This window comes from Centruroides sculpturatus, unplaced genomic scaffold (genome assembly GCF_000671375.1).
Source record: "Centruroides sculpturatus isolate CEXI.00-Female unplaced genomic scaffold, Cexi_2.0 scaffold696, whole genome shotgun sequence".
Classification (NCBI taxonomy): domain Eukaryota; kingdom Metazoa; phylum Arthropoda; class Arachnida; order Scorpiones; family Buthidae; genus Centruroides; species Centruroides sculpturatus.
In genome coordinates this window covers 377,869-448,656 of record NW_019384932.1, presented here as the reverse complement: position 1 = coordinate 448,656, position 70,788 = coordinate 377,869, and the positions used below count along the sequence as shown (strand labels likewise).

Here is a 70,788-nt window from a genome sequence, read left to right as displayed (position 1 = left end):
TTAATTATTATTCTGAATTCAAAAATTATTGTAATTGTTAATTAATGTTAGCATAAGATAGCAGTTTAACTGCATATCTTTAGAAAAATTATTTTTGTCTGGTGTAGTAAACACTAGTATTGTGTTGTATTCCAAAGACACATGGCAAGTTTTCATCAAATATCTTTATTAGTTGAGTCAATACGGTACATTGTTTTGTACTCATTTCGGGCTTTGCCTCTTCAGTCAACTATAATACAATATATGTATTTTTTTTATCTATTACAGTAGAGAACTTACATAAAAAACAATGAGTATGCAAATGATATATAGACATACTGTACCTTTGGTTACACTTTCTATAATTTAAAATCTTGTAAAATCTGCTTTAATCCTTTTATGGATAAACCAGTATACATTACAATTTAATACAACACAATACTAGTGTTTACTACGCCAGAATTATAAACAGGACATGGTTTCAAAAAACAAATCAAAAAATTATTTTATATTATTAATAGTTAGCCAAACTATAATCTTAATAATCCAAAGTTTAGTATGATTATCATAGAATATTTGTGCTTGATTGTTTATGTACGGTACATCCATAATGATTTATTAATAGAAATGAAACAGAAAAAGCAATAGTTTAATGCTTGAGATGGCAACTTCTAAACTGAATACTGGTAATTATCTTATTGTCAAGTCATCCCAGTGTAATGTATCCCATTCCATTTGGATGACTGTTGACATTTTCTGTGGAGTATTCATCACCATGGGTTGTCTGCCTAAAATTATGGTCCTTTTTATTTTTTAAGGTTTATTAAAAATCTTTAAGAAATTTACATTTCATTGTTTGTTTTATCTATATATTTAGTTCAACATAATAGAGGATGCATCGCAGCAAAATCAATGATAAAAAATAATTGATTTTGTAATAAATAATTAATTTTATATAAACAATGTGTGTAAAATTACAATGCATACATGTTTTACTAATTAGAGTTAAGTTAGCAATAGATTTAAAACTGTTTGGCAAATAAGAACCAATTATCTTGTGATGAATTTTGTTCTAATTTAATTCAATGAAATTTATATAAATATTTTAATTCAACTGGTTGAGTATTTATACCTTACAAAGAAAATTCGTTTATTTGATAGACTGAGTTATTCATCATCATTTTTTTTTAATAGACACATATTATACATAGAAATATGTATACTTGGAACTGTATATAAAGTATTAATAATTATTATGAATAAACTGTTATATTACACTTTATTCATATTATTAATTAATATTTTTGGACAATCACGTTAACCCTGTTATAGTGATAAATATATTAATTGCACATTGATAAATCAATCATAAATACATATGCAAATTCAAAGTACAGTAGAGCAGTGATTATCTGAATCAATTGGGGAGTGGGGTTGTTCACTTATTTATGATATGGGTCATATTTTTGAGTAAATTTTACATAAGTTGAGAATATTTGATTTCATTTATATTTTTCTGGAAGTTAAATATTATCTTAATACAAATTTATATCTTCTACTAGATTTTAAATTATTATTTTAAAAATAAATTTGCTATTATATAGTACTAAAATTAGAAAAGTATTGTAAATCATATAAACTTTTTGCTATAACTCATTTAAATATTAATTTAAAAATGATTTTAATTTCATTTGTAATCATAAATTTTTAAAATTTATTTTGAAACAAACCAAGAAAAATGCTTATTGATATAATTTATAAGTAGAACTAAACACCCTAATTAACTTTATCTTATTCTATTTTGAATTTCTTTGACAAGTAAGCTCAAGGTGACTCATTAAATAAATCAAACATTTGTTCAAATTATATACAGTAGACCCCCCTATAACATGGTAGATACGTTCTGTGTTATATGAATTTGTGTTGTACAAGTCACTTAAATACATGAGCCAATCACAGCCCAGCACTTGTGCAGTTTAGGGGCTACAGCTGTTTGAAAGGTTTTCTTCCATAAAATGAATCAATTCTAGATTAATTTGACTCGAACGTTTCCAAAACACATATAATTTTTTGGGAATAATCCATATAAACTATGCTATAAACAAAACTTTGTAAGAATACTTACCAAGTGCACACCATTCAAAAATGCCATTGCTTAGCTTGNTGATGTTTAGTAAAGTGAAAGTAAATGAAATAACTACAAGTACAATTTTATTTTCTAATTTTTATTAAAGGAAATGCATTTCTAGCTATATGCCCCTTTTCAGCCCATATTATATATAACTAGCAGATAAGCCCAGCATTGCTCATGCAAGAAGTAATGATAGCAAAGATTAAGATTATTAGATTATAGCCAATCTTATCCATTTTGACCAGGTGCAAGAATTAAGTCCCTCTCTTCTGAGACTAATTAGAAGGTTTTTAGGTGGGTCTAAAATATGTTCAATTTCCTGCAAAAATGCAAAAATCCACATCTAAAATAGTACAGTAGAAGCCGAGTTCTTCAGGGAAATCTTTAACCCTCTCTCTCTCCACCATGGGAGAGGGAATTTCAAAAAAATCCCTTCTTAGTGTACATACTCATGACATATCATAACTGTGTAGCAACTTTCAACTCCTAACCATTTGGGTTCTGCACTTATTATTGTTATTATCAACCCATCTTGATTATATTTTAAGATGATACAACTGTAATATAACTAATGTTGATAACAGGAATACCTGACTGGAAAACTGGAGAATTGAAGTATTTATTACTTTATTTTTAGCCAGTTTTTATTGGTTTTAAAGTTTTTGTTTTTACTCCTCTTATTTGTCAATTTTTTCCATATTTTTAGCAAGGTTTATTTTTTTATTTTATACTTTTACTAGTTTTACCGTACATTTTTAACACTTAGTTATTCCAGTTATCATTACATTAGTTATACAGTAGAGCGTCGATTTTCCGAATCAATTGGGACTGGGGTTGTTCATATAACTGATATTTCGGATAACCGATTTATGTACGAAAAAATAGTTTAACGTATCCGATATTGAAATTTTTCTCCGTTGAGTGTCGCTTCGCGTTGAATTTTCGCCGATGTTNGTGTTGTTGATTGTGCTGCTATCTTTACATAGGTATACAATACTGAAAAGTATCATATGCTATGCTATTAATTTAATGAGTCACTCTGTTTTTTTTTTTTTTTTTTTTTTTTTTATTTTAAAAGTCTCTCTCTTTTTTTTTTTTTTTTTTTTGCATTTAACAAGAGAAATTGAAATTCTTCTTACTAACCATAGCTGAGAAATTGACTTATATGACATTATAATTTGGATGCATTATACAATATGGTACTTCCTGTACTTGTTTTTGTTATAATTTATATGCAAGAAAGCACCTATGCACAAATATGTTAAATCAAGCATAGTGAGAACATGAATTCTCATTCTTCAAAGAATCTGTGGCTATTAAGCTTACTTCAAAATTTTTGGCTTATTTATCTGTCCTTTGCAGTGATTTCTGGAGATCTATCATCTCTAACTGTAAATTCTGCTGATGTCCAACATGGTGCAGGAAGATAGAGCTGTTCTTCCAAAATACCTTCTCTAACATATCACATATCACTATTGTTATGTGATATGTTAGAGAAGCTTGGTAATGTCTTATATATTTTATTTAACTGGCTTATATGTTCAAATATATCTGACAGAAATGTTAAATGTGTGATTATGAACTATCCATGAACTATAAAAATTGCTGCTTCTGTGATGTTGGCTGAAGAATTTTAAGAAATTTGTTGACTGTTCAATATCTCTACTCAGTGTTCTTTTTCTAAAAATATGGCTGTTGGTACACATATATGGTGACTAAAATATTCCTGCTTATTGCTTTGGATTTACAGTCAGTTGCTAAGTAATCACCTTTTAGTAACCATGTTTTTTTACCTTTCCCTTTAAAAATATTATCATTAGTGCTTCTTTGTATCTTGCTTCTTAACAAGAACATAGTGAAGATAGACATTCACCAGACAGTATTATGAGGTCATCAAAAGATTCTACTGATTCAAATCAAGCTAAATAAATAAATCACTCTGCTCTGCAAAGTGATATTAGCTTATATTGGATGAATAAGGAGAAAAAGGAAAAAATAAGTATTAAAATTTGCATTTTTTTCCTACCAGTTTTAGAGGGCTGTACAATATTGATAGAAAAATTATTAACCAGAAAAGGAAAAGCATGCTAACTTATAAACATGCAATTGGCTGGCAGTCCAGATTTAGATTGCTGCCATCAGTTGAGTAGGGGTGCTATAGCATGTGCATCAGACAATGGATAATTTGTTTGGTCAGTGTGTTGATTGACTGTCTAACTCAAGAATTGGCTGACTTGATATTGATCTTAATGTGCATTTTATCAATAAATTAAACTTTAAAATTCTAGAATTGTTATTCAAAGCTAGAAATTAACTTTAAAAATCTACAACTTATTGATGTTAAACATTGCTTTATTGGAGAAACTAACAAAAAAACTTGTCTGATATTTTACCAAAATAGTTTTGAACTTTTTAGGCTCATCATCAGTGGGAAATCAAATACAAAATTCTGAATTTCATCAATGAAATTATTGAGTTGATAGAATTTAGAATTTCTGTTTGATTGTCCCTCATAATGAGTCTAAAAAGCTCAAAAGTACTGAAATATCAGACAAGTTTTTTTGTTAAAAAAAGCAGTTTTTAATGTAATGAATGTAATGGAAATGGATAAATTTTTGAATTATTTATATTAAATTTTAACAAAGCCAAGGAAGCTAAATATTCTACAGTATGTTATGCCTGAAGTCATTTATCAATCACCTCATTTTGACTTAACCAAATAGGAACCAAATTTTATACTTATTTTTTTTAAACACAATAAAATCATTTTCAATGAGATATTTGTCTTTTACTATTTAATTTTTTTGCAGTGTGTTTTAAATAATAATTATTTTTATTCATTTAATTTAGTAAGTGTAGGGGAAAAGACATTTGAAGCTTTGTTTTCCAATGTGAGAACCTGGGCTAATATTTTCTTGTAATTTTGACGATCTTAATCTTATTTAATTTTTCAAAAATTAAAAGAGAGGATTATTTTATTTTAGCAAATTCCACAGGGAAACTTTGCAAGATTTTCCGACCAATAACACTTTCTTCGTGGGTGACACATTTCACTAAAAACTATTCATCGAAGGAAGTGTCACAAAAAAATTTGGGATTGGACTAACCATCAGCTCCTTGCATGACCATAGCAAATATGGTCAGAATAGAGGGGAATAGCCCCAAATAAAAATAGAAGGAAAAGAAGGTCATGAGAGAGTTCGCCTGCCCGCTTTGAAGTGTGTGCTCATCTTTGCCAGGCTTCTCATTGATTTTCCCAATTTCCCACCCTTTCCACCAGGCCTTGGCTGCTTTGAACTAACAAACAATCAATTGGACACAACAGTTGTGGATCTTACTCTTATGAACTTTGGGATTCAAGACTTATCATAACTTAGTGAGAGATTCTCCTTCCTCTCTCCAGGATGTCAAAGCCAGACAGCGATCATCAGACATTATAGATCCAGGTATTTATCAACTCATATAAGTGTGAGTAGCAGGGGGTCACCGGGTCGAACCCTAATGACCGCTTAATCTGCACGGGTCGGGAAGACCCGCTCTCGGTTGTCGGATGGCTTGTTTTGTCGGATGACACCAATATGTTCAAACCGAGGGGATAGGATAAGAGTTTCTCCCACTTACCGGCGCGCTGTCAGAGAGTGGCTATAGGAGGGCAAAAGGAGTGGGAGGCGTAACGAAGTCATGATGAGATGTCGATAGTACTTATCAAGAGTCATTAAATTAGGAATAACATATTTAATATAAACTTAAATATAAATACAAATACATTAAGACTACACATTAATCCTAAACAACATGAAAGCGATAATCATAATAAGTTCCGAGTCGCGACAATATCGAACAACGAAGTCCGTCTATCCCGTAAGTGAGACCACCAAAGGTCCTCAACACAAAATAATTCTAAGTCCTATCCAAAGGAATTGATAAATAAATACAAAGTTCCGAGTACATCAGTAAAAGACAATATTTTCTAAGTCCGAGTATACCGAGAGACAATATTTTCTAAGTCCCGAGTATACCGAGAGACAATATTTTCTAAGTCCCGAGTATACCGAGAGACAATATTTTCTAAGTCCCGAGTATACCGAGAGACAATATTTTCTAAGTCCCGAGTATACCGAGAGACAATATTTTCTAAGTCCCGAGTATACCGAGAGACAATATTTTCTAAGTCCCGAGTATACCGAGAGACAATATTTTCTAAGTCCCGAGTATACCGAGAGACAATATTTTCTAAGTCCCGAGTATACCGAGAGACAATATTTTCTAAGTCCCGAGTATACCGAGAGACAATATTTTCTAAGTCCCGAGTATACCGAGAGACAATATTTTCTAAGTCCCGAGTATACCGAGAGACAATATTTTCTAAGTCCCGAGTATACCGAGAGACAATATTTTCTAAGTCCCGAGTATACCGAGAGACAATATTTTCTAAGTCCCGAGTATACCGAGAGACAATATTTTCTAAGTCCCGAGTATACCGAGAGACAATATTTTCTAAGTCCCGAGTATACCGAGAGACAATATTTTCTAAGTCCCGAGTATACCGAGAGAGAGTGAAGTAAAAACAATCTAAGTATTTACCTCTTTAGGTCGGCGATCAGAAACCTTGAAGTCCTTCCAGAGTAGACGCTTGTAGTCTTCTTTCTTCGAGGATCGCGTCCTCCGATGATCGCCTCGAGATCTCCGATCATTCCCCTTTTATACCTTTTTAGCGTGGGAAATCTCGGGGATTCTTCTGACGCAAACTGTCACTTCTCCCGATTTATGACAGTCTCCCCCGTCATGGGTGACGACAATGCAGACATCGCTTGACCAATTAATGTTAAAGTCGTCATCACCTGGGGAGATGACTGACCATTTTTGGTAATGTTCTCACCGTAAGGGTGCCCTTGTAGGTGACCTCTTGTCTACTCTCCATACAGGCACACCCATCCGTCTTCGTCCACCGGACACCCGCAGGAGACTACTCTATTACATGGTGTCTGCGGTGTGACCAATTAGCAAAACAAACAAATATCCCGGGGAGAGGGGATTTCTTCCGCGGTCGCCTCGGGCGACTTCGTCCTAGGGATGACCTTCTTGACGGACGAATTACGCAGTTCATTATCCGGGGTCTATTCTTCGGACATTAGGGTGAGAATGGGAGAAACAACGAAAATGATGATGAAAGAAATATAACCTGTTACCCATTTAAGAAAATTTTCATTAAATAAGCAACAAGCCATATAAGTTTAAGTTTTTATTAAGTCGAATAAAAACTTTCTTAAAAGAGGCGGATTTTCACATAAGTAACTGAAAACACACACTCATTTTGGAATACGTTAAGACTCTTCTCTCTATTTCAATTTTCTTTGTAAATTTTTTTCCCTCTTGAAAAATAAATATTTGTTGTTTGCTGGTTAAATATAAGTATAGTGGAGTGCATTATTTCCAGTGTACTGTCTCTTGACTCCCTCCTCCATCCCTGGTCTGTTTATTTCCTCATACATGACCACTCATGCGATAATTATTTGGAAGGTTCCTGTGCACCTAAAGTCACAGGTGGTGTCAGTTCTTGGGCATTGCTGATGTAGCCATCTCAGTGTGATGTAATGGTCACACCAATATATTTTATGATTCTCTTTCATTGAGCTAGAAAAGAATAAATGGTACAATACAATTTGTTGTTGGGGGTTATGATCCACAAATTGGAAAACATTGATTTGAAATGATCTGATATTACATTATGTTGTTAGTTGATATTTCTCAAAAATACATATTTATTTTGAATATGTTTGTTGTCTTAGGGTGCTCAAGTTGAAATTGAAGCAATAGCAGTAGTTGGTGAAGTAAGAGAGAAATCAGAATGACTACAAGTATCTATGTTATAAGAAAAATATTAAAGATGTATCATATTATGCTTGTAATTGTTAAGGATCATATTTTTTTTATTGAGTAATTTTTATTATTTTTTAATTTGTTATATATCATTTTATAAAAGTATGAAATGACAATAGAAAAATTCTATAAATTTTGTATAAATAAATTTAGTTTGTAATAAAAAAAATGACTTTCATAAATGTTTTAAAGATTTTATAAAAATAAAATTAATAAAATATGTTCATGATTTATTTTAAATCAAAAATTTATTAGTAATTTTAATTAATTAAATGGCCACTGATGAGAACATAAAAAATGGCTGACATTGGGAGGAGTGCTGAAAATTACATTGGTCATATAAATTGAAGTAAATCTTAATTTATTACTTTTAACATTGTAGAAACTCACGAAAAAAAATTGTACAAGTTTTTCTCTAATGTACAGAGAACTAAATATGATCAAAGTTAAAATACAGTGTCTTCTGCCAGTGGTGGTGATAAAAAATTAAGATTCTACAAATTTTCTGTAAAAAAGACACTTAAAACATAATTAGTCTTTTGTGTTGAAAGTTTTTAATCAACACTATCAGCAGAGTTATTCTAGTTCCAGAAGTGAAATTGGAACTGTTGAATCTGTTTTTTTCTTTGTATGTAGAAATAGAATAGCAGAAATGAAACATGAAATCGCATTCCTCTAGAGCAATGGTTCTTAACCACAAGTGTTCCCTAAAAACATTTTAAAGTTTTTATTTCATATATATTCCAAAGTACTATATTATATTATTTTATTCTTAAACAATTCCATGTTCCTATTTTATTTAATGCAATAAAGTTTATTAGTTTATTGTTTCATCAGAATAATAAACATAAAAATGCTTATCAGTTTTTGAATATATTGATGCTAATTCTCCAGTAATAAAAAGTAATATAAAATAAAAATGGTGTTCTTCAGTCTCGGAAAAATTGAGACCCACTGCTCTAGAGTATACAGTAGTACCAGTTAATTATATAATTGTTTTGCATTCCAGTTTACCTTGAAAATATTTTCTGTTCTCTATACACTTTTAAACTTTTTGACCATCTGCACCAAAATTTTTCCTACTTATTCTCTAGGACTCTGAAAAGTATAGGCTACTATAAAACTTGGACACTACTCATCCCCTTGATTTATAACATTTTAAAATATTATGCCCTAGATACTTTATGATAAATGTAACAATGATAGGCTAAAATAATCAAAGTTTTAATATGATTTTTTCTTTGGCCTTCTTATTTTGTGCCTGGGCAAATGCCTCAATCCTCATGGTGATTATGTCAAAAAGTAACCATGTTTGTACCTAACTTTTCGTAATAAATGAATTTTGTTATTTACACTTGTCTTTGTTTTATGGACTGTTGGAGGTTGGAACAAAAACTGCCCTCATATTACTTATTTAAGCTATTTAGCAAAATTGCTAAATTAATTTGCTAGTTATTAAATCATTAATAGTTAATAAGAATAAATATGTTTTGCATTCAAGTAAAAATAAGTATGAAACAAAAACATGTTTTACTTATTAATAATTAAATTTAGTTAATTTTAAAATTTCTTCAAAACAATTTATTTTTGTGTTTTAATTGTACTTACATGAATGCAATTTATCAACAAATTATTGAATTATATTTAGAAATAGTTCAAAATTTTAAACATGTCACTGCTTTGATAACATGACTAAATATTGAAATTTTCTCATAAATATCAGATATATTTGTTACTTTATTGTTAAATTATCATAATCTGATAATTTCCACCTGGAAATTAATCAGATTATAAATAATTTATTGCTTTAATAATATGTTTGGGTTATTGATCATTCACTAACATATTTTAAAAAATTTCAATCTATGTTTTTTTTAATATATAATTAAATTGTAAATAATAATAATGCATAATTACGCATAATAAATTATGCATAATATTTATTATTCACTTAAAAACCACTTAGACAATCTTTTTAAAAATATGATGATTTGATAAATTGAAATAGAGTATGTCCTAACATCTCTAAGGAAATGCAAATTTAAAGATAGAAATGTATTTCTGCATTCAAATCAATGATATTCAGACTAATAATATACACCAATATTAGATATATTCAGATCAATACTGCCAAAGCAACTTTAATGAATTTTATCTAATTTTTAAGAATTAAACCAATACTAATTTTTAACTATTGAAGTAGGAAAAACTCAGATTGTGAAATACAAGACAGGTTATTAAATTCCAAGAAACAATTTATAACTTTCTATAGCATTTGCATTTGCACAGCTGATGGATCATAGTGTATTCTTTCAAATGTAAATACAGGATGTATCAGAAATACCAGATTGTTTTTAAACTTTAATTCACAGGACATGATGGCCATTATCAAATCACAGTGATACACATTAATTCTCCATTGAAAAGTATGTATCTGCGCAAAGCAATAAATATTTTTTTTCCCTGAAGTGTTATTTTATTTTAAAAACCATCAGGTGTTTCTGGTACACCTTGTATATTGTACTTTCTGTGTACAGGAACATTTAGAAAAGAAACATTAGGAGTTAAAATATGCTAAAATATCTAGTACAATCCAATAAGAATCAAACTCAAATATTTCTATTTAAAATAAAATCTATTGTTTTTCCTTCATCTTAACATAACTAGTTTGTATAATGATAATCCTGAATTCTTTGCTTAATGGCAATGATCAGTTTGATTATATACTGTATGTAGAAAAGAATTTAGATTTCTTACATTGAAAAACTCACTGGATAAATGATAAATATGCTAAGTTGTATAATAAATCCAAAATAGCAAATATGTAAATAAATATAAAAATAAATTTATCAACATAATGTCTTCTAGAAAGTTAATTTCCAATAGAAAAATGTTAAAATGATCATTTCATTATGACATTTTTGAATATTTTTCTTATGATACTAACTGTGCATTTACACAAGTACTGTCGACATCAATTCTTGAATTTAACATTGATGATAAAAATACTAATAATGAAAAAGTATGCCATTTATCATGGCATACTTTTTCATTATTAGTATAAATATACATTCAAAATGTAATAAAAAACATAGATGAATGAATGAATAAATGCTTTTGTAAACATGAGTTTGATTAAAACATACTGTGTTATAAATCAATAAAAGAAAATTTGCTCTTGCAAGCAATGTACAGTACTATTTATTTTAAGAAAGTGAGGTTTTACTTTATATCTACTAAGTCGAAATGCATTAGCTCAATTTTGAAATTTTCTAATAATATATAATTGTATATCTAAATACTCTTTTAAAACTTTCATATTTAATTGATAATAAATCAAGAAATTTTAAAATTATTTTATTAAACTATTTAAAATATGTATGCTAGAATTAATTTTATTACCTTTCTTAAAAATATTTTAATTACATTCAACAAATTCATCTTACAATTTTTATCTTATCTTCATAAAAACAGGAATCTTATTTTAAAAAGTTTTGTTTTTTTAAACTAATTAGTCAAATACTGTAATCAAGTCAAAATGAAAGCAGCATTTTAAAATCCTTTAAATAATAATAACTGTTTTTAATTGTCTGTACATGTTTTTTAATATAAAGTAACTTGTAATTAAAATGATTTAATTTCATATTTTGTATTGGTGTAAATACACTTGTTAAATAATAATAATAATAATAATATAATTTTATAAAATTTATTTTTGCTAATTTTATATTTGATTTATCCATTTTACCCATACATTTATATACAAAAAAACATATACAACAATGGCTTAATCTGTAAAAATTTGTACTATATATATATATATACTGTATATAGATGTAGGTATATATATTTAAATTTAACTGACAAATTATACTTTATCATTGTAACAAGTTTAATACAGAATTTTTATGTACTCATTCTTTAGAACATGAATTCCTAACTCTTTTTGTTTATTGATACTTTTCTGAAACTAGATTTAATTTTCCAACTCCTTTCTATAAATTTCAAATGAAATGAACTAAAAATCAAATAGGAATTAATTATGATTTTTAATTAAATATAAATTAAAATTTGAAACTGAGTTTAATCTTAATAAAATTTAAAGATGTATCAATTATTAATTAATACATATTACTTTTGTATACAGTAATTTTTAAATGTAATAGACACAAATTTATCCACCAACCTCCAAATGATCCCTAGAAAAATTTATTAATCACTTATATGAGGTCCTTAGTGACCAAGTTAAAAACCCCTGTCATACATAGATCTAAAGAAACCTTAAGGGTTTTTCTTAAGAAGATATTTTTGTTGTGACACTGTTTTAAAAAATAAACTTTATTACAATAAATATATTGATTAGTTGGAAACTAAATATGTAATATTATCTGTACTGAGTACCGAGAAGTACGATTATCAGAGCATGTAATTAACAGAAGCGAAGTCGGCCTTAATTTGATTTGTATCGAAGTAACAACCAGTCGTATATGTATTTCTCATTGTACAGAATGAAGAAGTGTCAATTTTTAACTCATTCTAACTACCTATAAATCCTGGCAACTGAAAGACATTGTTAGGAATAATTGCTTTCATTAGATCTACCCACTCCAAATATTCTCCTATATTCTATGTGAAAAATATAATTAGGTTTTTTTTAAAAATGTAATTTTATNGCTGATATTCCTGAACTATAGATACGTATATATACTGATTAGGAAAGAATATTTTTTTTCTGTAAAATTACAATGTCTGTGCCACCTACAGACACTGAAAATATGGTCTATAATAAAAACTACTTAGAATAATTATGTAAGTAATGATGGATATGTATTAAAAGTGTCAGCGGAAATGTTGGCTACCATCCAAAATGACAGCGAAATAACATAAGTCTATCTAAACTTTGATTTTTTTTTTTATTTTATTGCAAAGTTTGTTCGTTTTTAATACAGTAGAATCCCGATTATCCGAAAAAATGTGAATCGTATACGATTAAATTCATCATAGAAATCTTCATATTCGTAATTTTTAATCTAAAATGACCGTGGATGTCCGTTTTATCCGGGTTTTCGGTTATCCGTGCGGATTTTTACATCATTTATTATTATTATTATTAAATATACACGAAAGTGGTGTACTGTATTCGCTTACGGGTTCGGGGTCTCGGATAATGCGGAACACCGGTTAATCGGGACTCTATCGTAATTGAATATTTTATTATTATTCTTTTTTAGAATTAAAGTTTTCTATGCTTGTCACGTAGCTTAGAATTTCAAGTTTGGTCTTTTTTCTTTTTTTCCCTTATATAAATGCACTAATAGAATAAGGAATTAACTTGTCGCGCTCGCGTGTGCTTCGTGTCGATCGCTTTCGATATTTAATTTATCACGTTTGAGATTTTATTAAAATTCTGATAGTTTTGTCTTTACTAATTCGGATTTTTAAAGTTAAATCTTTAAAAAAAATTGAAAGTAAAGTGTACGTAATGAATATTATATAAGCTAATAACTTACGCACCGATGAGACTTGGAAAGCGATGTCGCATCGCTTGGCGATTATTTTCTTGTTCTCTTGCTAAAATTAAACTTATAAAACTCTTTCTGGATTTCAATAATAATACAAAATACACATAAACAGCTTATAAAAGAAATTTAAAACATAGAAATTAACCAGTAAACCAGTAGAGACGATATAAATTTCGAGCGATGCGACTACGCTGGCGAGATCGCAATCATCGAAGTGTGTCGACATGTGAGTAGTATATTTAAAAAGATAGATTTCTTTATTAAATTCGTTGAACTAGTTAAAAGTTAAACATGCCGAATAATCTGTCAAAATTTCCATATATTTAACATAGACTGCTATGAAACATCATCTTTCCATTAGTTGTCAAGGTAATAACAATAGATAATGAATCAACCCCATATAACCAATTAGTTCTAACAATAAAGTTTTATCCACGAATAGCATTAAGCACCTTTTATCATGCAAATCTATATAAATATTGCTTTCCTAAATTGTAAATTACCTGACCATAGCACCATAAAAATGTTTAAATCATTAATTTCGCTACAAATGCCACTTAATCTTAATAAAATCTATATACTTTATAAGATACATTTATACGGAACGTTTTTATATTTAATAATTTAACAAACAAACAAAAAAAAAATAACGTTTAAACACGTAAACAAGCATCACGTTTCTTACACAATCGATTCTTAGAGGTAAACAAACTAAACGGATCGAAAACATTCAACTGTAAGCTGCATTCCACGCATTGAAATGTGTCTGGGAAGTGTTTAAAAGTTGTTTCACCCCCCAAAGTAATTTCTAATACTACTAAAATATAGAAAAAACTAACCTTTGTCGATGTCCGTATCTGTCAATTCGTTAATTCGAGGTGGTTTCTCGCCTTCTATAATAACTGGAGGTGGTTCTAACCTGCTGACAATGTTTTCGGTTTGGGTTCTGTGGCAAACAGCCACTACCGGGGCGACTGTAGTGGTGACACGATTTGCTTTGGCACTAGCGCATCCCATAACCGTTTAACAAGTGGCGTGGAACCATCGATACTAAAAAAGACGAATGCGTTTCGCTCTTTTATATCACTAGTAAAATTAGAGTAGAGCAAGACGTAAAGACTTCACCTTCCGAATCGATTGTGCGCCAAATACTACTCAGTCACATGGATTTCTGCGGTGTAACGTTAGAAAAAAACCGGACGAGTTCAATATTTTTGTATCTATACATAATTTCTACGTTTACTTTCGCCGTCTGATATGTTTTTTTTTTAGCTTAAAAATATATAAAATATTATCTTTTCTATAGATTTTAGTGAATGGAAACTTAGTGTTTTGTACAGTACACGCGCACTTGCACCGTTTAATAATGCTTCAAAACTGAATTTTTAGGAAGAAAATAATATAAATCTATTGCGAATCAAGACAGCAATTTAATAACGATTATCTTTATCGTCTTCATTAAAATTACACAATAAATATTGTTTTTTTAAATATCCATTTTTATACCTAAATTCCAGCGAGAGTTAAAAGCACTACAACTGTATGACATCGATCGAATTTAATCAATTTATTGCATTAAAGGCTACACAGAATTAAAAAATATGATAAATGATAAAAGTGATCATCTGGTCGTTACAAAAGAAAGTTCTTATATAAAAGAATTTCTCGCCGCTTTAAAAATTAATGTATCAAATGTGTAATTAATGATGGGAATGATATCTTTATTTAATTAATTTTTTTTATTAAAAAATATTATTAATTTACTGAACAAATTTTTATTTATAGTTTTAATACTTAAGAATCTTAATCTTTATTTTTTCATGATTAAGGAATTTCAAAGAATTTTATAGGTCTACTGGTGCATCCGTAGAAGGGGGTAAACTGGCCACTTGCACCCTTGGAAAGGAGTAAAAAATTCCATAAATTATAATAAAAGTGATTGAGATATGTAACCTTACACTCTCGACAATGAGACTCTTTTTGTCTTAAAATACAATATTGTATTCTCTAATTTACTTGTCAAAAACAGTAAATGGAAAGATGGCTTCCAACGAAAATGGGGGCTGACATAAAAGCAATTAGGTCCCCGCCCCATTTGCTTTTTACATCATCTCCAATTGACTCACGGCAATCGTTGTGACCAGTTCGTTTTGTCTGTTTTTACCTGCCAGTCATCAGACTTCTCGCCCGAAAATAGAATTTTTTTTTTCTTAACGAGCAAAGCAGTACCGGCACCCTCTTGCTGAAAAAATAATCCTAGGCAAGTGCCATCATATAATAGACTTACTTTTTTGTAAAAAGTAAAAAAGAAACAATACGCTGGTGAATATCGAAGTTATGCGGAAATACTCGGCAACCTGTACAAGGATTTGGCATAGTTATTTAAGTTTTAAGAACATTCTTTGCAATGTGGTATCATAGAGAAACCTCGCAAAAACTGAATGCATCAAGCCCACAAGTGTGGCTCTCCAATGTTGCCTGGTGTGATTGTTAAGTAAAATCGTAAAAATGCGAACTGTTTCGATTCGAAAAAAGGAAAAAAAAAAATCGATTTATGAATTTTTAAAACTTCAATTTTAAGTTTGTTCGATTTATAAAGACGATTGCAAATTTAAAATAAAAGTAGAAAATGAGATTTTCAATACCGTTACGTAATGGACACAACGTTATGTGTGCTTTTAACTATAGTCGTGCCTTGTCACGAACAAGAGAGAATAATAGGACTCGATTTAGTTTGTGAGAAAAGTTAAAAGAATATTCCATTATATTGAAAAAAAAAAAACACAATATTTCTTTGACGATAACATTTTGGAGTACAAACACAAGTAAATCAAATGTGAGAAGTAGGGGTAAACTGTTCAAATTAGGCACGCGAAAATTGGTTCTGGGACTTTGCGTAACAAGAATTTTCTCTTATGAAGTCTTTAACAAAAAAAAATTCACAAAAGTATTAATTAAATGTCCGTCCTTTCGTCCTTAATCTCGAGAACTGAGTTAGACAGATGAAAATCGAGACCGGATATGAAGATAATGATTTTACTTCAATATCAATCACAGATTTTCAATATATTCAGGATATTACGTTCTACAGATCGTATCTAAAAATATGTGAGGCCTTCTTTAAGTAAATCTTAAAAGAAAACGATTCTTTATAAAAAGTAATTGAGTTTTTTTTTTTGGTCTGTTAGAAAAAAAATCTGCGTGACTCGCAAAGTCACGCAAAGCTCTGTAATAAAAAAAAAGATCGTTGTCTACGTAAATATAGTAAATGATTATATTACAAAAAAAAAGAGGAAACATATTATTTATTAATGATCTTATAAAGGAAACTGAATATATAATTTAAGAAACATTTTCTCTAAACTACATTTAATTTGCATATTGTTGTTAAAATCAAAGCAGTAGACAGACCGCACGTACCGGTACGTCTCTTAACTAAAAATATGTATAGTACACCACTAATTAAGCTTACAATGTGTATGCAACTTTAATGTAATAAGTTTACACTTTGCACGCCTCATATATTTACACAGTGGATATATTTATATACAAGACAATGAGGGGGAAGAGGGTCCGTAGCCATGGAACCCGGGACGGAATCTGCATAATAAAATTTTAATTATAAAATCAATCTATGTAATTTCGAGTGCATAAAGAGGGGGGGGGAAACAAAGAAGGGCCCGTGGAACTCTGTCTCGGAGCACTTAAATGGACTTGAATTAAAATAAATTTAATATATTATAATTAATTCTAATTCAGCTAATTGTTATTAAGAAATGTGATAAAGATAACTTTCGATGGCACGATTATTGATGTTTGTGTATATTAATAAACTTTATTGATATATATTATTGATGTAATAAATAATGTACAAGCCATCAATAAACTCGTTTCTTGAATATCTAAATTTTTTACTCTAAAAAAAAAAGTCAACTGGAAAATAATAAATGTAAAAATAATTTCTTAATTCGAGTTCATTTAATTTTTAGTATATTTTTACGTAGTTTTAGATATGTATAGATCAATTCCTATTCCCAATTGTAATATTACAAATAATAGCGTGTTAAATTACATTAAGTTTAATACTAGTAGTATATATTGGCAGTTTTATGACCATGAAATATAGGCATTAACATGGGCGTCCACAGAAAATTTTTCATGGGGGAGGAGAGCCAAAGCTTGGAGACAAATAATTACATCGTATTACAATAAACTTTTATTTAATTTTTTTGGGTTTTTTTTTCACAAGTAGATTGTAGAATATATTATCGATTGCATCAAAGCCTCACATGATAGAAGGTGTAAAGTTACGCATCTCAATCACTTTTACGATCATAATTTGTAGCAGAGGGAAAGTGCTCCGTTTGCCCCCCCTCTTTGGACGTCCACGAGCATTAATACAGATCACTACATTACTACACTAATTTCATAAGCTCATTCCCAGCACCTATACCTTAATTTTTTAGAATATCGGTCTGTACGGCTCACTGAGGAAACCAATTAAATTTAAAAACAGTAATAATTAATTAAAATTGTTATTTATACAATAAAACCGAGGAACTTAATGATTCCAGCTTGTAAAGGCTCATATTCATTTAGCAAGCATCTGGAGTAAACATATATTAAATACACAGTTCACCGTTAGAAAATTATTAGTGCCAGGGATTCAGTCACTTAGCAAGTTTTAAATGTTGACGTTCAATAATCTGGAGTCGATTTCCCTTTCCGGAAAGAAACTAGATGGTTGCACTAGAAGCATATTCTATCAAATACGATGTAGGTGATGCAAGAAGCTTCTTAATTAATTAATTAATATCCAAATTATTACTTTAAAACCTCTGTTAAATTATTCAATTAATGTTTTATGTAACTTAAGAACGTTAGGCCCATATTCCTTAGCAGGTATCATAGTAATCGTAGACGATCGATCGTAAATAAGTGAAAAATGCGTTCGGAGGAGCCCACCTCCGGTGCCCCCTGCCACTCGCTTACCTCTTAACCTACTTAGTTAATCTCACTGCCTCCTCAGTAACCACTGACATAGATTAAAGTTACTTAAACATAGATCAAGACACTCGTAGGATTAATGTTAAGGCGTATCTATTGTTTGCGTAAGATCCGGGTTCGAGTCAGGATTATGAACATTAAGAACTTTTACGATTATAAGTCCTCCTTCCCTTGCCCTTGTAGTGTAATTATAAATAAAAAATTAATAGAAATAAGATAGCAAATCAATCTTATATTTAAAAGAATTTTTCAAATCATAAATTAAAACGGAGACGAAAATATTTTGAATAAATTGATATTTAAAGCATTGATTGCGATGGAAATTATTTTATGGAGATTTCATACAACCGGATACATTTCGGATAAATTATAATAATAAGGGTTATAACTATTATTATTGATATAAATAAAGTATTTTTGTGAAAGATTTTGATTGTCTTTAATACGATTGGTACTGTACTTAAAATACAAACAATATGTTAATAATTGATAATATATTATTGATATAAATAAAGTCCATCCAGGATTTTTGATGCTTTACTGTATTTAACCAAAGATATTTTTGACTGTGAAGATGATTAAAATTTGTTTTCACTGAAGAGTAATGTTTTTTTGACCATTCTCTTATGGTGTTGAGTAGAATTAACACTGAAGTTATTTTATGGCACCTGTACGTATAATTCACAGGTATTGGTATTTGTGGTTGCTGGGTATTTTAATTGTGAATGACTTCTGCTATAGTGTGCATTATAATCTTACATTTTTTAAAACCAGGATACAGTAAAAAAATATTTGAGGACGAGTACCAGAGGCGTGGAATGACTTAAATACACCAAATGCTTTCCCCTCCGAATATTCTGTGCTGAAATGCAAGTGGGTCTTATATGCCCGAGCTTCTTATGTGTCATAAAATACAGCACTTCTAGCTGATTTTCAAAGTGAATACAGTTGACTCTCACTAATTTAGCTTTTCAATTATTTGGCATAACTTCAGTGTAATCACTCTATATTCATGTTTTCGAGTTTTATTTCTGGGTGCATTAAGTGCACCATATTATTTGCCCACCTGCCTTTAAGAAGAGTACTAAAGGGTGATAGGTCATGAAACTCATTGCCTTTAGGCAATGAATAAATACTCTTGGTAATACAGAACCCTCTGATTGATGTCTGATTATTGATGATTATTGAACATAATCATCAATATGTTCCTGATCAGTTGACACTAATCAGATCATTATCAGACTTCAATCAGAGGATTCTGTAATGAATGCATGATTAGTGAGTCAAATGTATTTATTTATTTTAAAGTAATTAATTGTTTAAAGTTTGATAATTCTTAAGTATGCTTCTTCCATTTTCTCTACAACCACTCACTTGATCTGCAAATTTAACAACTACTTGGAATTATGACCAACTCTCAAGCATAGAGAATCCCCTTTCTTGGTCTCGTTCCTGTAGTCGGTCAGTTTTCACTACACAAAGTGTTCACAATTTCCAAGACTACTTGTTCTGTTTATAAATTTGTACTCTATTGTGAACTCCATAGTACAATAGGTCAGCAAAAAGGAAGAGCATGATTTCATCTGGAGGAAGTGCCAAGAATTGAAGGAAGGCTATTGACATTGAGGTGAAAACAAAGATCATAAATGACTTAAGCTGATAAAAAGTTAGTGGTAGTGCGTGACTTGGAGTGTATGCATTCAACTGTTTCAATGATCTTGAAGAATAAAGTATGAGAGGCAGCAAAAGCACCAACAGGATTTAAAGCAGTAAAAACACCTCATTCATGAAATTAAGAAATTACTGGCAGTCTGGTTTGACAAAAAAAGAGCCTTTTTATTAATTCAAACCAAAGGCAAAGAATTGATGGAAATATTTATGGAAGACATGAATGGTTTCAACAGTTTAGTGTTGATACCTTAGTGATTCAACCTGCATAATAAGAGTGTCAGTAGTGAGGTGACAAGCAGAAAAATTTTGTTTATCAATTTAATAAAATTTTTGAGAAATGCAGTTACCACCTGGAATGGATCTTCAATGTGGGAAAAACCAGCTATATTTTGGAAAAAGTACCCAAAAGGTCCTTCTTACATACATAAAGAAGCTAAAAGAATGCCTAGTTTCAAGATTTTTAAATCCAGTTTCCTTAAAAGGGCAAGGTCACATTTTTGTTGGGAGGAAATATCACTGGGTTCACTTTGAGAACCCACATGAATTGAAGCAGGTTAATAAGCAACCGTGCCTTACTATCATGTAAATAACAGCTTTATTTGGGGATTGGTTTATCAACTGCTTCATATCCTATTGTCAAGCATTATTGTCCAATGATCTGAAACCCTTCAATTTCTTCCACTTTAAAAAACAAGGGATAAAATCTTTAACTCCACCTGAAGGTCCTAGGGTGGACAAAAAACATTTGTGGTACATTACAAAATAATTGCAAAGCATTATTAAGGTTAGTGAGGTGTATTTATAATTAATGCTTTCTTTATTGGATGGATTTCAAGGGATTAAAAGTGAAAGAAACATTGTTATAGACCTTACTTGATCAGATATTCATTAACCAGAAATGATCAATGGAGGCCCTTAGACACACCCTTAACATTCAGAGATGGCTTTGACAAATGGAATAGATGCTGGCAAAAATGTATATCTCAGAAGGAGCAGACTTTAAAGGTAAGAATTATTATAAGAATTTGTGGTTATTTAAAAACACCCATGTCAAAAGTTTGGTTTATTTTTGACTCTACCTTATACTTGTATATTGATTTACATTATTTTATTTCATTTAAAATAAAAATTACAAATATTTCTCAATTAAAAAATATAACCATTTCAAATATTAAGTATTTTTATTTAGATTTGAAAATTTTTGTCCATAGTTTTGTTTATATAATTTAATTTTTACTTACTTTCTATAATTTAACATATTTCAGTTCATACAATCAATTCAACTTGTAAAATATAAACATACAAGTACATGCACCCTATACATTTTACTACAAATTTATTTCATATAAAGTAGCATCAGTTTCCATCCAAAAACACTATCTTCTTAATGTGAATGGTGATAAAAAACTTTATTCTGAATGAATTTATTATTATTAAATTGAAAAAGTGTATAAATTTATATTATTATTGTTTAATTCACATTATTAATGTACAGTTAAGTCATTATAATCTACCGAAAAGTATTTTATTGCCATTGAAAACTTGACAAATCGGCACAAAAAGTTTTTATTAAAATTTGTTACTCAAATATGATTGTTAACATTTCATGTAAACTTCAGAAAGACAAGGAAAAATGTTACAAATATTAAAAATCAAAATATCACATATAACCATAAGATCTGTTCTGTAATTTGATGTGAGCATTATAATAACACAGTAATGAATTTAATTAGTTTTGTAACAATATTCAAAATATATTTTCTGTGCAGTATTTAATAATTTTGGTTAATACAATTAAAAAACTTTAACTGTATCAGATTTAAACATTTACAATAGTAAAATTTTAAATATATTTTTCGTAAATTTCCAAAGTTTCCATAATAATTAATCACACATTTTCATTTCTAGTGGAAAATGTAAAATCTTACTATGATATATCTATTTAAAATTATCAAGAATGGGTACTTAATAATTGTAGAAATGAAATATACATTAAGTAATGTGAAAGAAAACAATTATTATATAATAATTTTAAATAATATGATTATAATTTTGGTAGACTATATATTTGACATCAAATCTAATGAAAGGCTGAAGATTAGATTCCATGTGCCAAATTCTAATTAACCTATTATCAAAACTAAATCTCAGAATCAGCCAATTCATAAAATATAATAGCACAGATATAACATTACAGTAGAGCGTCAATTTTCCGAATCAATTGGGGACTGGGGTTGTCTGGATAACTGATTTACGTACGAAAAAATAGTTTAACGTATCCGATGTCGAAATTTTTCTCCGTTGCGTGTCGCTTTGTGTTGAATTTTCGTCGATGTTAAGCCTAACGAAGACTATTGTATCGTTAAAAATTATTTTTTTATTTTGTACAAACAAAATAAATATATTGAAAAATATAAAAATAATAAAAAATTATACTTCAGATGTTAATTTAGTATCAAAAACGTAAAATATTTGAGTAGCCCAAGAAATAGCCGAAGATTGCAGCGCCACAGCACTGGTGAAAATTTAAATTTGCTCACTGGAATTCTTTCGGATGATTGAATTTCGGAAAATCGACGCTCTACTGTATTTATTGCTTATAGCTCAAAACAAAGCTTAATGTTAAAAACTAAAAATATTCATTTCATTTTTATCTCTTCATCTGCTTTAATCAATCTACTAAAAAATAGATATACAATATTTTAAATGTTTTCTCAGAGAAGAGTTTACAACAGAAATGCTAAAACTATCTATATATGTATTTCAGCTATTCTACAATGTTGAGACATTTGGAAAATAGAAAGTCAAATAATCAAATCCACAATATAGTTTTAGACCAAAAAATCATTTTATTGAAGAAGCAAATAAAGATTTTAAAAAATAAGAAGCTAATACAAGTAATCAACTGACAATATAAAAAGAGGTAGGAAATGAAGTTCCATCTTTTTGGATATCCAATGCTAAGCAAAAAGAGGAACTGGCAAAATATGTTAATAATTAATAAGACAAATTTAAGGATACAACATCAAAACACAATACCTTACAATCAGGACAAAAATATAATATGCCACTCAAGGATAAAGCAGTTAATATTGTATCAGAAATTGATAAAGCTATTACATAAGTTAGAATGAAGAAAGGAATGTATCAAATAAAAGATTTAGAAAAACTAGGAAAAAAATATTAAAAGTGAGATGATAATTTATGATAAAATAGGAATATAACATTATAAAAAATGTAATTTTGTAAGGACTTTTTAAAAAAAGAATAATTTAACTTTACAAGTGGATAAGGCTGATTAAATTTATTTTTATTTGTATTTTTTTTATATTATATAGTATTTGTATTATTTGTTATTTGTAAGATCTAAATCTTGCTTTTTATTTCCAAGTGGGTTTATTTCCACTTGGAAATCGGAAATAAATATCCAAGTCGATTTCCAAGCAGAAATAAGCCCACTTGGAAATCTTTTTGTGACGAAGTAGCTTAGTTCTATATAAAAGCTTAATTAAGCTTGAGATAACTCTTGATAAATAATTTATTTATTTATTTATTATTTTAAGCAAACCGAAATTTATTATGTGTAGCACTTTTATTAATAATGTGTCACTTTTTAATATTTGTATAACCAACTATTTGAAATTTTTGCTTGTGTAATTTTTCAAATTCCGCATTCAATTTTAGAGAAATAACTGAAGATGGACGCTTAATGCGTTTGAAAACGTTCTTATGTTATTAAAGAATTTTGCTGAACTTCTGAATGGTTTTTTATATTATTAACTTGCTTTTTATTTTTACCTAAAGAAGAGTGAATTAATATATGAAAGAACATTCAACTGAAATGCATTGTTTAATAAAAATAAATAACTTTTCCTGAGTATTTCCTTGGTGCAAGTTTTTTGTCTCTGATTAAAGTGGATAAAGGGGTAAAACAAAATGAATATTTTTAGTTTTTAATTTTTAATCTTGGTTTTAAGCTATAAGCCATAAACCAGATGAAACTTTTTGAAGTACAACACTTTTATTATGAAATACAATAGATTTGATTATGTTAGCTTTTCAATTAAATATCGATAGTTTATTTTAATAAGTTTTGATTTCAAAATTTCAATTAATAATCATCAGGTTTTTAACAAGACATTCTATGGAAAAAATTAACACAAATTTTATAAATTATTATATTAATACAAATCACATCACAAACAAAATGATAGCATCAATCACAACCATATATTTAATAGAAGAAAATGCAATTTTAAGAGATTAATGTGAAATGTAGACTAAAACCAAGTTTATCATTGCCATAAATGACACACAATTATCATTTCTGGTAATGGTAGCTATCTAACTGTTGACCTAAAGAGAAAATCCTATATTTTTCAGAAAACAATTTTACATAATAAAACTTTTCTGATAAATACTTAAATTATTATACATTATACATAATTTTTGCAGTGATGATTGTGTAAAAATAAATATAAGTAATGGATAATATTAATTGTGTGTTAATAAAATAAAATAAAAATTATAATTTTTTCCTCATTAGGTTTAGAAATAAAATAAAATGTTTTGTAGACTTAATAAGAAAAACAAGTTATAATTTTTATTTTATTTTAAAAATCAATATCATTTAAAAAAAATGATAAAAAAAATAAGACAGATAAATTTATAATAATTTAAATATGGAATTTTTTCAATTGATATAAGATTTTGATAGTAAAGTAACAAAACAATTATGTAAATTCCTGACATATTTAAATTAAAATATACATGTAGAAAAATTAAAGAAAATTTATTACACTTTACAAATACAGTGATTTGGATATTATCACGAGGCACGTATATGATCCGGAATTTTTCTAGATGATATAATTTTTTGTAGGAACTCTGTTACTACAACATTTCCTGCCTCTTGAGCTAATTCTAAAGGTGTAAGTCCATCCTATAATTGTAATAATCTTAAAATTAGATATTTTTATTAACTTATTCTAATTTTCTACAATACAGAAATCTCTTATGATTTTTTATGTATTAGTTTAATTTTAAGAAATGCAGAACAGTAACATGGGCTATTCAAAATGATTGTAGGGTTTCTGTGACTTTTATTATGGAACAGTGCAATAAACATATGATAACTTTAGCCCCATAATTGGCTACAATCTCTCAAAGTTTCATTCCATATCACATGTGATCCATTATATTACACATATTACAGTACCATCAAGTGGCAGCTTTTGCAAAATGGCAGAAAATGGGGGAGAGAAGGCATTTTGTAGGTTAATTTTCATCAAAGTGAATCCATTATTGTTGCCCCGTAATATTTCTGTACTGAATTTTGGAAGGATCCACCTTCAAACAATTCCATTTACAGGTTGTATGCCTGATTTCAGAAGAATAGTTGCCTGTGGAAAGGAAAAACCAATGACCATCCTCCATGTCAGAAATGAAAGTGGAACAGATAAGAAAAACCATCATATGAAGCCCTAGAAAATGAAGTATGAAAGTCAGCAGAAATCTAAGTATATCACAACTGATAGTGTGGCATATCACAGAAATAACTGAGAATGAAGGCATAGTACCTTAAGCTGCTGCAAGCTTTAAGACCTGATGATCACTGCCAAAGAGAGAATTTTTGTATTGAACTGTAAGCTTTGATAAATGAAGATGGCTTTTTTGACAGATTGATCTTTCTGATGAAACAACCTTTCATTTCTCAGGTAAAGTAAATAGGCACAATGTTTGAATTTGGGGGACAAAAAGTCCCTGTGTTTACATTGAGCATGAACATGACTCCTCAAAGTGAATGTCTTTCATGCAGTTTCCAAAATAAAGATGTACTGCTCCTTCTTCACCAAAAACACTCTAAAAGGAATGTCATATCTGGACATGATTGCTAAATGGCAACTATCCCAACTTTGAGGACAGTAACAATTTCATACTGCAATAAGAGCCCTACTTTATTTTCACCAGAATGTCAAGAACATTTTAAACCACTATTTGCTGCAGCAATGGAGTGGACATGGACACAAGATAATCATAAATTCCTTGCTATCTCAGTCTCCAGACCTAACTCCAGATGATTATTTCCTTTGGGACTATTTGAAGGAACAAGTTTTTGTCCTTCTTCCATGAATATCTTGGAACTGCAGAAGCAGATCACAATTGCAATTGGAATTATTGTGGTAGACATGCTCAACAATGTGTGGGATGAAGTGGATTATTGTTTAGCTGTCTTCAGAGACAAAAGGCATTCACATTGATCATTTGTAATAGACTTAAAAAACTTTGAATTTCTTTAACAAATAAACAAGTAAATAAAAGTATGTATTCTAGTGTGCTATGTGGTAGTTTCTTAAAACTCCGACAATCATTTTGAATAGCCTGTATTATCCATTACATATTATTAAATGCTTACACCTCTTTATCAGAATATTCAAAAACATAACATTCTATTCTAAAATGCTTTCCAAATTCAGTTAAACATTGAAACCTTTGTTAAAATAAATGATATTTTCTACACAACTTTGGTTTGTTTGTAACACTATAGAAAATAATTTATACTATCAGGCACATTGATACAATAATCCATTTGCATAAGGTAAGTGAAGGTAATTATATCAACTTAAGTTTTCTCAATTTTTTATACTTTTGTGAGGGTGAGGGAAAAATTTGAAAATAGGTACTATCAAGAGGTATATTTTATTAACAATAAAAAAAATATTTGAACACTCTATCCTTCTTTCCAACTCCACAGCACTTATTTTTCAAAAAATCAGCAATATGGTATATTTACCAAACACTACAGGTAAATAAATCACTCAAAAAAATTTTCAGTTTGAATTAATTTTTTAGAAGTACCAAACAAGATCACTTAAAACTTTTTAAATAAAACATACTACAGAGTTTTTACAAATTTATGATGGTACAGAACCGAAGAAATACTTAATTTTCTGCCATCAGTCTTATGCAATCATCCAATGTTGAACCAACATTAAAATAAATTACAAAACAAATACATTTGTAACGATAAAATGCATGAGTGGAATAATTGCCAGCATTTCATACTTCACAAATAACCTATTTTTCTGTTCTACTGGAACATTTATTGACAAAAACTGATATTATATTCTTAAAATTCACTGTACATTAAATTTACTTCAAAATGACTATATATAAAAATTTTTACCATTAAAAGAATTCTGTACAACACACAATTAAGCAGCAGACCTACAAATTACAGTAGAGGAATTTTGATGAAACAAAATGATGTTAATGGCTATAAAACTAAACAAAACACTTTAAGGTAGGTAGTTCATTCTTATGGATAATAACTCAGTAGCTATGCCTTAAAGTACAGCATATGCAATCTGTCAACAATTTCATATACTAATTGGGTTAAATAAACTTAAGTAGCACCAAGTAACAGTGGCACAATTACCTGCACCAACCTTATTTAAAAAAGTAAAAACAGTACTCAAAACCATATTTGATATTTTTTGAATGTTATCATAACATATAATTCCATTGAACACAGTTTGCATATTCCATGGAATTATGTTACTCAAACAATCTAATAAATCCATGTGAATGACTAAAAGAAACTATAGTCAAACCTCAAGTTTCAAACTTAATTTGTTCCTAAAAGTTGTTTGAAAACCAATTTCTCTCAAACCAAAACAAATTTTCTCATAAGAAACAATATAAAATGGATTATTCTGTTCCTGACCCCAAAACAAAGCCCCCTTTTTTTTACCTTTTTAGCTGCTTTTCATGCATAAAAATGCCTATAAATGCAATATAATATTATATATAATATATTATCATCTATATCTATAGCCATTTCATATATAAATTATATTAAAAGCAAAATGTTCCGTCACCGCCAACCAAAACTGAAACCATCACTTTACAAAGAAGTGCTGTAAATAGAGACTCAATTCTACCTGGATGAAATATGACCAAATCAATCAAGACGAAAAACAAATACTTTATCCACACTTTCCGAAATATTATGTTTCAATTGCTTTGATTTAAATTTAAATTTTAATTAATTAATTAACTTTGATTTTATTTTTAATTTTAGTTTCAGTGTAAAAACCAGCATTTTAATTATTAGTTTATTATTTTTAGTTTTAATTAACTTGCTATCTAGTATTAATAAATACTAAGTTATATATTAGTATTATATATTAATAAATTTTTGTTATTTAATTTGAGTTAAGCACATTTAAACACAGATTCATGGATGTCATTTATATGACATGAATGTCAATTAACGAAGTTTTTAATTAATTAATTAGTTTTAAATTCAACTGCAATGCGTACTGAAAAAACATTAGTAGTATCTTACCCACATACACATTGAAATCTAATTTGAATATCATCGTTGATGGTTTGTGTCATGACATCTAATGATGCAAGGCAATCTCAGCATCATTATATGGGCTGTCCATAAATTATATGTGCATTTTTATTGAAATTTTTACTCTCCCTTTCTTCATTGTCCCACCTTCCATAACACCTCATCTCTCCAGATGTTGAACAAAACTCAATCCCCTCAAAACCCTTATCACTTTATGAATAATTAAATGCATAAACTGTATAAAAGTTTATGAAATAAAATGACATTCATTAAAGTTCAACCTCTCTCTCGCCCCTTGTCCGACTTGTCATTAAGCCCCTTCCTCCCTTCCAGTGTGGACATCATTTTTGGACAACCAGTAGTCCTGTCGTTGATTGGTCAGGTCGTCAACTTTCTTTAACACAAGAAGTATATGGAGTTAGCTGTCTGTGTCTCTCTAATCTGTGACCAGCTCTTGTCGAGTAGATTATTCAGCAACTGCATTATCGTATGACAATCAGAGCTAATATGATGTTCAAAATTTTGTTCGTAAACCAAATTGTTCAAAAAGTGAGGCATTTGAAACAGGAGGTTTGACTGTATTACAAAAAATAATTTACTTTCTGTACATTTATAGTTTATTAAAATCTTACTTGATTTTTTAATTCTGGATCAGCTCCTGCTGCTATTAAAATTTTCACAATAGGCAAATGATCAAAAAGAGCAGCTGTATGAAGAGCACTTTCTCCATTCTGAAATATTTATGTCAAAATATTATTATTTGTTGGTCTAGAGTTTTTTAATTTTCCATGTATCATAATATCAAAGTATTTTGATATTTTTTAAAATTTTGAATATTTAAATAAAACTAAATGTAATATTTATAAATATATTATAACCTAAGTATAAATAAAATTTTATAATTTACATCTTTAATAATAATAATAATGTTTATTGATTTAAATTTAAATTTCTTACAATGGGGACTATTTGATTAAATAATGTTAATAAATGTACATACAATCCATAAAATAAATTAACGGAGAAATTCCAAAGATTTAGAGAAAAAGGAAAAAAACTTAAATAAGGTGATTTTTGACATGACCTCGTTCTTCAAAAAATCACATCTGAACTCGTCTCCTAATATAGCACTTTTTAGTTGATATGTCACCTGACAGGATTCAAACAAATGAGTCAGAAGATTTCCTTCCTCTTTAGCACCACAATAACTACAGCACCCTTCACTGAATATATTTATTCTATAGCCTTTAAACAAAATCCGAAATTTATTTAATCTGAGTTGCATAATGAGACTTTTTGTGAGAAAATTAGTCTCACAATTCAAGTAACTTGCTGTACACCAGACCAAGCGTGATTCAAACAGATTAACTCGTTTAGCTGATATGGAAGACATATCCCAGTTCCACAACTGATCTGACTTAGTTTGAATTAGTGCATTTAAATGGGTTCTCAACAAAGAAGCTGAGTAAGATAAAAATAAAAAGGAATAATCCAAGCCATCAAAAATATTTTTAACTGAAGCTGGCCAACTTTTCTTACCAGGTTTAACTGCTGTTAACAATAGATTATATGTTATTCAATGCAAATCACATGAGGGTAATTCCATGACTTTTGACCAGAACAAAACAATATCCTTAACAAATTTCAGTTCCAAAGGAGGTCTTCCCAATTCAAGACAAACTGCAGAACTTGAAACTGAACGTTCTATTTTAAAAAGTCTCTTAAAATATTTCATCTGTACTTTTTCTATTTTAGACAGAAATTCCAAACCCCATACAGGGAATAAATAAGACATCCTGGAACGAATAAAAGCATCAAAATGCCTAAACATAGATGCCTTCTCATAGAGCTTAGCCTCATACGTTTTTGTAGAGTAAGAATGTAGCCTGTCTTTTTCTGTATATCTTCGACCATCAAGTTAAAATGATGACTAAATGCACCTGAAGAAGAAAAATGTATTCCTAAGTATTTAATATATGTAACAAATTCAATTTCAGTGTTATTCACAAATATCTTATCAGATTTCAGTAATCTTCCTCCATTGCGAAAAACCATTCCCTTTGTTTTTTGTAAGTTAACTGTGAGGTCATTTCTTTCTGCATAATTAATCAGCAAAGATAGTTTTCGCTGTAAACCCGTCTTTGAATCTGCCAACAAAATTACATCATCTGCATACATTAGACAATGCAGGTCGACAGAATCTCCAAGTGTTAAACCCGAAATTTCTGAAGTAGCAAACAATTGCGGTAAATCGTTAATAAATAATATAAACAACAGAGGACTTAAAGGCTCACCCTGTGGCAAGCCTCCACCAGAAATAACACCCTTAGTAGCTGTCGAGTTGCCGCTCACATGATACCTTGTATTACAAAATAAGTTTTTAAGTAGCTTAATAAACGAAGTTGAAAGTCCTAATGAATATAACTTTCCCCACAAAATATTAAGATTGATTTTATCAAACGCCTTTTCCAGGTCCACAAATATCGAATAAATTTTACGTCTTTTCCTTGACAGAACATACTGTATTAACCCGTTAAGTATAAAGACATTATACATAGTTCCTCTTCCTTGAACAAATGCTCCCTGAAACTGAGAAATAATATTGAATTCAATTAACCATTGACTCAACCGATCTGCCAAAATTCCAGTAAACAGCTTTCTAAACGTGTTTAGCAAGAGGCTTTAATTTATCTCCTTTCTTGTAAATCATTTTCAACAACACATTTCTCAGGAACTTTCATTGTTTCCTTAATCTTATTAAATAATGTGAGTAATTCTAAACACACCTCATCAGGTAAGTATATAATAAATTCATTATTTATACCATCCATGCCAGGAGCTGATTTCCTTTTAAGTTTACTGATTGAAGTTTTTAACTCCGATAATGAGATTGGAGCGTCCAAAATAAGAGAAACATTTCCATGATCAAACTCAAGAATTGAATCTGAAATTGGATGACAAAAATCATGCTCCAAAAAACGTTCCCAATCTTGAAGAGAAATTTGACTATCAGGTTTTTTTTCCTTCTAAATCTGTTGACAATACACCAAAACTGTCTAGAAGATCGTGTATTTTGCAGCTGTCTACTAATATTTGACCAATAATTCTTCTTCTTTATCCTACACAATGATCGAAAGGCAGCCCTATAACCACAATAATCCCTCAAATCATCTTTACTACGAGATGTCCGGAACCTCCTCAACATCTTATTCTTCAGTCTCTTCGCTGTTCTACAATCACTATCAAACCAAACTGAAAACGATATTTTTGTCATTCCTAAGTATGACAACATTCTGCATTGTTCAGCTGATGTCTTAATTAAATCCAAAATTTCGGAATACCTATCCTCCATTCCGTCACTTAAGACGACATTTGCGTATCCGACCGAAACTGTTTCAGAATATAAATTGGATCTATCCTCTTTCCAAGTTAATCGTTTTTTCCTATCAATCAGATTAAGTTTTCTATCCTTGTCAGTATCAATTAATATTTCAAAATTCACCATATGATGATCAGACATGTAATCATCCGAAATAACAAAATTACGTAGACTCCCCAGCAAACTTTCGCTCAATATCACCAAATCAATTACTGAAGCACCCAATCCAGATGTATAAGTGAAGTCCGCTGGTGAATCAAAAGGATAACAACCATTTATTATGTATAAATTATAGGATTTCACCAGTTCAATAAGCAAATTCCCTCTTTTATTACAAATTTTGTTGTTTGATAGTCGAATATTCGAAATCACATCACCACCACAAATAGTATCCATAGTCAAGCCAATTTGTGCATTAAAATCACCCATCATCAAAAAATCATAATCTGATTACATCTTTAATATTGCTTAAGTGGTTATTATATCATGTCATTTAAATTCAGTTATAATCAAACATCACTTCATGCAAATAGATTTAAGTTTAAATTGCTTAACTATTTTCAGATTAATTTAAAATTATATATTATTAAATTATGTTATATAATGATATATTCAATATTAAAATCACTCATTTGCAATATGAAACCATTACAGAATTTCACTATAATAAAATGTTTTGAAATTTATTCCAATTGATAAGCATTAAATAATATATATTAATATTTTGATTATTTTTCTTGTTGACTGATATTTTCTAGAAAAAAATATTTATTAAGATATAAACATTTAAATACAATAAAAATAGTATTTGGCATTGAAGGTGCTAATAATTTTCAACTCTCAGCACAGGAAAAGTCACATCAAAGTTACTCTCATCTTTTTTATTTAATAAACTGAATTCTAGTAAATAATTATTACACTTCATTATGAAAAATATCATCATATAATTAGTACAGTGATGCCTTGTACTTCAAATTTAATTCATTCCAGGAAGCAGTTCAAACTCTGAATTGTTTGAAGTCCAAATCAGTTTTTCTCATAGAGATAATGGAAAGTCAGTAAATCCATTCCCAGATCCTAAACCAGGGGTGTCCAGCCCGCGGGCCGCATGCGGCCCAAGGCAAGTTCCAATGCGGCCCAAGGCAAGTTCCAATGCGGCCCAATAAACGTGTAAACAAAACCTACAAATGTTTTAATTTTTTATTATTTATTTATTTCAATGGCATAAACTCAAAAAAAAGTTTCACAAAGCCGTAAACCTTTATTCATATTTTATTTTTGAGTGGAAAGAAAATATTTCAAATACTTGGAGATGTGTGAATGCGGAAGGATTACTAAATAAAGCTGGAGTTGTGTCTCAAAGAATTATATACCCAAATTTGGGAAAAGGAGGGAAAGATGAGAAAGGACAAAAGATGTAGTAGTGAGAAAGGTTAAATAGATCTTCTGTTAAGCAAATATGGACCCATAATTTTTCAACCTTTTTCACTTCTTTATCTTTTGTTTTTTGCCTCTTTTTTCCGCACTTGGGTCTATAATCCTTTGATTCACAGCTCCAGCTTTATTTAGTATTTCTTCCAACGTTGCGAGATTTGGCTACATTGGGCCAAATGTGGCTACTTTTTTTGGTTTGACGTAAAAAATATCATTTGGCGCTTTGGCTACTTTTTCGGTTACATATTATTTATAATTATATAAATTGAATAAAAATGCACTTCAAAATGGTGGTTCGTCGTTTTTATTAATTAGAGACACAAATAAAACAAATATTTGTGTTTTTCAAATAAATTTTCGTTTGTTTCTTTTACAATAAATGAATTTATCTATTTCTAAGTAAAAATTGAAAGTGTCTGTAGAAGTAATTTTTTAACATATTTTTTTTCTTGATAAAGTTATAATATTTATTATTATTATCTACACATGTTAGTCCTTAAATATACTTGTATATTCGGCCACAAGTATATATTATATATACTTGTGGCCGAATATTTAAGGAAATTACAAGTATATATTATATATACTTGTGGCCCAAAACTCCTTGACTTCTTCCAATGCGGCCCAGAGAAACAAAAAGGTTGGACACCCCTGTCCTAAACAATATCATTTCGATATACTTAAAACAGCAATAAATATAATTGAAGGTAAAAATAACACAATCAAATGCCCTAATAATAAATTAAAACATGTAAACAATAAATAAAATACATAAATACTGTACAATAAATGAAAATTGCATCTACCAGTCACACACCATTGACTTCAGCATCTTAAACATGGCCACATGTACACCCTTTCATGCTAGGTGATAAGTTCCTTTTTCACCTCAATTGTTTATACTACAATCTTCTTAGACTTTGTTGCTTCCACACACTTCTTTGATGTCATGGTTAATAAATAAAGGTTATATTGGATTGAACAGAAAAGAAAATACATAAGTTTTTGGATATTTTAACAGCTGTGGTTAATTAATACAGATGTGTGATTTAAGTTTTAAATTTAACACATTATTGCTAATGTGAGATTGTATTCTATGTTTAGAAGTTTATTTAAACTTTTTACTTCACATTTTGTTTGAATAAAATCAAGTTGAAATGTCTTCAGATAAAAAGAATAACAGACATATTAAATTTCAGAAATGATATAATGCCATACAAACAGTAAAAAAATTCATATGTATGGGAAGATGCTCCTAAACTTCAAACATGTCAAATGTGGTTTAAAAAGGTCTATTCAGTGCAAATCTTCCAAACAAGTGAAAAAGTCACTGAAAACATTTGAGCATAACATGGGAGCAAGAGATGATTGGGTGCACAACAGATGGTGTTTATGCTTGGAGTGTATATTCTCACTGTGCAGCAGTTTGAATGTCAAAGTGAATTTTTGTCAAATTTAGCATTTGAAGTTAGAGTCATTTGAAGTATGAGGTACCAGTGTATATGCTTTTAGTGAATTTGATTTTTAAAAATATAAAAACATATTAGCATTTTCATATTATTCTAGTATAATTATATATACATACTTTTAAAAGTCCAAGAGAAGCTCCTCTTTTTATAAGAAGCTCAACAATTTCAGAATATCCTTTATGAGCTGCCTTAAATAAAGGAGTTGCACCATCCTAATTAAATTAAAAATATCAGCTTAATTTAAATCTCTGAATGACAAAATGAACAAAAATATATATCATTTTTAAAAATTAAAACCAAGAAAAAAGTTATTTACTAATCTAGTAGCATCTACTTCAGCATCTTTTTCTAATAATTCTCGTACAACAGCTGTATGACCCATTTGACAAGCAATCCATAATGGTGTTGCTCCATCCTAAAATTAAAAAATTTCTATGTAAGAAAAAGATAATATTAAATTTTGTAATTATGATGAATTATAAATATGCCAAAAATGAGCTATCTATTACATGTATTACAATTATACAACTAATTGAACAATTCTACTATTACAAAATTCAGAACAATTTCAAAAATATAAGCAGAAACTGCATTAAAAGTTTTTGAATTTTTTTGAACTAGATTAATTAAATGTTCCAGGTCTACTTTGTCACGGTTTATACATTTTTTTCTTGTAAAGAAAACACTAACTGGAATCCATATTGTTTTTGTATTTTATGAAAGAAAAGTCTCAATTTAAGAACATAATTCAGATAATAATAATTGTATGTATGACTTTTATGGCAAAGTTGTACCTCTCTCTCTTAATAATCATACAATTACTTATTACTGATTTGCAGGAATCTCTCAACATATTATATGAATTATTGTTACAGATACTTTTTAAAGTTCAAATATAAACATTTATTCTTCCAATTATTACTGATTTGCATTTATTTTTTATTATATTTTTTTAAAATCTTTTTTTAAAATATTTGCATATTATCATCAGCCATTCTATAAAATATATTAAAATTTAATTTATTTCATTTAACTATAAAATACAAATAACAGAATCCAAATAAATTTAAATAATTTGTAAATTCTTATTAACATATTTAAAACAAAAATTATCTTTAAATAATGTATATTATGTAATTATAAATGTATTTTTAAGTCATGGTAAAATTATTGTTAATATCTTACAACAACACAATCTCAATATTAATACTGACCAATTTTATTTTCACTTAAAATAAATAATTTATAGCACTTGAATATTTATTTCATTGCAAATTAATCTTTGTTTTTGATTTTTTGTGTCTGGAAGCACTTATTAGTTTAAAATCAGTGTCATATCTGTTCACACTGACATACATAAAGTTGAAGAAAACTGCTTAATTCTGGGAACTAAATTAAATTTTGAGGAATAACCTCATTTCCAGAATTAAGCATTTTTCCTCATTTATTTCAATATGATTCCAAATTCAAATAACATTTGAACTTGGAATCATATTGGGAGTCTAAACTTGCATTACATAAGGTCAAGAACACTGATGTAGAGAGTTAACTTGCCTCTTGGGAGGTCAAGGAACACTGAGTAGAGATTGAGTGTCTCAGGATAAGAAAAACTGGACAAAGAGCCTATCTTGCCTCATAAAAGGTCAAGAACACCAAGGAGAGTGAGCTGGAGACAAACCAATGAGAGCTTTGTTTTGGCAGTGGCCCTCCTTTTTAAGCAAAAATCTCATCCAATCAAATTAGTCAAAAAGTTCTCCACACTTTTGACAAATGATGAAAGCCAGACAGTTTTTGCAATAGGATGTGTGAAATCCCACGCTTTACTATCAAATTCAAGGGAAATGATGTTATCTTTTATCATCTTTTTCAAACAGAAAGGATGTTCCCTTTCCTTCTTTTCATCAACTTTCTTTACAAAACAAGTAAAATTTAACAAAAATATGTTAAAATAAGTTTATCAACTCTAGATTCTCACATTTATATTAAAAATAAAAAGAAATTAATTCAAAACAGCTGCTCATAATTGATATGTTATATTCACTAGAAGGTTATTTTATATTTATTTAAGTATTTGTTTTATTGTTAATGAATTATTTTTAAGAACTTGTCAACTTTACTTTTAGTGTGCAAATTATGTTTATGATTTTCCTAACTGTAAGACAATTGACACTACCTAAATAAAAAAGTCACTGAAATTTGTAATTGTTTTTTAAAAGTTTTTAATGAAATATTAAAAGAAAAACTATTAAAACAGACCAGAAATTAAGATAAATATAGCAATACTTCAAGAATGTTTTTGCATAAAAATACAATTAGAAGCAGGTTAAACAAGAGAAAAAAAATTAACTGTAAAATTATTTAAATCTATGAAAATTTTAAATAATACAAACAAAACTTACTGTTCGTCTGGCATTAACATCAGCACTCAAACCCAGTAGAAAAGAGACAATTTTAAGATGACCATTTTGAGCAGCAACAAACAGCGGAGTTGCTTTATCCTATGAGAAAATGGATTTTTAATTATTTGAAATTAAACTTTTTTAATATTATAAACTAAATTTGAAAGAAATAATTTCAAACTTTTTGAATATAAAAATTATGTAATATATATCAGAGAATTAAATGAAAGAGCCTGCAAGCAGTGAGAAGTCTAATAATTCTGTCAGTCAAACTTGATGCTGTGAGCTGGCAATGCTTTTTGCCTTGCTATAAGCTATAGAAAACACTTAAATTTAGAACAATAATAACTATGGACTTGAGGAATAATATTGTAAATTCTAAATAAGTAAATAAATAAAAACTTCATGCACAATCCTTTCTTTATTAAGCCAAAATCTATTTCTTTTCACATTTATGTAAAGAGAACTATAAGATTTTATCCAGTCTCATTAAATGTTCATTGGATTCACTTCTAAGTACTTCTAAAAGATTTCAGTGGCTTTGCTTCTAATGTTCAAATGTTGCTACTTATTAAAAAGTTTGTAAAGGCACAGATTATTCAGGATAGTTTTGTATACCACTGTCTTGATTTTCAGTAACTTTTCTTCTTTATGCAATTTCCATTATGGAAGTTCTTTATTCTGTAAATTAAATCTTCTACTATAAGCTAAAATTTTTGTAAATTATTTATAAAACACATCTTTTCATACATTTCCAGCACTTCTTTATAGTTCTAACAAACGTTTCCAGCTTGATTTACAGGCCTTCTTCAGGTTAGAAGCTGTTCTAATTGGAAGGAGTGATGCTGTGTTCCAAAATGGAACAGTTCAAAGTTTCTTTGATTTATTTAAATTTTTGTTAATGCAAAGCCCTTGGCTTGCTGCTTTATAGATGTCGATTGCTTCACTTATTCTTAATTTTTGTACCTCAAACATATTTCTTAATAATTTTGCATCTTCCTAATATGGGGGCACCCCAGGCTTGAATATTGAGCTAAGGCAGTGTTACAATTTTTAAGAATGTCATTTATGTTCTTTTATTCTGGCCTCAATCAATCTGTTAGTTGAGTCTATACAAGTTATCTGTCTGCTGAATCTAGAATCTTCTAGAAATATGGCCACACTCAAGGCTTCTTTTTTCTCATTTATTTAATCTTTTCCATTGGTTAATAACATGAATATTGTTGGGTTTCTTTTAAATGTTATATCTATTTGTATATCTTTCACTATGCTAGAATAAACTTTGTGTAACCTGAGGTCAAATTCAATTGTTACATATTTGCAATCAGGTTTTTGTTGTTCTGCTTCTTTATCTGATTTGTTTTTTAAAGTTCTAACCAAGCCATGTTTTGTTGCTAGCTTTTTAATAGATTCAATTTCTTGCCATGTATCCTCTTTTCTAGAACAATGCATGTAAGTTCATTGAACAAGTGTTCTAAATGCTGCTATTTTAAAACTCTTTGGATCATTAAAGGTAGCAGGTACGAAAAGGAAGGTACATTTGGTTTTGATAAACATTTGTGAGTATTTTATTCTCACAATCTCTATTTCCAGATCTAGATAGTGTACTTTTGTTTTGTCTGATTGGTCTAATACTAATTTCAAACTATACCTATTGTTATTAATAGTTTGCAAAAACTCTTCAATGTTGGGTTTTGTTTCCAAATGATTAAAACATCGTTGATGTATCTTGTATATAACTTCATATAAAATTTGGATTGTTCCACTTTGGAACACAGCATAACTCCTTCCAATTAGAATGGCTTCTAACCTGAAGAAGGCCTGTAAATCATTCGAAAACATAAGCATGAACCAAAAGCATTTCTTTATAATTCATTAAAACTATAAAGAATTGCTGGAAATATATAAAAAGACATGTTTTTATATATAATTTATTCTGTAATATAAGAATTTCAGTTATTTCAGCATTTAATTAAAATAGCAATGATAAGCTAATATTACACTTAGGAATATGTGACATGTGATGACCACAAACTCATAGTGTTACCAAACTCCTCACAAGTCCTTCTTTCATCTGATCACACATATATATATATGTATTATGCATATATTTATATTACATATATCTACATTTTATTAGATAAATTTTTAATAAATTTTATTAGAATATTTTTAAAAATGGTTATTGTCCATATTATTCAATAATTGGTTATTGTCCATATTTATTTCAATTAAAAGATTACATATATCATACGAATATTTCAACTATTTATGTTAAATAAATTTCATTAAAAAAAGGATTAAAAATAAATTAATAAACTGTGAAAAACATTTTATCTTAGTTCTAGTCTAGAATATATTTGAAATATTTTCTTCATAATTAGAACATTTTTCTGCATTTATAAATTGTCAGAACAGCTTATAACAGATGCTTAACTGTAGAAAAGATTAAAACTCTGGACTAAAAATTAACATTAATGCTTTAAAACAGTGATACCTGAACTTTTTCGAGCCACCACCTCTTGGTTCCATAAACATATCTAACATCCCAACTCCTTTTCCCTTGTGTGAGAAAGACTTGGAAATATTCTTAGAAAAGCTTTTCTATGAACCTCATACTTTGTATCCTTACCACACATTGTTCTCCACATCTGGAAGCCATTAAACACAAAGTTTCTTCTTGTCTGTTTTAATGGAGAAAAGGAAAGTTGTCAGTGACCATATCCTTCACCTACGATCACTGTTTGATCAGGACCCTCCCACCAATGCCCTCTTGCTTCTTTTCACCTACTAGGGACAGTAGTACCCATTTTGGAAACCACTGCTTTAAAGGAACAAATGAAATGCAAATAGTTCATATTAGTGCTTTTGGGCAGTGAGCCCATCCTCAGATCACAAATATTGCAAACTATTAGCTAGGATTTCACATAACTCAGAAAAATTTCTTTTTGAAACAGCAATTTAAAATTTCTTGACAATATAGTTAATAAATGTTTTAGATGCCATGCATCATATTCCTGTAGTCAATAAGTTACTAAAGACTGGACATTGCTAGACTTTTATTTAATCTAGGTCAACGTTTTTCAACCGTGTGGTCATGATGATGGGACAGATAGTCCACAGGAAAACTTAAATTAACAAAGATTAAAACTTTGTTCTACTTTTAATAGTTTACTTCCAACTTAATTAATTATGTTTCCATATGTATTCAAAACATGCTTTTATATTTATTATAAATGGCACAATATGTCCCAAATGTTGGTAATACCTGCATAGGTTTAAAAAAAAAACAAGTCTACATATATTAATTAATGATCCATAGAATTTTTTCAGGCATTCTACTGGTCCTTGGGATTAAAAAAAGTTGAGAAACACTGATCTTTGTGGTTTAAAATTTGTAAGAGAGAGAGAGAGAGAGAGAGAGAGAATAATAAAGCATAATAAGTATATAATTCATTTTTTACAGGTTTTCTTGGCAAGTTTTATGTATTTAGTGATTCTACAGTTTTATTGTGAGTACAACTTATTTTGTATATTGTGTGTGTTTAAAATGAGTAAGTCTGAGAAATATATAATTTTATGTATTTTATTTGACAATGTGTGAGATTCGGAATTTAGTTAACGAAAATGCCGCTCTTTTATTAACTAAACTTTTAATTATTTTACTTTCGTTTATGTAACAAATTGGAAGAAAAAATTGATCTTAGCCGGGAATGTGTAAATTTTCAACATCTATTGTTCTCTACATAACTTGCAGCTCGTCTTGCACAAAAGTTTATAGTTAGCATCCAACTTTTGTCACTTGTTTTAGATCCCTGGAACACCTATAACCTTTAGCTCATAAACATCCGATCACATGGTGGAAATTCCTCACAAAAAGCTATAAAAGACAGTTCTTACCCCCTCTTGGGGGAGTCTCTTAACGAAAGCTGGACCAATGACATCATGTCGATTCTTCGAACCCGCCGACATTCTGATCTATGAACATCGTTATCTGATCATCGCCAAAGCCACAAACTTTTTATTATTGTGCCCATTTGAATTAAACCCACCTTTTATTGAACAATTAAGTGCCTACGTGGATTTACTCACCTAGGAACCATACAAAGAGGTATGAAAAAGTGTGTCAACTCTCTCTCGAGCTGTTAGGCAGTCTAGAAAGAGATTTGTATAGTCTTTTTGTCGATTTTGTTTATTTCAATAAATTCTTATTTTTACTTGTTAAAATGGTAGACTCCTTTACTCATTTATGTCCTTCACCTTATCGTCGACCACAAATACTCTCCCTCCACTCGCCTGACATTTGAGCGTCCCAACCCTAGGGACCAGCAATAAGAAAAACTAGCCATCTTGACAAGTGAGCAGGTTTAACGACCTGTCGCCAGAAAGTGAGACCTATAATCTCCCGGCGGTTCACAAATGAATATAATATCTGGCATGCCATAATGGTACAGATTGATTTATCTGTAATTACAGCTCTATCAATTTTCATCATCATCATTATTATCATACTAAATTAAAAATACCCTCTTTTTAATAATAAAAAGCAGAACAAAGTAATAAATTATCAGAAATTTACTAGAAAAATAATTATAACTATAAACATAGATATTCTTCAAAATATTTCTATTTCTTTTAGTAATCATCTTTAAAAAGGTTTGTTACTAAAAGATTTAAAAGATAATACATAGATAAAGATCTTTTATATAATACAAAATTGCTGCACTAAAAGTAATAGTAATCATTACCTTCTTCTTGAATCAACCCCTTTTACTTACACACACATATATATATATTATGAAATTTGATAATAACTATAAATAATAAATCTTATTGAAGTAATTAAATTCAACTTACCGACATCTGTATGTTAATATTTGCTCCATGATTATATAATTCTTGTACAATATCTAATTGATTACACTGACAGGCAACAAGCAAAGGTGTTCCACCATCCTAATTTATTATATAATTTGTTAATGATAAAATATTAATAAATCTATTGATATAAATTAACATGTAAATACACCATGCTTGGAGTGTCAACTGGAGCTTTGTATTTAAGAAGTAATTGTACAATATCCAAATAACCTCCTTGGGCAGCAAAAAATAATGCTGTTGTTCCAGTCTGCAAATATAACAACAATAATTAAATTTTACCTGTAATGAGATTAATATTTTATATTTATCAACAGTACTCAAAGTGTGGCTTCAAACTGCATACAGCTGTTAGACATCTGAACAAAACACCTACCATTCAAAAATTTTATATGAAAAGCTTAGATATTCCGTTATATTCTAGTAAAAACATTATGTAAGAATAAATGCAACCTTTAGACATCATCATCTTGGTATTAAATCTGGCAACAACCAAATCCATACTGTCTAACAAATCCATAATGTCCTATCATATCATCATGACAGCATTATGTAGCAATTTCAATTTGGTTTTTAGTTATTTGACTTCATACATATGTTATTATACAGAATAAAGCATATATAATTCTACAGTTCTACTTTATATAATTCTATAATTTTTTTATGTCGTATATTTTTTGTGTATATATTTCTATTGCTCTTTCTTCTGGCTTTTGATGATGTCAGCTCTTTAAACATGACAATGGCCAAAACTGCCTTAATCTGTTTCAGACAATATCAGCTGAAGGAAAAATTGTTTGACTGCTTTTGCTAAACAAATTCTCCAAATAGCCTGAAGGGTAAAAACAATTTCATCTCAAGTACATAGAAAGAAAAGGTTTTCAGAGCTTAAAGAGTTAAATGTAACTCTCCAAGCACATGTAGCTAAATACTTCTTAAATGTAATGCTTTTCTTTACAATATTTTCAGACTGATTATGCACAATTGTGTTTCAAAAAGATTTATTTATTTTATAACCAATTATTTTATCTCAAATCTTAAAATATTTAATTTTATTGAAATATTAATCAGATAAATATACCAAGAGGCATATATAAATGATTAATAATATTTTTTATTTCTTTTCCACAAAATTCAAATTAATTATTATATAAAAATTTCCCTGCTGAATTTGTAAGGAAACAGAAGTTTTTAAAAAAAATTCAATTAGAACAATTTTATTTTTTAAGATATTTTTTAAATTCAAATTTGCTTTTTTTTTAAATGAAATTTTTCAAAATATATTAAAATATTATTATTAATCTTTCATTTCAATTTTTGATTACAATAGAACCTTGCTTTTCACAGATTAATATATACTGTATACAATATTTTAACAAATAATAAATGGTTAGATTGATTACCCACTGAATGCACAGGATAATTCTGACTATTAGGCACACACTGACTACTTTTATTATGAAAGTCATCATGGAATAAAAGTAATAGTATAAAAATTTAAAGTAATCTTCTACAGCCAATTTTGAAAAATTAGCTAATTTTCAATATTATTGAACAACATTAAATAAAATTCAGTACAATAAAACAACTGGAATATAATGTATATACCTGATAATGGTCATTTAAAATGAATGAAAAAATTTGCATTTTAAATTAAATTATATTGCTGAAACATAAAATTGTGTGTTATTTATAGTAATTAAAATTGTTTGTTATTACTCTATATTTAGTAATGTAAGCAAAATTTATATGTACACATGTACTAAAGTAAAACTTTATAAAATAACTTTTAGCTTACTTTTCTACATGCAGCAACATTTGAACCTTCTTCCAACAGTACTTTGGCACATTCATAATGGTTATTTGCACAAGCAAGAATAAGAGCTGTTGTTCCTTCCTGTTAAAAATATTAACAATCATTAGCTCTATTATTATATTTAATACAGTACAGACTGATCTCTTTATCACAGGTCAATCGTATGGAAAATGAATACATCAACAAAGTACAAAGCATAAGAATAATTTTCAATGAGAGTATCAAACAAAACATAAATGTATTTAGACTGCATTTTTTAAAATCAAAATTTGAATTATTATTATTGAATTATGAAGTAAAACTTAAAACTTTTTGTAAGAAAATAAATAAGTAAATGGTTAATTGTGTAATTTATAAATAACAGCATAATTAAACAGATTTTTTGCAATTCTATTTCATGTTAATTCTTTTCACAAAACCATAGAACTGGTTTTTTCCTCAGTACAACACTGAAAAAAAAAACAATTATATAGAATTACATTTAATTTTAACCCAATATAAATAAATTAGCATTCAAAAAGATTTAAAATGATTAATTCATAATTAAATTCATTTGATACAGTACAGTCAATTTTCTTTAATACTTCTTCAGTAAAAATCATTTTTTGGAAAGCTTTCAAATTTAGTTCTTAAACATTCTAAATAGGATAATTAGGAAGGGACTTTTACAAAAAAAAATTAATTCCAAAAACTCAACTTTGGTCATATATTAATAACTTTGTTTAAGTCTAACAAGGAAAGGGCATGACGGGGTCATCAATTTTGGTCAAATTCAGTGAAGATATAATGCATCCCCAACAATTAATATGTGCCAAGCAGTAAGGTGCACTATTCAAAATTAAACAAAAAAATTAAAGATGAAAATTACACAATCAATTAAAACCTTTAGAATTTCTATCATTCATAGTGTGGCTAGTAACTCTGTGGGGCATGCCAGTTTTGTAATCAGAAGGTTGGTATTTCAAATCTTGGTATCAATGTGACTTTTTTATAAAACTATAAATTTCACTTTACTTTATTCTTGGTATTTTTCAATTTATTATATTTATTTAAAAATTATTTTCAAATATTTATGTCCATATGGGATTTGTACATAATATTTATTTATAATTTATTTAGGAAGACAATGAGATATAAACAAAATTTTTGTTATTCAGGACCAATTTTGTTAATAAAAAAAAGGACATTTTTATTACCATTATTCAATTTGTTTGCTCTTCAACAGCAAATATTGTGGATGATAATTGTCATAGAAGTACATGAAACAATAAACTTGTGTACAAACATCGCTAAACCCGATAATTAGCCTTAAACTAGCCCGATAGAATTTCGGCATTTGGTTGGTGTTAAACTTAGCAATAAACTTGTGTACTGAATAAATGCACTAAATACATTACAAAAAAAAAAAAAAAACATAAGTTGTTTCAGTAACATGACATTTTAACAAAATACAAACATTTTTGACCTCTTTCTGAAGTCTGTATTGAGTTTCATTATAAAATTTGTATCTTTAAATCTGAACAGTCCAGTTTGCAGAGGACTTCTCTTTGTATTGACTAAATGCAGTATTTTTATAACAAGATTTATATACTGTATGTCACTGGATAACAGACTTGATTAACATTTAAAACACTTCTCTTCATCAACTAATTTGGAGATAAACCATGCATACCATATCAATTTGAAAATATCAAAGTGCTTAATGTTTTCTCCTATTACCTTCAAAACTTCTGAAACTGATGAAGAACCCTCAAATGCAATTAGATCTTGATTTTGAAGGATACTTTCACAATATGTAAAAGCATTCTTTATTAGAAAGAAATTGTACTGTCTTTTGGCATTAGATTTATTTGTTTGATGAATTAAATACATACATGTACTTTCGACATTTCATATGTCAAAAGTACTTGCATGTATTTAATATACCTTATATACTCACATATAAGATGAGGTTTTTATCAAACCTATCTTATTAGAACAGAATAAGTATTAACTTCACAACAGAGTGGAAGTTACTTTTAAGTAATTTCTGCATATGTATGCATGATGTATATACTTATTTTAAACATACTTATTTGTTTGATAAAAATGTCCAGAACAGTAAGTACAAATTTAAAAAATTTATAAAAAAATTTCTCAAAAAAGATTATACATTAAGAAAGCTTTAGCATTTTATATATTGAGGCAGATGAGAAGCCTTTAAAGCAGGGGTGGCCAACCTTTGCATACAATGAGCCAATTTTCTGACAGATGAGTTCAGATGCGCCATATAAATCAAACACTTTTTATACAGTCTTACATTCAATGATAGGTGTTGATAAATAGAGATAAGAATAAATCTGCTTCGCTTAGGATAGAAAAAGGAGTAACTTAATCACGCAGTTGAATTAATTAATTTATGACAGTTTATTGAAGCACCAATTTACAATAATCAGCAATGATCTCCTGTACGAGAGGGTGATTGCTTGATGATGGTGCTATAGCTGCCAGAGTCTCGTTTGGTGAAGATTACTCTGCACCACAATTATTGGCACTGAAAATCAGCTTGGAATAACTTTAATCACAATAAATGTTTTCAACCATTTACACGCCTGTAAACTGATCGGAAATAAAGATCGCAAGACTCACAATACATGCATACACTGTAATTTACTATGTGGAGAACATTCATTTTATCTGAAAAATAGACTGTAACGAATTGTGAAACAAATGAACTTGCCAAGACAGACTATAAAAAATTTATCTTTCTATATAATATTTTTAATCGCAAAAAAGCCAAATCTGGCAATTTTGCTCAGATCAAACTGAAGTGCCTTGTAATTGTCCAATGCGCCAAGTTTTGGCCACCCCTGCTGTAAAGAAAGGTCGACTCCACTGTGACTGTTATTTTCTCAGGTGTTACAAAGGACAAAATAAAGACACTTTTAATACATAGTCTTTTTTAAGGCTTTTTTATAAGTTTTTGTTTATACTTATTCTGTTTAAATGATTTCATTATTCATTATTTAATGAGATCTACAGGGTTTGAGATTCATGACATATATATATATATATATATATTCCTATATATATATATAGGAAAGTAATTTCGTTTTTTTACCACCAGAGGGATTAGTTGTATTTTTACCCACCAATTTCATTTTAAACCATATTGTCATTATATATTTTGACAGCTGACATTTCAAGGCTTATTTGTAAAAAGTTTTGTTTAATTCTGTGCAATTGTTTTTATTTTGGTGTCCCATCAAATATGGAAAATCGAAAGCAGCATTTTCAGCATATTTTGCTTTTTATTACCAAAAACCAAAAATGCTGTTCAAGCAAGAAAAAAATTGTGTAACATGTAGGAGAAGATCTGTTGACAGAACAACAGTGCCAAAGCTGGTTCACAAAATTTCATTTTGGCAATTTTGATATTGAAGATGCACCACATTCTAGAAGGCCAGGTGAAGCTAATGAAGACAAAATAAAGGTATTGATTGAAGCAAACTGCCAAATAACAATACAAGAAATTGCTAAGCTAAGAGATAAAATTTGTCAAATTGAACTGTTAATGATCATTTGAAATGACTTGGTTTCATTTCGAAGCTCGATAAAGGGATTTCACATGTTCTTTTTGGTGGGATTTTAAGGGAAACTTTTTTGAGCTTCTATCAGACAATTTTACAACTGATTCAAAAGTGTACTGCCATCAAATGGACAAATTAGGTGATACAATCAAACAGAAGAAGCCAGAATTTATCAACAGAAAAGGTGTAGTGTTTCACCATGATAATGCTAGATCTCACACAAGTTTGGTAACTGGTCAGAAACTGCTTGAATGGGATGTTCTACCACACCCAACATATTTGCCAGATCTGGCACTCTCAGATTAGTGTTCCAGTCTTTACAAAACTTTTTAAACAGTGAAATGTTTACTTCAAATGAGAATGTCGAAAATCCAAAAATCACTTGAATCAGTTTTTTGTAAGCAAAGATCAAAACTTTTATAAACATGGAATCATGCTACTACTAGAAAGATGGCAACAGGTATTTGACCAAAATGGTCAATATATAATTCAATAAAATATTTATATATTACAAAATTGTTTTTATTCCACAAAAAACAATATTACTTTCTGAACAACCCAATATCATGTGTATATTTATTAGTGGTGTGCCGGATTGTTAAAAATGTATATCCGCGGATACGGATACAGATACGGATCTCAACTTTCGTACTCAGTCAGCGCCAGTGCGTGTGACCTTGGACCAATAGTTGACACTTTGCATTAGTAAATTGACGTGTTTTGACTTGCACTGCGCGTGTTTTTGTTTATAGTTTAGTGTGACACGGAATAGTGTAGATTACGTTTGTATTTTTGGAGAGTGTTGAGTTAAATTAAAATAAAAACAATGTCAACAAAAAAGTTTAGTAGTGTAATATGGAAATATTTTACGATAGTAAATGAATTTTGCATGATAAAATTTTTGCAATGTGAATGTGCCAAATATGTGATTTTAAAAAATAAAAAGTGATTTGAATTGAAGTTATTAATATTTTATTGCTACATATCTTTAAAATTTCATATAAGTAATGAAATTCATTAAGATAAAAGATCCGTTAAAGATCCGCTAAAAAGTAACGGATACAGATACAAATACAGATCTTTTTTTCCCCTTGGATATCCGCGGATACGGATATGGATATCTGGCACATCACTAAATTTATGCACAGTAGAAGTATACTTACATATATATATATTACCTGAAAGTAACTTCTACTCACAACATACATACTGTAAATGGGTACAAATGTAGTTGTATACTTGTAGCTCTGAATGAGGCAATTGGGGCCTTATCAGAGCTGTACAACATACCCATATAGGAGCAAAAAAGTCAAAGAAACCATATCTCTACATGTAACCCTTTGCAAGATACAGTCCCCCAAAATCAGCCTACTTCCAGATTGCATTCAATTAGGAATTGTGTTGCTCCGCTAAGACCATCACATTTAGCTATTTAGCCGACACAACTATGCCAGCTTTGCATAGCCCATTCGACCATTCGTGGAGTACTTGATGTTATATAGTTTTAGAAGGTGTGGGGGGATGAGGTATGAGTGTTAGCAAGCACTAAAGTGCACACTATACTGTATGCTCTACATTGGTCAAGGCAAGCAATGACAAGTGTAATGGTTCCATAGAAAGTAGATCTGCAGAACTAACAGAAACAACGAGCGAGTCAGCTTAACAAGTTGGAGTTTAATTCAACTATTCCAATTCACGATACAGAACCATAATGCAATTTAGCTAAACACCAACCAAATGCCAAAATTATATTGGGCTAGTTTAAGGTTAATTACTAAATTCTAAACTAGGTTATAAATTATTTAAATTAATTAATTTATTTATAATTATTAATGTTAATACGAGATGGCGCCTAATGCTTACCTCTAGAGTCAATTTGGTTATGTAATTCATTTAATAATTAGCCTTAAACTAGCCTGATAAAATTTCAGCATTTGGTTGGTATTTAGCTATATTATATATTGGGTTTAGCAATGCTTGCATATAATGCAATTTGTCATGCAATTCACACTTCCTTTGACGATTTACAATACATTACCATAATACACTCTAACATGTGAGAGACAATCAAAAGATTTAAAATCACACTATAATAAGTGCAATTTTAAAGAAAGCATGGAGTGAATGTGAGATCTGACCTCAGAATAAGCCCAAAAGTGTTCATTTCGCCCCTAAATTTTTGACGTATGTGAAATAAATTTGTCGCCTCCTCGTTAAAATAACATTGTTGGAAAAAAGAATCAAATATCAATAGAAACGTATAACTTTCCTCGTTAATATAAACATTCAACCCTCGAACAAAGACATTCCTCTGCTGCAAGACAAAAGTTTATAGTTAAAGTCTGAATTTGTCATTTTGTTTTGGTCCCATGGACAACTTTAACCTCCACACCTGCAGGACCAACTCTACCTCTCACAATAGAGGATCACCTGACTAATTTCCCCAGTCCAAAGCTATAAAAGCAACTGCTTTCCCCCTCCTCGGGGGAGTCTCTCATCTACGGCTGGTCAAAAAGGATTAAGTCTCGGAGGATTTTAACTTTGTGTGTCGATCGGAAGAATAAGGGCATCAACCTAACATCTACATTAAAAATATACCAGAGGTATGGAGCATAAAATGTAAACTCTCTCTCCGCGAGTTAGGAGCTAGCGAACTAAATTAATTTCTCCAGATGTTAGATTTTGTAATCGGTATTTTTTCGTTAATCTAATAAATCGTTGTTTCCATTGTTAAATGGTGTCATTTACTCGCATATTACCCATGCCTCGTTGACAATCCCTCTCACCTCCTCCACTCGACCTGACAAAAAGAATCCTGACCCTTCGGGACCACATTCGAAATTTAGCCATCTTGGCAAGTGAGCAGGTTTAACGACCTGTAGCCGAAAAGGAAGAGTTGATGGTTCCCGACCTCCCCGGCGGTTCACAGAAGGGTTCCTTGGCAAATAGCAATCGAGAACCATGTACAAAACACTTATGATTTCTTTCCTTGAACATACAAGAAAGGAGGTAGAAATAACTAATGTCCTCAAACAAAGCTTTCTTCCATCATTTGTCTCGAGCACGTGCTCACTCAATGTTCCAATGTACAAGATGCAATGGGGATGGATTTCTTCTTGTGGTCCTCAATCACTCTCCACTGTTCTTTATTCCAGTAGATGCGTGGTCATCCATTTCTCCAACGTCCTTCTTCATAACTATTTCTCTTTTGGTACGAGTGACAAGCAGGATACGAGCACGACGGAGAGCACAAAAAAAGATGTCCTATACACATGACTCCAGATGTTTTATATTCCCTGAGCGGATATCCTCCCTCCCCACACGACCCAATCCAGACACCAACATATTGTAGGCCAGGAAAAAGTGGTATCACCGAAATAACGACGGGACAGAGGGAAAAAACAAAAGCACACAAAATAATATATATACATTGCAAAGCACTACACATGTCTCGACCATTATGGAGCATAAAGAATAGACGGTAGTACCAATACACGGTAAAAACCGATCTTTGGAGGCGAATATCTCACCAAGGGTCGTACATACAGTACAGGTTTGTTTGACTTTTAGCTCATTGGAAACTGCAATTTTACCCTGTAAATATAAACATAAACTACTTACTACGTCAGTGCAGTCGATGTAGACTTTTCCACTATCCAGAACTGTGACGAGACTAGTCAGATCTCCCTTTAAAGCAGCTAAATGAAGCTGATGAGCTGTAGGAGTCTCTTTCTGGAATGAAAAATAAGTGAAGTTGCTAGCTGCAAATCCTTGAAAGGGCATCTCTACAAAAGTGAGAATGTCATTTCTCTCGTATCTAAAATTACTGGCTTCGCCGACTTTCATTAGCTTATTTTAATTATAATTTATGTTTATAAATATAATAAATATAAACAAATCATTAATCCAAATTAATTTTCGTAACGATTATCGCGAATAGTAAACATCACGTCGTTTATTTTGCCAAGTTCTTGTGTTCGTCACTAGAGGTCTCTTGTAATTTTCATATTTATTTTTAAATTATTTTTTAAAAATAATATTTATGTATTTTATGCGAGAGATTACATATATTTATTTATTTATAACTTAATATATATATTATAATATATTTTTGAATAATTATAATATCGAGACGGTCGTATTCTTCACTGCGCTTTGCCTACCGCTAATCTAGTGAAGCGTTTTTTTTTAAACTCTTTCCGCCCTGAGGGCCATTTTAACAAATCCTTTATGAATTCGGCCAAGCCCATGTTGGTGGCAGGCCTCATATATCCGGACAAACCATTCCCGAAAAATTCCTAAAATTTTTCGACCCGTCCAGATTCGAGACGATTAATGCGTCGACTTGTCGCACTGACAAGTGAGAGGCTGGAATCGAATTCAAACGAAAGAATTTTTTATGGACGATCTTTTCTGAATGTCAAGCCACATCCCTCGTCATCAGGCAGCCTCCTTGTAAATCTGGCCGAATCCATGATAGGTATGTTAAAACGGCCCTTCTAGTGCCCACAGGTCGTTTGATGGTCCCAATATTTCCAGAATAGACCACTATTTTTTTATGGTGGTGTATCCTGGATTTATGAGGTTTTTCGACTTTACAGATTCAATTCCAGGTCCCCAAAGCCGTAGGCTGATACCTAAACCGACACGGCTCAATATACTAGAAAGTAAAGATCCAGACAATTGGAAAATATGTTGCAATAATATACTAACTTATAAATTCTATTTGAAGATTCCGCTTTCAACGATTTCATTTAAAATTCTTTAATTTTTAAATAATATTACTGCGTTGAAATACAAAAGTAGGGTACAGTACAGTACATTATTTATGAAAATTCATTACTCATTAACCATCGTATTTCTTTACCATTATCATTTAAAAAATGTAGCAAACTTAGATTAATATGATACTAATGTTCAAAAATTGTAATTAATTATACTCTGTTGCATCGCTAGATACGCCTTAAAGCAAAATAACCAAATTCTGCACACAGAATAAAAAATTCATTACAAACATCAGCACATGGATTCATCATTGAAGAACAAATCAAACACAAATATTACAAATCAGAAAATGGCAAACAGTCTGAAAATTAATGCAAATGGATCAATGTCAGAAATGGATAAACTTATTAATATGCAATATTTGTGATGAAACTTCAATGATTCGGGTAACCAAATGTCCGGGTTTGGCGCGGAGTCCTCGTATCATTTTTTTTTAACTCTTTCCGCCCTTTGGGCACTAAGAGGGCCTCTTTTTGCAAGCCCATTATGGGTTCGGCCAGGCCCACAATGCGGCTGCCGGGTAATGAGGGGCGGGGCCCGACAAATCCGAACGGACCACCCCCCGAAAAATTCCTGGGGATTTTTCGACCCGTTCGGATTCGAACCCGGGTTCCCTAGAGCTGTAGGTTGCAACCTTGACCGCTCGGCCATCCGGCCGCGGAGTCCTGGTATCATGACAACATTCAGGACTGTGTTCGGGACTTTTTATGTAAGGAAGAAACAAAGAAAAAGAAATTATTTATAGGTGCAACGATAATTTATTACTCAAAGTTTGCCACAAGTGTCTTCAATATGAATAAAATAACCGAATTAACTTAAACATTTTATATTGCAAATAGAATTTTTTAATTTTGAAAAATGTGTTGGTAAAATGATTTTTACGTATTTTACAGCAATTTTAGAAAGGTTTAGCGTAATTTTTTTTCAGCCCTCGAAAGTGTTCTTGTCAGTGGCGCGTAAAACGTTGTTAATCGAATTAATGTGTTTACCGTGGGCATCGGCACCATTAGAAAAAAGATGTTCTCCATTTTTTTTCCACCCGACAGGTGTCGACTACAAGCGCCAGTCGTAAAATGTACACGTGAAAGTGAATTCAATATATTCTTGTAATGACTTTAACGACTATATGAAATCTAATAAAAAGCTATTAAGGAAAGTATTATGTAGTGAAAAATACAATGCAATAGAGCTAAAACAAGAACAATCATTCTCATCAGTTACATAACGTGTAGATTAAATGTTTTTCTGTAATTTGTATTTTGATCTTTTCGTCTTATACTTTTATAGGAAACTCTGTATTATAAAACAGGATTAAATCATTTAACTTATGTTAATAATACTAAATTTTATTCTTTTCTAAAGTAATAGGATAAATGTCCGGAATTGCCGTTCTAGAATTATGGTAACCATATCAATGATGTATCATTGTACTGTAACGCTGTAATGAAGTTTTTGTTACCATTCCACGGGCAGAATTTCATTTCTATTGCACGCCCCCGATTTTAAGGTGCGCCGATAAATTTGCAACTAAACATTTGTTTTGAAACTGATTTACTGAGGGATGTCTCTCGGAAAGACTTTCTATGAGAAACTGACCCCTATTAAGTGTTACTAACATGAAGAAAACCCGAAAAACACCACTTGGCAAGCTTGTTGGCGAGGCGCCCACGGCGGTGACTAACTACCAGTGTTCAGCGGTTTTATCCACTTGGGCACTGGTGGACATCAACTGAATGTATAATAAAAAGACACCGAATATAACGTACAGTATATTTACATAATATGTATATTTTTAAAGGAATTTATTATAAACGTTTATTTAGAAATATATAGAGGAGAAGGTGGTATTATGGAACACTGCGGGTATTATGGAACCACCCCATTTCGAACTGATAATAAAGGCGAACTGTAGCGGAATGTGGATGAACTGAACTAGGCAGACATCCATAGCAAGAGGAAAACCCGTTTTACTTCAGTTAAACAGTTGTCCGTATTTAATCAGCAAATTTGTTTTTTTCAAAATTCGCAAGTTTTGAATGCTAAGTGAATTTAATTATTTTTAAAATATAAATCGTGTAGTTGTAGGTTCACTGTTGCATGTATTCCGTTCCAGAGACTTAGGGGTACATATTAATCTGCGTGATGTTCACGTTTTTTAAATTTTGGTCTCGACAGACATAAGTTAATTCGAGACGGCGATGCGTGAAATACGGACCCCTTTGGTGCTTTTACAGTAATATGGAACTCAACTCCTCCGAACTTTCTATTTGCAATCAGACATTCATCCGGAGCAATTTGTGAATAAGACATTAGGTAGAAAGTCAATTCTTAATAAGAATATCGAAAAAAAGCTGCTGGAATATATATTGTTGATGGAGGTCATATTTTTCTATTATAAAAGCATTTTTGCGATAAAATACATTGGAGTAAATAATTTGGTAATTATTTAACATTCTTTGTACTTTCCTATTTGTTTTTGGCTACATTAAAGCATTTTTTTGAAAATGTACAGTAAGGTTCCATATTACCACCCGATTTTCTCTAAGCCTACTTTCGGACTTTTTGTACAAAAGCCTTCAAAAACCATACTTATAGTTACACTACCGAAAAATCCAATTAGGAACATTTAGTTTACTAGTTACCGGTACTTTTCGCACAAAAAATGTGGGTGTAATTATGATACCTTGTTTACAATTCACTAAAATGTAATTGGGGTTCCATAATACCACCTTCTCCTCTATAGTTCTAATATGTAAAATCTGATATACATATAAATAAAATAATATATAATATACAAACTTCATATCATAAGATTTGAAGATAAGTTAAAATTTCATTCGCTAATAGAAAAATATATTTTGTAAATATTTGCCTTTGATTATTTGTATGATAAGTAGTACTTTTGCATGCTATTTAAGTTTAAAATCGATGTTTTAATCGATAAGTTGGGAATTTCCACCGTTTTCTATGATTCGTCAACTGCTTAAAATGTCATTTTTATCCTGCTAACTTAGATTTCTCAAGAAAAAATAAATAGAATTCGTTGGTAAAAACAAAATTAATTTTTTAATTTAGATTTTTTCATTTGAAGATCAATACAAAATGGATTGCGTGGGCGACATCAGTTTAACTCGTCCTATCTTAAAATTGTATAAACGAACCGTAATATTTTCAAAGGAGTTTTCGTATATACTTTGCATTTTAATAGTTGGAGGCACCCGAACAGGAAGTTAAAGAAAAAATCGTATATGGTAGTCTACACATCTATCATATTTTATTGAAAAACACCCTGCTTGTGCCCGGTGTTGCTCGGGCTTTTGAAGGTTAGGGGATTGATGAAGTTGGATTGGGAAAAGGTAAAAAACTAGTAGACTTAGTAACTAAAATATACATTTAGTGACCCGAGTATTTACGATAATGAACATGTAAAGCACAAATGTACTCGAGTTTAAGTTAAGAAGGGACGAGCTTTAGTGTTAAATTCTCTCAATTTAGCTTATATTTTTAAATAAGCAGATGAAATTAGAGATAAATCATTAATAATAAATACATAATTCTTTCATTAGTATCAAGTTATTACATTAAGCAAATACAAGTGATTTAAACCATATTAAAGAGAAAATGTAAAGTAATAAATGTTTGTGATAAGCACACAATGTTATTTTGTTTAAGCATTATTATAAAAACGAAAAATAACTCTTCAATTCTTCATTCTTAGAAATACATTATAATGCACAATTAATTAGTGTTGTTAGTATATTATACACTTGATAGAAGTATCCAATTCCTGTTGATTACTTGTAGATTTCCTGTTAAAATATTAATCTTAGATAATGTCAAAGGTTACTTGTTATTCGGTACGTTAAATAATGTCAAAGAGCGGTTAAATTTTAAAATTAAGTAAGGACAATTGTTAATTGTAACAAGGTATCACAATTTTATTACTCCTACGCGGTCTACCCAATTATAACATCAAATATATAATAAAATGTTTACATTATTATAGAAAATATAACTTACTATTAGAAATTATATGTACAATAATTAAGATGGATTACAAAATAATATTTTTATCAAATCAATCATAAAAAAAATATCCAACAACGAGTTGCTTAACTTTTCCGGCGGCATTTAAAACTTTGTGTGGCGCCATCTGTTATGAGATTTTATTTTAAAAGCTTTTTATATTATTAATTACTATAAAATAGCTTAATTTTGTGGGTAGGTGTGAGTTTTATAATAAAAAATTGTAAATGCTAATAACGAGTGTAATCTTCATTAAGTCAGACCTACTCGAGATATGACACATGACACCCCTCTATCTCCCCACCTCCTCGATCTTAAACCACCAAAATTTAATGTCATCAATCTACCTAATACACTAACCTTCTTGCAAAATTTCAGAAATTTTCGACAAAAGGCACAGGAGTTAATAAGTTATTTCAAAGTGGGTGAACAAAAGCGTGCTCCCCCCACACATACTCTAAACTATGGGGATCCATACAAACAGAAAACCCTCGAATTTGTCATACTTTTCCTATAACAGAGCCGAAAAAAATAAAAATAATAACAGAAAATAGAATTCTGTATCTACCACAGAGAAGAAAAGTTTCTTCTCTCAGTGTATGAAATTCCATTAACATTATTAAGCTAAACAGGATTTAATAAAAACCACTGAACTAAGATAATGCCTTAATTACTGTATACGAAGAATCTAAATTTAATAAATATAACATTTAAATTAAATTATTAAAAGATTGACATACGAAATAATTAAACAAATAAAAAACAATCGAAACAATTTGTATTATCAAATAACAATATTCGACTAATTATTGACGATCGAAATCAAAGAATGGACAACGCAAAATTAAAAAGAGAGAAGATCGAATCAAAGAAATTAAGAAAATCACGTCCACTCATTACACCATTTGACATTCGTGTGGAAATACAAGACTTTTATGTAACTACAAGATACGATGCGGAAAGACCGCTCAAAATTCCAACAAAAAAACTTTGGCTTCCATGAAAATCATTCGATGTGCACAATGCCAAAATAGGATTACAACAAACGGACTATTAAAGCGCCTAAAAAATGAGAAGAGTGATGGTCATTCATTAATCCGTCTGAAGTACGCTTTCAAGACCAAGAACTGACTAAAATTTGAAGGAATTTGAATACAAAAAATCACTTATTTCGGTGAATCAAAATGAAAAATTTGTTTTATTACAATTTTTTTTTTTTTTGACTGATCGCCATAATTTTCCTCTGATATATATAACAGAGTAGGAAAAGTAAAAATAATATCTGATATTTAAAATATAAAGTTAAGCAAACGGAAATGACTAATGTGTTACAACTTTTTAATGTTTTTTTTATATTTACTGTTACATTGTATAGAATACAAAAGAAAGTTATAAAAATTTATACCTTATTTCATATTTAAATACATTTTTCTAATTATTTTAGACTTGATAAAGAGCAGTTAAAAATCGTTAAAATCTGAATTTGTTAGACTCAAATTTTAACAAAGGAATCATAGTACCAATTTCTATTTCAAACTTGATTAAAGAAAACTTACTTTACAGTGTTTTATATAAAATTATTAGTGTGTGAAATTCCATCCGCTACCTTCTTGTAAATATTTGCCTTTACACCCTTTGAAACTGGATAATTCCAATGGCTAAAATGGATCTGGCGATTGCTAATGACTAGTCGACTAGTCAGCAATCAGCCTAAACTCTTTTGAAACGGCCATTGATGCCGCCCTACAGGCCATATAGACATCCGAGAAAACAAAAGGGATATTAAATTATCAAAACTTTTGCATCTAACATATAAAAAACATCTTGGGAAATAATTTTTAACCGATCGCCATATTTTCCTTCTGTAAAAAAACCCAATATTTAGTCTCATGGCTAAGGCCCGAGCCAAATGGTCTTGGGGTCTCTATCCATCTGGGCCTGTATCAAAGCATTATTTTTTTCTTAAATTATAAATTAGTCTATTAAAAAAATAAATAAAAGTAAGGCAAATATCACTTCTGATTCTTATTCGAATTATTCATGTTTAACTTCTCTCCTTTAATGAAATAAAATGGACGTTCACTGAAGCTCAACCATCTCCCTTTGTTCGACTTGTCCCTCCCTTCCAGTGTGGACATTATTTGTGGACAGCCCTCTTATTTGAAAATTATCTGAAATTATTGAAAAAGTACAATAAGTATCTGACTTTTTCATCGACCCTAATTGACTTCTTCAATTCTATCGATCCCTTTCAAAATTCCATTGATCCCCAGGGAGTCTATATCTGACTCCATGGTTTATAACAACAGCTATAGATTAATTGAAGAAAGAAATAGCAATTTAAGTATTATCACATTGTTGCCCACATGATAATAGTTAAATTGCTATTTCGATTAACGTTTAAAGTACTAATGGAGACTGATAACAGTAACTAATAACTGATAACGATTGCTTCAGTGGCATGTTGATTCTGATAGCTGTATTCGCTTGAAAAGACAGCTTAAAATTTTCTATTTTCATGAAGAAAATAACTGAAATTTTCTTGTATACTTGTTTTTTTAAAGCCTACATTAACTTCTTTTTTATTTTATTAAATTTTATACAGTTTATGCAAATTTATGTTTCGTTTCTACTTATGATTTCTATCATTCATAAAGTGATAAATATTTAAATGGAGATTGAGTTTAGTTGGACGTCGAAGAAAAGAAAGGTTTATGGAAAGTTGAGCAAATTGAGACAAGAAGAGAGGGAGAATAAAAATTTCAAAAAAAAATGCGGACGTAATTTATGGATAGCCCTTAAGAATAATAACAATCATGTGGGAAATTCATTAACCGATTTAATAATTTACTTGATATATTACGGAAAATCATGGAAAATGGCATAAAAATTTTAAGGTGATCGATTGAAAAGAATATCTTTTATATGAGGATGAATGCACGTAAAAGATTGGGAACTTCTTATAAACAATACTGCAAAAATCAGCAGGAAAACTGAAACACTCAGCAGGCAAACACATTGAATGAAGTAATTACTATAAATTAATAAATCTTTAAGCTATATAAAACTAAGATAATGCCTTAATTACTGTATACGAAGAATCTAAATTTAATAAATATAACATTTAAATTAAATTATTAAAAGATTGACATACGAAATAATTAAACAAATAAAAAACAATCGAAACAATTTGTATTATCAAATAACAATATTCGACTAATTATTGACGATCGAAATCAAAGAATGGACAACGCAAAATTAAAAAGAGAGAAGATCGAATCAAAGAAATTAAGAAAATCACGTCCACTCATTACACCATTTGACATTCGTGTGGAAATACAAGACTTTTATGTAACTACAAGATACGATGCGGAAAGACCGCTCAAAATTCCAACAAAAAAACTTTGGCTTCCATGAAAATCATTCGATGTGCACAATGCCAAAATAGGATTACAACAAACGGACTATTAAAGCGCCTAAAAAATGAGAAGAGTGATGGTCATTCATTAATCCGTCTGAAGTACGCTTTCAAGACCAAGAACTGACTAAAATTTGAAGGAATTTGAATACAAAAAATCACTTATTTCGGTGAATCAAAATGAAAAATTTGTTTTATTACAATTTTTTTTTTGACTGATCGCCATAATTTTCCTCTGATATATATAACAGAGTAGGAAAAGTAAAAATAATATCTGATATTTAAAATATAAAGTTAAGCAAACGGAAATGACTAATGTGTTACAACTTTTTAATGTTTTTTTTATATTTANTTATTTATTATTTTTTTTATAGTTTTATAGAAAGGGATGGGCAGCATTTCACCTCTCTCATAATGTGTAATTTATAATCCTATATCTAATTAAATATAAATTAATATCAGACTATATTTAATGTATTTTTATATATATATTTCATACATTAATTTTAATACATAAAAAAATCCTCCAGATTTATAGATGTAATACAAATAAATACATTAAAAAAAAAAGATAAATTAATATTTTTCTTTCAAAGATTACACACTTTTCAGAAATATAAGATAATATTTAATTTTATATAATATTATTTAACTAAATTAGTTTACTCTATTAATTTTTTTATAAGCAGTTTGTATGAAAAATATTATCGTCAAGCAAACCACCCCCTTGATAAATAAAAACTTTAACGAAAAGTAAAATCGATTTTCACGTTGAGATACTGTAAATTTTCCGATCGATATCAGACCACTTAAGTGTAATTAACGCTTAGAAAATTATTTAAATAACATCATTATCCGAAAAAATTAACGTTCACATCTATTAACAATTTAATATAATAATTTATAGAATGGTACAGAAGGTAAGTCATAAAGTTATAATTTAAAAATTACAATTTGAAACGTCACCCTACCCTCATAGCCATGTTGTCTTTACTGCTGAGATGACGTAACTCTCCGATACCTTTCACACTTTCGAGGACCACAAGTCAATACACGTGCACTTAACCGATACCAGCCATATTTACAGTTGTCTGTGTGACGTTTGCGTGACGTAATAATTGCCGTAATAAAGTATGATATTGTTATCTGCTTTGTTGAATTTTATATTAATCATATATAATCAGCTAATAAAAAAGTTTTATATATATTAAATATTTTAATTTTTATATTATCTTATATATATACATTTTTTATTTGGTGTGGTGTGGGTATTATATCAATTAAAATTTTTTTATTAATATTACTATTTATTTTATTTTATTATTAAATTTATTAGAATGATATTAAATTATTTATTTATATAAGGTATGTTGCGCTGTTAGATCGATTTCAGTTCGATGACTTCACTTTTTCATTAAGTATTTTAGAAATTAAATAGATTTACCTGTCAAACTGGATATCTTTGATGCTAATTAAGATAAAGGTGAAATATTTAGGCTCTTGCCACCATCCCAATATTCAAAAAATATAGATATGCGTATTAAAATGCATTATTGGGTAGTAATTTTAATTGTATTGTATTAATTTTTATTATTTTATTAACGCAATTTTTATTGAATTACAGAATACAAGATCTTATTTTAGAAACATTTTAGATTAATTTTATTGTATTTACTTTATTTCAAAAGTACAGTTCGGTGGGATTTCTTTTTCTCTATTTCTCTGGGAAAAATTAAAGTTAAAAAAAAAGGAAAATATAATGAATTTAAAGAAATATATTTATCACAGTTTGCACACTGAAGCAAGTTAGGTGAAAAAAATAATCTTGTTAAAGTTTAAAGTACAGTATCGTGTCGTTTTCTTGATCTTCACTATATCCTGATTCTATCATAATATACATACGATAATTCTCATTTATAAACAAGTGAAATAACTGTTTTTTTAATGTTTCTTTTCCTATGACTTTCATTACAAAGCCGGCTCAATGTCATATTATACGTTACAAAAAATCTATGTAAATTCAAAACAATTTCTGTTTATTTTAAAGCAAAGTTATGTAGAAAAGTATTCATATAATTTTGAAATAGTTAAGCCATAAATTGCCTACCCTGCTTAAAATCATAACAATACTTTTACTTCGATTGGTTTCTAGCGAATCAATAACAAAATTTCACAGCGATCTTAAGAATGGGCCGAAAATTTTGGCCCACATTTTCTATTTTCAAATTTGATATAGTTTGAACATCAAACAGATATTATACAGATAAAAATAATATATTAACAATAAACAAAGTAACACTAATCAGTTATTTCTGGTCTGGTTAAGTTCTGCATGTAGCCTAATTCTCGTCTGCAGATTGTTTCCATGTATCTTTAAGACAACAGAACTTCAGTAATCATTTCAGTAGATATTAATAATTTCGAGTATTAAAACACTTAATAAAGGAATAATTAAGCTGCGAATTGTTGAGGACACGTTCAAAATGATCTGTGCACTCGCACGCGCGTGTGTAATAGAAACACCGAGAAAACTAGTACCGTGCAGAAGGTAGTATACTTTAACAAAATTACACAAGTTCGCTAAAGAAAAGGTAGGAAATGATATTAATGAAATAAAGCCTAAAAATAAAAAGTAGAAAACTTATAAAATAGGTTCGATGTTATTCAATATAAATGAAGAAAATTAATTTAAATTTATCGTTAAATTAATTAGTGATGAATTTACTATTAGAAATTTGAAGGAATAGGTTTTGAAATAAAAACTATATCGAATGCGTCTCAAAATCTAATATAAAAAATAATTATCACAAAATCTATAACTTACAACTGAGAAAGATAACTGATAATAGTGGTATAAATAAGTAAACATTTGCCATTAAGTGGAGAGTAACCGAGGCTGCTGAGAATGCTGTATGTTCAATTTTACAGTAGAAATTTATATAAATAAACATTGCTTTCCACCTTCCATAAGATAAGGCCTAAAAGGTTTGACTATACCTACATTCTCTGGCCCAAAATGGCTTAGCTTTCGTAATTTCTTTTACATTCGTTATTCAAGAGAATGAGATTCTGTCATGTATGGAACATCTACGTATCACTCCTACTACACATCACTTCTGATCATAAAAGTCATTTGTTTTTATGTTAAAAGACGGTTATAAGAAAAATATCCTCAGTGAATTTACTCATTTTTAAATATTGCGAATCGCTGAAAAATTTTCGAATGACACATAATATTCCCCCGAAAATTATTCTAACATTTCATGAATTTTTATTGCAATTTTTTTCAAATTTGAAATAAAATTTTATGTAAATTTGCTACTAAGTAAAATCACTTAGAAATAATTGAATACGATGGAATAAACATGAATTGCATATTCATAAATATTTAATACATAAAGCATGATAAAGCATTTTATATTCAACAAGCGCTAACTCAGATTACCAGTAAACGAATGATTCATAATATAGGCCTTACATGCACATCACTCTAAGTTGCATTTTCAAGAGTCAGTTTTCAAACTTTTGAATAATACAATATAAATACAATAAATCTCTAAATGACGGTTTCTAGAAACTAGTTAAAATTGTCGTAGCAAAGTTAACTTTTTCATTTCCTATAAACTCAGTACTATTATCATAATATGAAGCTATTTCTGTGAAATTATTTGGCTCTATATTACTACAGATAAGTGAACAAAAAATATAGCATTTCATATAGTCATAACAGAAAATATGTGTCAATAGTAAAGCGTTTGGCTAGTCGAAATTGCAGTAAAATGTTAGCCTTTTTTCATGGGGTTTGGTTTGACGGGATAGGGCAATGCAATACTGGCATCTGCCAAGAGGAGTTTTCACCCGGGAAAACTTTTATAGAGAAATGGCATTCTTTTAGATGTGCCACAGGGGCGTGTCGTGACATTTGATGATAGGGAAGCTGTGTTTTTGTAACAAGCCGACTTCCAGGGGCAATCAATTAATTGCTTGTCAGTGATGGTCTAGGTGCCATTCGTACACGAGTGGTGGCGAACGAGACAAAGATGACAAGTATCTAACAAAAACCGTTTATTTTAACATAAAATAAACTTACGCTATGTACAAAATAGTATGCTTTACGACAATCAGCTGTTCCGACGTCCTGGGCGTCGATGAGGTTCTTCGATCGTCTATCGAAGATGGCCATGGGGCAGTGGCAGTTGACAAAGATAGGTGGGGAGACTTCGTCTGTTGGCGTCGGCGACACGGTCTAAGTCTAAGTGGCAGGGTTACGGGTTGGCAAAATAGACGAGAAACTGCTTTTTTTGCAAATAATCTAAATAGGTTAAACTTAATAGATTGTCCGTCTTTTGTTTTCTAACTAATTCGTTTTAGGACCAGGTGTCGTCCACGGAAATTTCCAAAATTTACAACTTTTCGATCACTCTCGTTGAACTGGAAACATTTCTGTCTTTATTACATCTAATACAGTATTTCGAAGAAGTCAGTCCCCACTGTACTCGGCNTAACAAATACGTACGCATTTATCTTCAGTTTTTATCTACAATTTTCACCCCATAACATCTAGAAACGTACAGTACAATCGCATAAAATTGTTCTATATTCGTTTTACGAGTATGGAAGAGGTTCTTCATCCCTCAAAACTTTTTAAATTACTTTTATTTTTATTATTTACTTTTTAAGAAAATAAAACTCTGTGTCGATCGCATCTCAAAACGAATTTCCGTTCCGCTTCATTTTCCTGGTCACGATTTTTAAACTCGTTAAGCATCGTACACGCGTGGATTGTCGTGGCGTATAATTATAGTTTCGAGTAATGAAATTGACTTTTTTTTTGTATTTGTAAACAATAGTAAACGAGAGACGTCACTAAAAGTTACGGTTTACAAATGGCCTAAATCCTTTCTTCTTTTATTCAAAGGTAACGACGTCAAATTCCGATTAACTCTTTAACGCGAGAATCACTCGATTACGTTATTTTGTGTGACGAAATAATACTATTATACGCGTCGTAGAGTGTGTCGTATTACGTATTCCCATACGCGTCGCGCTCCAAACTAACATGGCGCGAATGTTTCAACGTTGTGTCGAGAGACTTTAATATTAAGCGAATTGTTGTGGATTAAAAATTTTAATTTCATTTTAAAAAGCCACATTTATAGTTAGAAAAGTAAAAATTATTATTAAACAGGAGGGTATCGATATTTTTTATTTTAGCTAATAAATGCTGTTATGTAGGGTAGTAGTATCCAACTGCACCGCGTAAACGTATCTATTACGATTGTAAGTAACGACAAATCCCTGTGTGCGGCTTCGACAAAGAGCCTTTAATACGAATACGTATGTACTGTAAGTGGTGGGAATGAGAAAGAACTCGGGAGAATCTCCGCAACGAATGTCATTATAATTCTTTAAACGTAAGAATTAAAAAGGATACCAGACTACCGGGTGTTCTCGAATTCAAATTGTTCGCTCGAACCGGAAGTTTATTTCATACAGTTAAATCTGGGACGGTACTTCCGGGTCAGGTCGCGACGTAATAGCCGATACAACTTCGTATTGTTGACGGCGTAAGGAGCTCTGCGACGTTCCGACGCACGGTCTATGCGCTTTATCCCCGGAGAGTGGACCAAAAAGGCATTATCTAAGATGCAGAAGTCGTAGTCCATGAAACACATCTCCAGAACCTACGAGTCCAAAGTAAGGATTCAAAGAGGGATAAAGGCGGAGGATCTCTTAAATAACTTACCTGAGGAAACTTGTTCATCTTCCCTTCCCACGTGAAATTCTCGTGAAAAGGCGGCTCGTTGTTGGTTCCTATGTAAAACGGTTCCCACGGTGGCGCGTGCTTAACGGTAGAAAAGATAGTCATAGAATTTTCGGGAGGAGTTGTCTTCAGCCAGCGATCTCTATCCGGAAATTTATGACACGTATCGCACACGAGTTTGTGAAAGAAAACAGCCTTCTTGCTGGACATCATCTCTAATAATTCCTTCTTCGTTTCGGGAACTTTGCTGTTCTTCTCCACCTCGAAGACTGGTAAGACGTAGACATGTGGCGAGGAGACATTTTGTTCGAGGACCATGTCCAGAAACCGCGGAACCAAGTCCAGAGACGGGTACAATTCGATGTCCGAGGCCAAAACGTAGTGGGTCCGAGCCATCTTTCGGGCTACGTTACGAGCCAAGTTGATGGGGTAAGACAATTTGTGCGTTTTTCGAAAATTGATAAAGTTAGAGGTGTCGTTTTGGCAATTCACCGGCATCTCTCGCGCTTTTAGTGTATCCTCTTGGGTAGGCGCGTGCGCCTTATCGACGATAAGGTGCCAAGTGACGTTGGCCTTCAAGCAGGGGTGTCGACACCGGCGTAGATATAGAATTCTCCGCACCACCGGATAGAAATTCAGACCGGGTGCGTAAACGGTTATCGAAACGGGCGCCTTCCAACGGAGGCACAACTGCTCGACGTGGTGCAGAAATTCGTAGGTGCCTTGCGTTGTCAAGGTTACGGTAGAATTTCCCAGGTAAAATTTATCTGCCGCTATGTAGTCGTACACAACTAAGTAATTGGCGTGTTCTCGGGTGTGTAAAGGTTTCGCCAATTTGTTTACGGGACTTTGGGAGGAATCCCACTTCCAAATTAGAGGTATATATTCGGAATTATTGAAGTTCCTGTAATCTACATTACATTCGACCAGGAAGTAGTAGAGGAGCGTACCAAAAATGGAAGCAAAACAAAAAAAATAAATGCTTTTACGAACACGCCCGATTCCAGATTTTACTCGGCAGCACCTACGAACGAAAGAAAAAGACTTAATTGTGGAAGTCTCTCCGCCAACTAGGCCATCCGACACGGCGAAGGATACAGACCCGTAAACACTAAATACGGAAGTTAATTAAAATATCTATAACCGTAAGGCAGATAATAGTAAGGGCTTATCACACCAATAATAATGGGCACAAACGCTCAAGAATCAAAGTAAAAACATTTAATAAAACAAAAAGGGGTGTACAATAAGATGATTACATAAGTACAAAAAACCGTAAAAATCCAAAATGCATTTCGGACTATTTCCAATAGAAAAATAGTCCCTCGTCAGTTGGTAATGACAAGAGGTCTTAGTATACTGTACTTAAAAATTATACAAGATATTACAAAGATATTAAATTTAAAATTAAACTTAAAACTATGCCTAAAGCTATACAATATAAAGATGAAAACATCGCCACGACTGTATGAGCAGTAAGCATTCTCAATGTAGATAGGAGTAATATTTCTTCCCAACGTTGCATGGTAACGTGACGAGCAGGTGATGATACAAAAATAATTATGAGTTAGCCGAAATATTGGTTAACAGTTATAAACTAATGTTATACAGTCAGTTTAGATTATATACATACCAAAAAACAGTAGGATAACAGAGTTGCAGGTTCAGACATTTCTACGGGATGCAGGGAGCGGTTATAAAGGAGGTGTGTTATGTGTTACCTTACACATCTGGAACACAAGTGGTGACAACATATGATGCAGCCAGATGTCATTGTTAGTTTTATCTATTTCAACCTTTAATAGATGAAGGCCCATGCACAAATATCAATTGGGATCTAGGCAAATTAGGCCACTTGTGCATAGTTTTAAGTTTAATTTTAAATTTAATATCTTTTCACCTTGTATAATTTTTAAGTATACTAAGACTTCTCGTCATTACCAACTGACGAGGGACTAATTTTCTATTGGAAATAGTCCGAAATGCATTTTCGATTTTTACGGCTTTTTGTACTTATGCAACCATCTTATTGTACACCCTTTTTGTTTTATGAAATGTTTTTACTTTGATTCTTGAGCGTTTGTGCCCATTATTATTGATGTGATAATCCCTTACTATTATCTGCCTTACGGTTATAGATATTTTAATTAATTTAATTATACTTAGGGCTAAAAGCAATTTTTGTAATACTAAATACGGAATTGAGGATCACTTACTGATTATCTGTGCGAAACATCATAATTTGATCTTCAAGCCGAATGTGCAGAGTACAAAACAGTCGCAATATAACACGACGCCATTGGATTAACATCCAATACCGGCGTCATCGCTCGACGATCCAAGATGGCGGTCTCTTTCGTTAGTATCGCATTTTTTATTGCTACGCAGGAACAGAGCCGTAAATAGGCAGGTGCAACAGGTGCACCCGCACAGGGTCCACTTGGAAGGGTGGCCCAAACTGCTGTTCACAAGAAATTATATTTTTAAATTTTAAATTTTTCCGCCTTTCTACAGAGCGGTTTGGAGATTACATTTCGCCTTACTTAGACCCTAGATGTCTGCTTACCAGTGTTCCCAACTGTGGCGACTTTTAGAGGGACGTAGTGAGGTAGCGGAGACCTCAGACAAATCAGCCAAAAGTAGCGACTTTTGATATTTTTTAATTTATTTTTTGAGAAATTTAAATTTATGTTTATAGTTTTCAAATTTACAGATTTATCTCTACTTTATAGAGCTTTCTGGCAACTACTAACGATATACAAAAGTGTATTTCTAGATTTTTCTACAGCAGGGGTCCCCAACCTTTTTGTACCTAAGAGCACATTCTAGAATACCGGTCAGATGGCGGGCACCATTTATTTTTTTCAAGGTAAATTTATAGTTGGGCATAGTTAATAATACATACACATAATGTACAAAACCAGTTTAGCTTTAAATGAGTTTATAGACCCTATCATTGTAGCTATATGTTTGTCTTTTCCTTGCAGCTCTAAGTTTAAATAATTCAGTTTTTCCATTATGTCTGTGAAAAAAGCCAAATCCGCTAGCCAACGAGGGTCTGTTAGTTCAAAAAAATTTTGGTGTTTGGCATTGAGATAATTTTTTATTTCTTCAATTAAATTTACAAATCTAGCAAGAACTTTGCCTTTACTGAGCCAACGTACTTCAGTATGCAGAATGAGATCAGGATCTTCAGGATTTTCTAATAGGGCCTTGAAAAGGCGGTGTTGCAAAGGAGCTGCGCGAATTAAGTTGACTATTTTTGTAATTATTTTCATGACGTGTCCGAAGGGTAGTATTTTACCACACAAAACTTCCTGGTGGATAATACAGTGATACGACATAAAATTTGGAAATGATTTATCTTTTATGCAGAGGGCAATAAATCCATTGACATTACCAACCATTGCTGGTGCTCCGTCAGTGGTTATCGCAGACAACTTCTGGAGAGGCATATCTATCGACTTTGCATATGTTATAAATATTTTATAGATATCCTCACCTGTTGTTCGTCCTTTCATGGGTAATATTTTTAGTAGATCTTCTTTTACAGTAAAGTCACTAAATACCATTCTCACCATAACTGCTAACTGTGCTGTGTCTGATATGTCGGTAGACTCGTCAAATTGAAGTGAGAACCACTCACATATTTCCAAATCACTCTTTAACTGAGTTTGCATATCCTTTGAAATGGCTTGTATTCTTCTTGTAACGGTGTTATCTGACAACTGTAAGTCTTGTATTGCTGACATGATCTCACGTTTGTTGGAAAATCCCTCAAATAAGCAATCGGCACCAGTAAGAAATGCTTCCTTTAACAACTCACCATCCTGGAAAGGCTTTTTCTTCTTTGCGAGTATGTGAGAAATTTTTAAAGAAGCAATAGTAGCATTTTTAGATCTTAACGCAGGCCTAGTGAAAACTGACTGTTGAGCGAACAGATTTGATTTTAGTTGATCTATTTTCTTCTTTCTTATTTCAGATTTAAGTGGATAGTTCGTATTAAAACTAGCATGAATTGTCAGGAAATGACGTTCAACATTATGTTTTTTCGGCACCGCGACGCTATTTCCACACAACAAACAAATACATTTGTCTTTTAAATTGACAAAGCAATATAAATCCTCCCATTCATTATTAAAATTATAGGTCCGTTGTCTTTTACTTGATCCACTCATTTTGGGGTAAAAATAAGGAAGTATTTAAAAACAACGAAAGAGTATACAAAACACAGTATACAAAAAATATGAGCATATAATTATGAATAAATAATAAAGTAGATACCTCGAATGAACGTTTACCTCACAGCACAAACCACACTACTGTCCGGCTCTCATGAGACAAATGTCTTTGTTGTCACAGCAACCATAAAAATGGAACGGTTTATTTCATTTTAGGTATGGGTAATTAGGTTGGAGAAGATTTGGCAAAAGGGAAAAAAGAGATCAGTCGCATTTCGCTTTGTTCTTTTATCTGTGTTGGATGCCATTTCTACTTTTGTTTGGATAATCATTAAAAATAAGAAAACTTTTACATAGCATTTTATTGAAAACTGAAATATTTTTATTGTGGTCGCACAGCAGCGGGCACACGTAAAACGATCGGCGGGCGCTATGGTGCCCGCGGGCATAGGGTTGGGGACCTCTGTTCTACAGTGTGCAGAGCCAGAAATCTGCAAAGGTAACATTTTGTAACAAAAATAAATCTGCCCGAGAATTTTTTTTTTTAAATTACTAAATTGAAAACGGTAACTCCCGAATAAAATCTTAGTCTCGAGGTTGTAAAAGGCGTGCAGAAATTCTGACATCAATTTTTGCTTTATAGTGCTACGCATATGTGGTGTATACCTGAACGGCGGATTAAGCGGTAAGCGAACTATGCGGGCGCGTAGGGCCCGAAGGAGCTCCCGCAGTCTTTAAAATGCTACTGAAAAAGGGGATTGCGAAAACGCAGAAGACAGAAATAGTCCAAAAAAACCGCTTCGATATACATATATAGATACATGGAAGTAATAAATGATATAGCTTTATGGCCAACAGATGCTATTATTGATCATATTCTTAAAACAAACCAAAAAGTATAAAAAAGGGATTTTTTAATAAACGAAAAATAATAGTTAAGATAATGGAAATAGATAAAACACCAAATTAAGGAAGTAACTTGACACCCGAAAAATTATTTAAAATACAAATTTACAGTGTTCTTGACACTCTATTGTGTCAAATAGATTGGCGTTATGAAAAAATGAAAACTATCTGTGACGATTTTTGCTTTCTCTGTGGCTCGTCTTTACAATACA

General features: G+C 30.3%; 3 protein-coding genes across 4 annotated transcripts; all 3 read right to left on the bottom strand.

The window, feature by feature from the left end:
- Window positions 1–24,843: 24,843 nt before the first annotated feature.
- On the bottom strand, window positions 24,844–60,851 carry LOC111632022 (ankyrin repeat domain-containing protein 29-like). 2 transcript variants are annotated; one of them, XM_023376376.1, is made up of 10 exons: window positions 60,697–60,851; window positions 51,118–51,228; window positions 43,910–44,008; window positions 42,263–42,361; window positions 42,091–42,189; window positions 37,234–37,332; window positions 35,151–35,249; window positions 34,951–35,046; window positions 29,185–29,283; window positions 24,844–25,132 (listed from the first exon to the last, which is right to left on the bottom strand). In XM_023376376.1, the coding sequence occupies exons 1-10, from the start codon at window positions 60,706–60,708 to the stop codon at window positions 25,019–25,021; spliced, it is 927 nt and encodes a 308-aa protein (XP_023232144.1). In that variant the 5' UTR covers window positions 60,709–60,851; the 3' UTR covers window positions 24,844–25,018. The 2 variants fall into 2 exon arrangements, with proteins under 2 accessions (XP_023232144.1, XP_023232143.1); XM_023376375.1 differs by lacking the exon at window positions 60,697–60,851 and having other exon boundaries at window positions 51,118–51,464.
- Window positions 60,852–64,379: 3,528 nt separating this feature from the next.
- Window positions 64,380–67,854, bottom strand: LOC111632028 (beta-1,4-glucuronyltransferase 1-like). Its single transcript, XM_023376383.1, has 3 exons — window positions 67,706–67,854; window positions 65,472–66,513; window positions 64,380–65,409 (listed from the first exon to the last, which is right to left on the bottom strand). Exons 1-3 carry the CDS (start codon window positions 67,798–67,800, stop codon window positions 65,209–65,211), a joined length of 1,338 nt encoding a protein of 445 aa, XP_023232151.1. The 5' UTR covers window positions 67,801–67,854; the 3' UTR covers window positions 64,380–65,208.
- A 526-nt stretch (window positions 67,855–68,380) lies between these two features.
- LOC111632026 (zinc finger BED domain-containing protein 5-like) lies at window positions 68,381–70,117 on the bottom strand. Its single transcript, XM_023376380.1, has one exon. It carries the CDS (start codon window positions 69,665–69,667, stop codon window positions 68,381–68,383), a length of 1,287 nt encoding a protein of 428 aa, XP_023232148.1. The 5' UTR covers window positions 69,668–70,117.
- Window positions 70,118–70,788: the final 671 nt, after the last annotated feature.

Bases quoted from the DNA above. Each gene is read 5' to 3' on its own strand.
- LOC111632028 (XM_023376383.1), bottom strand. From the start codon at position 67,800: ATGTTAATCCAATGGCGTCGTGTTATATTGCGACTGTTTTGTACTCTG. The intron at 66,514-67,705 runs GTAAGTGATCCT...TTTCGTTCGTAG, and splicing joins ATGTTTCGCACAGATAATCA to GTGCTGCCGAGTAAAATCTG. The intron at 65,410-65,471 runs GTAAGTTATTTA...TTGGACTCGTAG, and splicing joins AGATGAACAAGTTTCCTCAG to GTTCTGGAGATGTGTTTCAT.
- LOC111632026 (XM_023376380.1), bottom strand. From the start codon at position 69,667: ATGAGTGGATCAAGTAAAAGACAACGGACCTATAATTTTAATAATGAA.
- LOC111632022 (XM_023376375.1), bottom strand. From the start codon at position 51,342: ATGAAAGTCGGCGAAGCCAGTAATTTTAGATACGAGAGAAATGACATT. The intron at 35,250-37,233 runs GTAAGTTTTGTT...TTTTAATTTTAG, and splicing joins ATGTTAATGCCAGACGAACA to GATGGAGCAACACCATTATG. The intron at 29,284-34,950 runs GTATGTATATAT...TAAATATTTCAG, and splicing joins CTTCTCTTGGACTTTTAAAA to AATGGAGAAAGTGCTCTTCA.